General features: G+C 36.9%; 1 pseudogene; it reads right to left on the bottom strand.

Moving 5' to 3' along the window:
• Positions 1-2,813: 2,813 nt before the first annotated feature.
• LOC140522945 (phospholipid phosphatase 2 pseudogene) lies at positions 2,814-36,805 on the bottom strand (annotated as a pseudogene).
• Between the last annotated feature and the right edge of the window lie 35,284 nt (positions 36,806-72,089).

Consider the following 72,089-nt stretch of genomic DNA (forward strand, 5'->3'; position numbering starts at 1 on the left):
GCCCTGGGAGACCTCTGCTTGAAGCCCTTGGGGGAATTGAGCCACTGATCTGATTCTCAGCCCTGAGTGCCACCCAGGGGTGAGGAGGAGCACTGACAGTAGAGCTAGAGGCAGTTGTGGGGAGGGAATTCAATTGCAGATTCTGGGCAGAAAAGTTTTTGGTTGACCCCAGACTAGTGTACAGGTCAAAGGAGTAAACACTGCTCCCTTGATTGTGCCATCTTGGAGTAACTGAGAACTTACAGTTCCCCAGAATATACCCTCCTCTCAACAAAGGTCTCAAAATCAAGTAACTGGCTGGGAAAATGCCCAAAAAAGGAAGAAAAAAATAAGACTATAAAAGGTTACTTTCTTGGTATTTTCTCCCATCCTTTCAGGTGAGGAAGAACAAAGCATAACATCAGAGGAAGTCAAAGCTTCTGCGTCAAAAACCTCCAAAACAAATATGTAGTGGTCTCAGGCCATGGAAGAGCTCATAAAGGATTTTGAAAATCAAATAATACAAGTGGAGGAAAAATTGGGAAGAGAAATGAGAGCAATGAAAGAAAATGGTGAAAAGCAAGTCGACAGTTTGCTAAAGAATACCCAAAAAATGCTGAAAGAAGTAACATTTTTAAAAACAGGCTAACTTAATTTGCAAAAGAGGTCCAAAAAGCCAATAAGAAGAATGTTTTAAAAAGCATAATGGGCCAAGTGGAGAAGGAGGTTCAAAAGCTCACTGAAGAAAGCAGTTCTTTAAAAATTAGAATGGAGCAGGTAGAAGCCAATGACTTTATGAGAAACCAAGAAATTACAAAACAAAACCAAAAGAATGAAAAAATAGAAGACAATGCGAAATATCTCATTGGAAAAACAACTGCCCTGGAAAATAGATCCAGGAGAGACAATTTTAAAATTACGGGACTACCTGAAAACCATGATCAAAAAAAGAGCCTAGACATCATCTTTCATGAAATTATCAAGGAAAACTGCCCTGATATTCTAGAACCAGAGGGCAAAATAAATATTGAAAGAACCTACCAATCACCTCCTGAAAGAGATCTGAAAAGAGAAACTCCTAGGAATATTGTAACCAAATCCCAGAGTTCCCAGGTCAAGGAGAAAATATTGCAAGCAGCCAGAAAGAAACAGTTTGAGTATTGTGGAAATACAGTCAGGATCTGGCAGCTTCTACATTAAGGGATCAAAGGGCTTGGAATAAGATATTTCAGAAGTCAAAGGAACAGAGACTAAAACTAAGAATCACCTACCCAGCAAAACTGATTATAATACTTCAAGGGAATAAATGGTCATTCAATGATACAGAGGACTTTCAAGAATCCATGATGAAAAGATCAGAACTGAATAGAAAATTTGACTTTCAAGCACAAGAATCAAGAGAAGCATGAAAAGGTAAACAGCAAAGGGAAATCATAAAACACTTTCTAAAGCTGAACTGTTTACATTCCTACATGGAAAGAAAATACTTTCCTCAGTATTTGAGTAGTTAGAGGGATTACACACACACACACAGAGTACAGGATAAGTTGAATAAGAAGGGATGATACCTAAAAAAATAAAATAAATTTGAGGGGTGAAAGAGGAATATATTGGGAGGAGAAAGGGAGAAATGGAATGGGGTAAATTATTACACATCAAGGAGGCAAGAGAAAGCTTCTTCAGTGGAGGAAAAAAGGGAGGATGTAAAAGGGAAATAGGGAAGCTTACTCTCTTCACATTTGGCTTGAGGGAATGACATGCTCACTCAGTGTATGAAAGTATATCTTTCACTACAGAAGGATAGGGGAGAAGGGGACAAGTGGGATGAGGGTGATGATAGAAGGGAGGCAAAATGAGAGAAGGGAGAAATCAGAAGTAAACACTTTTGGGGAGGGACAAGATCAAAAAAGAGAATAGAATAAATGGGGGACAGGGTAGGATGGAGGGAAATATAGTTAGTCTTACACAACATGATTATTATGGAAGTATTTTGCAAAACTACACTTATACAGCCTATATAAACTTGCCTGGCTTCTCAGTGGGGACAGGCAGGGAGGGAGGAAGGGAGAGAAGTTGGAATTCAAAATATTAGGAATGATTGTTGAGAATTATTTTTGCATGCAACCGGGGAATAAGAAACACAGGTATTGGGGTATAGAAATCTATCTTGCCCTACAACAAAAGAGAGAAGAAGGGGATAAAGGAAGGGAAGGGTGTGATAGAAGAGAGGGCATATTGAGGGAAGGGGTAATCAGAATGCAAGGCGTTATGGGGTGAGGGGAGGGAAGAGATGGGGAGAAAATTTGGAACTCAAGATTGGAAATGAATATTGAGAACTAAAATAAACATTAAAAAATTAAAAAAAATACAAAAAAATACAAGAAGATAGGACTACATATAGGGAATAACTAAGATACAGAGTAGAGATTAAAGCTTTGGAACTGAGGAGAATGAAAATCTGAGAGTACATGATGTAAGCGGGGGTCATTGAGGTGAATACTAATGTTTTTTTTTTGTTTGTTTTGTTTTTTTTATCAAGAAAAACTCCAATGTAAGTTACATCACAAAAACAGCAAAGAGGTACACTCTACCCTCAACTCTTCCCCAGCAAAGTGGAGGATGCTGATTGGCATTTCTAGAGACAGCCTGGCTTCCTATCTCCATTCCAGGCTCTTCCTTGAGCTCCTACAGTCCTAAATGGGAAGTGGCGAACAAGACGCCCCCATCACAGTTCCCTAAAGCAGTTTCCCCTAACTAGTAGGACTGAGCCCAGGGCTGTGAAACAGAGAGGCCCAGCATGGGCCAGGCATACAAGCACGGGTCCAGGGTCAAGGTCAGGGTACGGTTGTCCATCCAGAAGGAGTGGGATGGATGGGAGGCAGCTCAGGAGGTTCACACATAGCTGAAATGATTTCAGTTGCCCTCAGAGTCAGGGTCAGTCCCAGGTGGGGCTTCTGCTCCATCTCCTCCTTTGGGTTGGTCTCAGGAGGTGAATCTTCAAGAAGTCCAAGGAGTACCATATGGTGAGCCCTGCAATGAGTGTACCCTTCAGGAGATGGGTCAGCACATCACTCCAATACTGCTTATAGTCAGCCTATGGGAGGGCGAAGGCCATCAAGCACAACTGCCCTATGGGTCTCAGGAGCCTTGCCCACAGCCAACAGAGACAGGCCTACACATACAGCGCAAACAAGACCATGCAGTACATGCCCAAGGAGGACTCAGGGACACTGGCAGGGCTTCCCTGGCACATAGCCTCAGGCTGGACAGAGCCCCAGCAGTTGACCCGAGACCAGTCAGAGTCACAGACCACTAGGAAGTTGGGGCGAAGGCGTTTGATCATGTATTTAGCTGGGTCAGTCAAGGACTGGCTCACACTTACCCCAAAGAGGAAGATGCTCAGGACTTTGTAGAGGGCAACCCCATAGTTGGGGAAGTCTGATCATGGGTAGAGGTGCTCTGGGTAGACAAGGTAGGCCCCCTCAGATGAGACCATGATGACTCTGACAGAGATGGGAACACCCACCAGGAGGCTGTGGGTGATATGGAGAGTTCACCAGCTTCAGGATAATAAAGGGCAGAGAAGTGACTGTCAGACACAACCTGTCAGCACCCTGTTCCTCTCTATGCCTAGATAGTCCCAACCCTGGACCACAGACTCTGAGAGCACCGCAGCCCCGCCTCTGCTGCCCCAGGAGCCAGAGAGGCTGAATGCCAAAGTGCTAAAGGAGGAAGACAAGCACAGGGATTAGGGATGGTTTTGTTCTCTTCTGCCAGTTTAAGGAGGAGGGAAATTTGGGGTGGGAAACTATACTGGGGAGGAAAGAAAAAGTTGGTTAAAAATGGAGAAAACTGGAACGAATTCCCCATCATATTTGACAGGGGTACATGAGATGAAGAATATATACAAGTGAAAGTAGTTCAAGAAATAGGTATTTTATGTTCATCATTTTCATCTGAACTAGACAAAGGAAGGTTGAACATGCATTAAAGTAGTTATATAAATATATGCACTAATGATTGTGTGGAAATGCATTAAACTTAAGAAATAAAATTGGGACAGGGAGAGGGGAGAGGAGGACACAAAAGATGAGGAAGTACAGTTGAGAGAAGAGTCAAAATTAGAGGTTGGAGGATGTTTTTTTTTCTGGTGTTTCAGTCGTGTCCAAAACTTTGTCCAAAACCTATTTAGGGTTTTCTCGATAAAGACACTGAAGTGGTTTGCCATTTCCTTCTCTAGTTCATTTTACATATCAGGAAACTGAGGCACACAAGGTTCAGTGACTTGCCCAGGGTCACACAGCTAATGAGTATCTGAAGCTAGATTTGAACTTAGATCTTTCTCACTCTTGACCCAGTGCTCTGTTCACTGTACCACCTAGCTGCCTAAAAAGAACAAAAGAAGGTAAAGACCAAATTAAGTTTGAATAGATGGCATGAATAGAATGTTGGACATAGAGTCAGGAAGATTTGAGTTCACATGTGTGTGACTAAGTAAAAGTCACTTGACCTCTCTGATTCTTAAATTCTTTGTCTATAAAATGGGGATAATACTAGCACTTATCTCACAGGCTTGTTATGAGACTCAAATGAAATAACATGCAACACTTAACAAACTTTAAAGTGTTGTATAAATGTTAATTACTGTTGGGGATGTAGAATTGAGAAGAGAAATATCAGGTTGGATGGTCTGAATTTTCTCAGAAAAGTTTAAGGTAATAGCCAATTCTGAGAAAGGAGGGAATTAAGTGCTTTGTAGGGACTTTAAGTAAAGAGGTTTGAAAACAGCTAGTATGGAGAGTACAATAAAGGAGTTAATTAAGGAGTTAAAACTATTTTCCTATGGCAGTAAGGTCCCAGTTGAATTTGATGAAATATGTATGTGTGTGTGTGTGTGTGTGTGTGCACATGTGCGTGTGTGCGTGCACATGTGCGTGTGTATTTCCTTCCCTATGTTAAGCAGTACATGATTTGGAGAAGAGAAGGTTGATGACATTCTCTAGAGTTGGAATTTGAAAAGATACTAGTGGACATAGGACAAGGGGGAAGAAGATTCAATGGGAGAGAATCACAAAAAGTTGAATTGCCTACTTAAAGTATCAACATTACAAAGTGAACAAAGTGAGGGGAGGTGTGGTGGACCTATAATTCAGAGTAAGGAAAAATGTTCAAGATTGTGATGAGGACCAAAAATATGTTTAGGAGGCATGAGGAACAAAGAAATGTGAAAAGATGGAGATATGATGAGAAGAGAGTTTTTCAAAGTTCTAGCTGATGAAGGTGGGAAAATTTGTGAATGGTGGTGAGATCAAGGGAATAATCATTCCTGTATATGGAGTATAGTTACAGGTCACAAGAGTGGAGGATGATGATTAACTAAGGATGTGGAGCCCAGACAAGATATAACTCAGTTGTTAGGGGGAAAGGGGCGATAGATATCTTAAAATATATGAAGATCTCTCAGGTTGAGGAGGGATTAGTTACATTTTCCTTGTCCTGGGAGGAACAATGGGCAGAAACTGAAAGGAGACAAAATTTGATTTAAACTAAAGAAAACAAAACAAAACTTGCTAACAATTAGAACTATTCCAAAGTCGAATGGGCTATGTTGGGAGGCAGTAATTTTCCCTTCATTGGAAGTCTTTTAGGCAAAGGATGAATAATTCCATGTCTGGAGTTGTCCACTGATGTCCCTTCCAACTTTAAAAATTTTTAGGCTGTGATTTTTATTAGCACATAATGTATCACCAACATAATCATAAGACTGCAGTTTTCAGAGTCAGCCATGTTTCAAACATTTTTCTCTGGTTTATGCTATGAGAAATCTGCTTTCATTTCATTTTTTCTCATTAATTTACCCATCTAATAAGCATTACAAAAGAAAGTAATTTTGACCTTTTTAAGAATATTTAAGCAAGCTGGCAAATGTTTACTTCATAACTCTGCACCCTAGGGGATGCTCAGTAAATACCTGTTGACTGACTGATTGAAACTACAATTATATATGCAACTTTCATTTGTTTAAATTTTACTGGTGACATACATCATTAACATGGTGAGCCTCAGATATTAAGTCCTAGGCTGTTTGCCACATTTTAAAGTTTTCCTATGCAGAACTGCATAGTCTATTCTCTAGTGCTTTGACTGGATAAACTTATGCAATTTCAAGAAAGTAAATTTATCATATGAACACTCAATTAACTATGTTCTCATTCTTTGGTAATAAGCCATCATGAAAGATAGGTAGCCTTTTGAGGAGCGTAGATAAGGAGCATGTAGTTACAAAAAAAAAAAGCACAATGTTTATATACATAGACCATTGTAGTTTAAAAATGAAGGTTGCTATGCACTAAGAAAATCAGGTCCTTCAGGTAGTAAAGTGTGTTCATAATCTTGGAAAGTCCAAGTTCTAAAATTCTCCTATTTCAGATTGGGTACAGCCGCTTGTCACTTTCATGGACTTGCATTTTCTATCCCTCAAAACTTGCTTTAAGGAGAAAATTTGCTGTCATTCATTTATAGTTAGACATGAATTTTATTCAATGCATTTGTCCAAGTATATGCATTTTTTTCTTATCACCAAGTGTAGATAGTTATTTTTCTTCCTGCTAACGAGTATCAGACATCAGTCCAAATATGAGGTCGTTTTTAGGTGATTGATTTGATTCAGGATAATTAAGACTGAAAGAATCAATGGTGGCCAATTGGGAATACCTTCATTCACATATAGTTCATGTTGATGATGAGAAGGGATCACAAAGCCAAGACTTTCTCCACCCAGTGCTGGGACTGGTGATGTAGACTATGGGACACCTTCTAGTATATTATATTAATTAGTCAAGGATCTTTGATTTTCTCTGTAGCAAAATTTCCTCCATTGATATCAATCACAGCCTATCACACAGTATCAGAATGTTCTCAGGCTCGTGACTTGTACAGTCATATAGCTAATGAGGATTTGGGTCCAGGTCTTCCTAACCCTAAGGCCTGCATTAACTTCACTGTACCATTATGTTTCATTAGTTGAAATGTAATTTTTATTTGGTTTGGTCCTGGAATTTCATCAGAATAAGGAACTTTCAGTGTGGCAATACCCTCTATCAATGCAGAATAGCTACAGGCATGTCCTTACCATATAGTTGTAGGAAGTTGCCCAAGGCATTGAAAGTTAAATGATATCATCCTGGTCTTATGGCTAGTGTGGGTCAGAAGTAGGACTAGCTCTTTCTATTTCCAAGTCTGGCACTAGATTTACTTACTGAGCCATACTGTCTGTCCTCCAGTTTTAACCTTTGCTTTATTTACTAAATATGCTTAGATCCTTTTAGAAAAACCCTGAAGTTATGAAATGAAACATTTAGATTTAACGGATTTTATAATCATCTGTGTTTACTTTTAGATATCACACAAAGGTTAATAGGATAATGAAATAAAACTATTTCTCTAAAATTAGAGAGCAGTGGTCAAATATTTCTCATTGACTAGGTCAAATACTCAAAGAATAAGAAATGAAGATTACTTAATGAGGCATAAATGAGGAAAATCAGTTTATTTGGGAAATCAGTTTATTTCAGTATTTCTGAGACATGACATTTTTCCATGTGCTACGCTTTAGTTCTTCTGTTATTTTCTTAGGGAAACAGGGGGTAGTGGGAAACATCATAATGGGTTTTGGCTATCTGATAACTTTAAGCTGGAATCTAAAAAATGTCATTATTGTATAATAGCAAAAGCAATACACCATTGGCTTTTAGGCTTGGAAATCCTGTGGGGAATTGAAGAGATGGCAAAATCTGACACTCTTATATGCAGTTTTCTCTGCTCAGACCAGTAAGGATGTTCTGTGAATCTCAGTTGTCATTAATCTACTATTTCCTTTGCAAATAGGTTAAAACAAAAATTCCTAGAAGGGGAAAAATAGTATGTCACACTTCTCTTCTTTTAAAATACCTTCTACATGACTTTTTGGATTGAATCTTAGAAGATAACAAGGATGCAAAAAATTCAGAAAAACAAATATTCCTTCATGTAGGGAGACAGAGAGAAGTGAGAATCACAAATAAATTGCCAACTACACTTCTCTTTATCTCCCTCCATCTCTGTCTTTTTAATTTCCTTATCCCAGGAATAATAATGAAAATAAGAACTGATATTAATATGGTTTTTTTGCAACTTACCAAACATTTTAATCAAACAGTTTTTGAGTCTAATTGTGAAAGCATTATTTGTCCCCTTTTAAAGATCAAGAAGTTGAAACTCTTAGGATAAGTGTTTTGCTCCAAATCACACAGCAAGTGGCAGAATCAAGTCTGAGAGCTCCATGTATAATTCTCTTTTCACTAAACTACGGTAATAGGAAGCTGAGTGAAAGTACGTTTCTAAATTTAGTGTTGGTTGTTATTAGTGTTAGATTGTTGTTTAAATTCTAAATCTGGTGTTAAAAAGATGACATTTAACAATTTAGAATTAAGAATGGAATTTGAGTTTATGGACTGTGGTTTATTTATAGAAATCAGAGTTCACTTTACAAGGGCTAGTAAGAACATATTTGCCTTGTGTTTTGCATATGTAATTAAAATGACCATAACCCTAAGGAGAACAGAAAGGAAGAAAAGTGCCTATATGCTGTAAAGCCACAAAGCTAGGTATCATACCAGTACATATAATCATAAGAAGTTGAAACACAATGGAAATTGACCTAATCAACTCCAAAAGTTTCCATTTTGATCTCTAAGCTGATTATTCTAAGGTGTACCTGTACAGCCTTAATCTTTTTTCTTAACCTCCAGACACATCTCCAACTGCTAAATAGACATCTCAAACTGGATGCTGTACAGACATCTCAAATTCACCATCTCCAAAGCTGAACTCACCAAACTTTTTCCCCCATCCCATTCCAAGTTTTCCTATTAGTCTTCCTGAGGGCACTAAGACCTTCCCAGTCACCCAGGCTTACAATATAAGTGTCATATTCAACTCCTAACTCTCTCTTACCTCTCCCTCATATCTAATCTGCGGTCAAGTTCTGGCAATTTTAACTTCGTAACATCTCTCACATTCCTTATCTTTTCTCTTCTCTGACATAACCACTACCCTGGTGTAGACTCTTATCACTCCATAGCCTGATGGTTGGTCTCTCTAACTCAAATCTGTTTCTGCTTTAGTTCATCTTCCATTCACTCGTCATATTAATTTCACTGAAGCACAGATCTAGGTCACACACCATGCAACTACCTTCAATAAACTTCAGTGGCTTCCTAAAAGCTTCATGATCAAATATAAAATCCTCCATTTGGCATTCACAACCCTTCATTACTTATTCCACTCCTACGTTTCTGGTTTTCTCAGATTATTGTCCCCCAACCCCACTCCCATTTTCTGTAATCTAGTGACACTGTCCTTCTTGCTGCTTCTCGGTCTCCTAGCTGCAGGCATTTTCACTGGATGTTCCCAATGTCTATAATACTCTCCCTCCTCATTTTCACCTGCTGGTTTCCCTAGCTTTCTGCAATTATGTGCTAAAATTCAATCTTTTAAAAGAAATCTTTTTTTCTGATTCTTCCTTAATGCTAATGCCTACCCTTTATTGTTGATCTCCAATTTATTCTATGTATATGTATATGTATATGTATATATATAGTTTTAAAATAGTTGTTTGCAAGTTATCTGTTCTTCAAAGCAGGGACTATCTTTTGACTTTCGTTGTATCCCAAAGTCTTGGCACAGTTCTTCCCATAACAAGGTGGGAACTGATTGACATAAAAAATCTAAGAAAGGAGCTAAAATCCATGATCTCAAATGGCAATATACAAATGTACAACATAAGGCAACAAGAAAAATGCACTAGAGATTCAAATGCAAGGAAGAAAATTTTAACTTGTACATATCACAAAGAATTGGTGGGAAGAGACCCATGGCAAGAATATGACTGGCTGAGTATGCCTTCATCAAATGAAAGAGAATAGACAAAAGGCATAGTGAGGTAGACTTATATATTGAGTATTTATGTTTTTGAGAAGGAATCTAGGAAATGCAGAACAAAGCACTTGGATGGAAAACAATGGCAGCAGCAAAGAGGCAATTAAAAAAAATCAAACTGAGAATATACTACAGATCACTTGGACATAATAAGGAAATAGATGAGTTCACAGGAAACATCTAATGTTTGGCAAAAGGCTTTATAAAATATTGATACAAGTCTCTAGTTATTTGGACATCTTCTATCTCTTCCAAGAACAAAGTAACTATTCATTTCTTAGCTAATCTTAATTATAATTCTATCTCTGAAGAGAAGTAACAGAATCTAAATCTTGTTCTCAATAACAAGAAAGAACTTGATAGTAGTATAGAAATGATGGATGGTACTATATAAGGAAATGACTCAGAGTTTGTGATACAAGAGCAGAGGAAACCAAGCACAGAATTTGGGGAGAGGAAATGTTAGAATCTCCAGAGGAATGATCTCATAACCTCACATTCTACAGCAGAAGTCACAGAAGAAGGTGTGGAAAGGTTTTAGAAATACTTTTTTTTAAGACTTGGAGAAAAAATTCAATGAGAAAAGAGATGAGATTTCTCAAGATACTGATGAAGCTTCATATGGATTTCACACACACACACACACACACACACACACACACACACAAAAAGATATCAGATTTCTGGTGTCAAGATGACAGTGAGGAAGGAACCCCCTGAAGTCCTCCCAAATTCCCCTTCAGACAACTAGAAAACTGCCTCAGAATTGACCTAAGAAACAGTTTGCCAGCATGGCAGGAAAGATCTGTTTCACTAAGATTGAAAGGTCAAAGAGCAGCAGCAGCAGTAGTAGCAGCCAGCCTCACAGTAAGGGGCTTATAGCAAGGCTCCAAGCCTGGAGCAATCCAACAGTGAGGCCCCACCCTCCTGCAAACCAGCATTTCCCTGGGCAAGGGAGTATTCTGTGCAACACTGCAAGGCCCCACCCCAGCTACCTCACCCCCAATACGAGCTACCAGCCAAGCTTTGAACTCATTGCTTACTGGTAATGAAGCCCTGCTCTATTGCTGGCCAACTGCAATACCAGGCTCCTGAGGCCTGCCATCCTGAGGATGGACCAAAGCAGAAACAGAAAAATGTTTCCATAAACCCAGCAACAAGGCCCCACCCCCAAGCAGGACACCAGCTAAACCCTACACTCAAGGGAGGTCAACAGGGGGGCTCCATCCCCCAGTACAAGATGAGAGGGAAGCCTACTGTCCATTGATAGTAAGCAGCTAATCCCTGAAACCCAATGAAAACCAGCAGTAAAACCCTGAGCCCCAGCATAAAATACTTGGAATAGTGTAGGATCAGAGGCCAGCTCTCAGATAAAAACACCAAATCACAAAAAGGCTGAAAAATGACCAAACAAACAAGAAAAAAGAATTTGACCATAGAAAGTTACTATGGTGACAGAGGACCAAGGCACCAAGGTAAATTACATCACACGTTATTGAAAGAATTGGCGAATGTAATTTCTTCTATTCTGTAACTGAGTTTTGTTTTAAAGTCATATTTTATTGTTTTTTTTAAAAATTAGCAATCACATATTTATTCCCCCTTCCAAATTCAAACTCTGAATCCTTCCACCCACCCATCTCCAAAAGGAAAACTTGAAAGTTATATTGGAAAAGTCAAAGAATGCAAAAGCTTTGTAACAGTACTAAAGAAGTGCAAAAGTTACCCCATTAAAAAAAAATGAAATCAAATGGAATCTGCATCTGATATGACAATGAATATCAATTTCTAAGGGAAAAAAACTAAATATATATATTGAAAATATTAACAATGACTATCTAGGAAAGAAAATAGTTATCACAAAAAGTCAGAATGGTTACACAAAGAAAAAATCAAGATTATGCAACCATAATTCATGTTGTTTTTTCTTGTTATTGTTATTGTTACTGCTGCTGCTGCTATTGTTGTTTTAAATTACCAAGTCTGTAGATGAGAAAATACCTAGGGATATAGTTTGCATCTATTTTATTGTAGGATGTAACAAAGTCTTTAATTCTATTTTAATGGAAGAGATGTAGGAGTTCAAGACAGATGACAATTTTAATTATGTAGATTTGGAGCTGCTTGATTGTTCAGATCAAATAGAGGTCTCAGGGTCAGCTCCCGTAATGTCCTTATGCTATTTAATATTCTTTATCAATGAATTAAATGAAGAAATATCTAGCATGCTTATCAGACTTGCAAATGGTACAGAGCAAAAAGAGTGTAACTCGTGCAGTGGATAATAAAGAAAAATTTTTTTAGTTTTTTTTAGTTTTGTGAGGCCCAAATAGTGAAAGAAATCTCATTTGAAAAATTTCATATATATGTACACAAATATATATATAAGCATACACACATATGTAAACATACATATATACATGGGTATATATACATATATGACACATATACACATAGACACATGTGTATGTATATACACATTATGTATTTGTAAATGTATACATATTATGTATATAAGTATATATATATATACTTATATACACAAATATACCTACAACACATACATATATACATACACAAAAATATGTATATGTGAATATTTTTAAAAATAGGTCTGATATGATTTGAAAACATTATCTGAAGAAAACATCTGAGATTTCAGGGGTGGGGTGAAAACTCAATGTAAGTCAATAGTATGGTGTAACAGTCAATAAAGATTCAATTCAACAGAAACACATAGCAAAACACTATGCTAGGCACAGTTGAATACTGAATCAGATGAGTTCTGTTAAATATTTCTGCTATATATTCTGATATATCATAAGATATGAAATAGGTTGTTCTGTGATGTAATTTAAAAAAATACTTGCCCAATTTCTCAAAAAAATGAAGTTATGTACTTAAGATGAACTAATTTTGCCCACAAAGAAACAAGGAGATAAAAACCATAAGTATATATAGACATCTCTGTTGCTTCTCTGACTCTAAATGATCTATGAATCCATCCATCTAAATGCTAGTCATAACTTGTTAAACATGAGATATCATTTAGGAGATGAGAAATTCAATTCTAAAGAGAAATGCTTAACTCAATGGCCATTTTCTCAGACCACTCTTGAAAACTGAGATAAAATGTGGTCACTTTTACTCCTTGCAAGACCCTTCAGTTAATCCTCTGTTTGTCACTTAATGTCATATGGAATTAAAATTCATGGTAGCTGTATCCCAGATATTGCTTCCAAGGGAACTTGGAATACAACATCAGCTTTAAGAAAAGTCCCTGTGGAAAAATTGTTATTCAAAGTTTCAATCAATCACCTTAACATGTTGGTGATGATCTCTCAGTTTGTTGCTACTATTATTACTACTACTACTACTACTACTACTACTACTACTACTACTACTACTACTACTACTACTATTGCTACACTACTAAAACTAACTGCTACTAATGTTAACAACAACAATAACAATAATAGCATTCATATAGTACTTTAAGGTTTGTGCAAAGTGCTTTACCTATGCTTTCTCATTTGATTCTATAGTTCATTGTATTCTACATTCTCCCCAAACATAATGGCTTTTTCTATTGTTCCCTTTTCCTGGTATTTAATTGAGGCATACATCATCTAGAGCATGGACCTATCCCACCCACCCCTATCCATATTTACCTATAGTAACTAAGGAAAAGGCATTAGAATGCCAAAGGAAAGACCTAGACCATATGGATTGTCTTAATCATTTTCCTTCTATACCCTTATCCCTGTTATTAAAATATTATTCAGAGGGGCTGGGGCAAAATGTGAAGTAAAAGCAGGGACTTGCTTGAGCTTTACCCTAAACCTCTCAAAAAACTTGTAAAAAAAATGACTCTAAAGAACTTCTAGAACTACAGAACCCATACAATGTCAGAGTTAAACAAATCCCTAGTCCAAGACAACCTGGAAGACCCACAGGAAGGGTATATATCACACTGGGCTGAGAACAAAGCACAGTCCAGCATAGGCTGCAAAAACATGAACGGGGCCAGAGCAGGCCTCGGGGAATAGAAACACTGGCAGCTGTGACAGTTTCCAGTCTTTTCAATCCACAAATACACAAAATAGCAGCATACAAGGTCAGTAAGAAAACTCGGTGGGACTTGAGTGAAAGAGGAACACAGTTCTGCTGGGATCTGAACCCAGCCTCTGGACAGCACAAGTGGTGGTGGTGGCAGCAGGAGCAGGAACAGCAGCAGTGATTGCTTCCAGAGCTCTGGGCTCACAGACAATGAGGTATCAAGTGACTGATACAACACCCCTGAAGCGTGGGACAGTACACCCACCCCCAACCCCACCCCAACTTCCAATGGAAGCAGAATCCTACCTTGAAAAAGAATTAAAAAGTCAAGTATTTGACTGGGGAGATGAGCACACCAATCAAGAAAAAAACCTCTGACTAAAGAATCTTACTTTGTTAACAAAGAACATCAAAATATACAACCAGAAGAAAATAACAAAGTCAAAGCTTCTACATCAAAAGCCTCCTAGAAAAATATGAATTTGTCTCAGGCCATGGAAGAACTCAAAAAGGATTTTGAAAATCAAGTAAGAAAAGTAGAGGAAAAATTGGGAAGAGAAATGAGCGATATGAGAAAATCATGAAAAATGAGTCAACAACTTGCTAAAAGAGACTCCTAAAATACTGAAGAAAATAACGTCTTAAAAGCAGAACAACACAATTGACAAAAGAAGTCCAAAAAGTTAATGAAAAGCAGAATGTCTTAAAAAGCAGAATTGGCCAAATGAAAAAGGAGGTCCAAAATCTCATTGAAGAAAATAATGCCTTTAAAATTAGAATGGAGCAAATAGAAACTAATGACTTTATGAGAAATCAAGAAAATCTGGAAAAAAATATCTAGGAAAGATAATTTAAAAATTATTGGACTACCTGAAAACCATGATGAAAAAAGAGCATAGACAACATCTTTCAAGAAATTATTAAGAAAACTGCCCTAATATTCTACAACCAGAGGATAAAAAAGAAATAGAAAGAATTAATGCATCAATTCCTGAAAGAGATCCCAAAAAGAAAACTCGTAGAGATATTTTAGCCAAATTCCAGAGTTCCCAGGTCAAGGAGAAAATATTGGAAGCATCCAGAAAGAAACAATTTGAGTATTGTGGAAATACGGCCAGAACAACACAAGATCTAGTAGGTTCTACGCTAAGGGAGTGGAGGGCTTGGTTTATGATATTCTGGAGGTCAGAGGAGCTAGGATTAAAACCAAGAATCATCTACCCAGTAAAACTGAGTATAATACTTCAGAGGGATAATGGACATTCAGTGAAGTAGAAGACTTTCAACCATTCTTCTTTTTTTTTTTTTATTTTTTTAATGTTTAACAATCACTGCCATACAATTGCGATTTTATCCCTCCCCACCCACCCCCCACTACCTCCCTCCCTCCCCACGACTGCATACAATTCTGTATAGATTCTACATATACTTTCCTATTGAGTATATTTTCACTATAGTCATGCTATGTAGTCAGACTAAGATAAATGAAAGAATCCGTATAACAAATCACTTTCAACCATTCTTGCTGAAAAGAACAGAACTGAACAGAAAATTTGACTTTTATATAAAAAAAAATCAAATGAATCATGAAAGGGTAAACAGGAAAGAGAACTTATAAGGGAATTACTAAAGTTGACCTGTTTACATTACTACATGGAATATTATATATTTGTTACTCATGAGACCTTTCTCAATATTAGGGTAGTTGGAGGAGATTAGATAGATAGATAGATAGATAGATAGATAGATAGATAGATAGATAGATAGATAGATAGATAGATAGATAGATAGATAGATAGACAGGGCACAGGGTGAATTGAATATGAAGGGAGTATATCTAAAAATAAAATTAAGGGGTGAGAGAGGAATATATTGGAAGAAGAATAAAGGGAGATATAGAACTGGGTAAATTATCTCACATAAAAGAGGCAAGAAAAAGGTATTACAATGGAGGGGAAAAGGGAATGAATGAACCATACTGTTATCGTATTTGGCTTAATGAGAGAATAACATACATACTCAATTGGGTATCTTATCCAACAGCAAAGTAAGAGGGGAAAAGGATTAGAGGGGGGAGGATGATAGAAGAGAGGGTAGATTGGAGGAGGGGAGAGTCAGAAGTGAACATTTTTGAAAAGCACATAGTCAAAGAAAAAAAATGGAATAAGTAGGGAATGGGACAAGATGGAGGGAAATAAAATCTTTCATGACATGACTATTATGGAAGTGTTTTACATAACTACACATCCATAACTTATATTGTATTACTTGGCTTCTCAATGAGGTTGAGTGGGGAGGGAAGAAGGGTGAGAATTTGCAGCTCAAAGTTTCAAAAACAAATGTTAAAAACTGGGAAATAAGATATAGAGGCAATGGGGTATAAAAATCTATCTTGCCCTACAAGAAAGTAAAGGGGAAGGAAATAAGAGAGGTGTCATAAAACGGAGGGTAGACTGGGGGAAGGGGAATCAGAATGCATGCCTTCCCAGAGTGAGGGAAGGGGAAAATGGGGAGAAAATCTGGAACTCAAAACCTTGTGGAAATGAATGTTGTAAACAAAATCAATAACAATTAAATAAAAATGTTTAAAATATGGCATCTCTCTTTAGACAAGTTTGTCTTTGAGGAGTTTAATAATTCAGAAAGGTGATTTCAGTTGATTTTGGGGCACCATCAAAAATCTAGGTCATTTTTTCACTGTAAAGACAACACATCCTTCCTTTCTTTTATGCATTGTAGCCAAGATCTTTTGATAGAACAACAATGAATAGGGCATAATTAGTTTTCCTTTTCTTTCACTAACTTGTAAGTAGATCTTTTTCTAGTTGAATTTTTCAGGAGGCTCCACACATATATTGAAAACAAAATGATAATAGAGATAATGGGGGCATAGAATTTCCTAGCTATATAGAAGTTTGGAGACAATCTAGTCCAACCTTTCCTTTTTCTTTTTAAAATCTCTCTCTCTCTCTCTCTCTCTCTCTCTCTCTCTCTCTCTCTCTCTCTCTCTCTCTCTCTCTCTCTGTCTCTCTCACATATGGAAACTGAAGCCCAGATAAGTAAAATGATCATTTAAGGCCATATAATTTACCATATTTCACAACAGATAGAAAAGCTGGGATTTGAACTCAAATCCACTGACTCCAAATAAGTGGTATACATATATATTCAAAATATATTCAATTAAGAAAACTCCAAATGATACATTTTTATTTTTTTAATAAAATTACCCATCTTATTTTTTGTGATCTACTCTTTGGCTTGTTCTGTTATATCCTATTCTCTTGTCCATAGTTGTGAAAAGTTATTTCCTCCTTGCTTCTTGAATTTTCTATTGATTTCCTTTTTATATATAATTTATATATCCATAGTATGTTTCAATTTCCATCAGAAAATATAGTTCTTTCTCTGGATGTACATATGTAAAGGCAACCACACTGGCCACTCAGAGTTTCAACTAGGGAATCACAAGATCCTTCTCACTGACCAACAGACAGGGATCTATTGCTTGAATCAAAGCAGTATTGCTATAGACTTTACATACATCCCTGGATTGAGAGAATCTTTACATCTGAGCAGTTAGGGGTCTAAAAATACCACCATTCAGAGTCTCAACCGAGGAATCACAAGATTCTTCTCATAAGTGAACTCCCAAAATAAAATACCAACTTTCCAGTATATATAACAAAGACTGGGCTCCTGAATGGCTCAGACTCAGTAGGCAGGAAAGCTACACTATTTAGCACAGGGCTGGAAGAAGATTGATTCTTCAGATGCTCTTAATTAGCCTGAGCATGAGAAAATAAACTCCAAAAAGAAAACACCAAAAAGTCCCAGTTTACTTGCTGTTACAGCATAGCATTTGCTGTAATGATTCTTTTAGAGCTGTCTATGATCACTGTTTTACAGAAAAGAGATGTCAATCATAGCTGATCATCACAAAATGTTGCTGTTACTGTGTACAATATTCTTCTAGTTCTTCTCACTTCACTTAGATCAGTTCATGTAAGTCTTTCTAGGTTTTTCTGAAATCTGCCTGCTCATAATTTTTCCCCTGCCCCATAATAGCATTTTTTTTCCAATTACATGGATAGTTTTCAACATTCACTTTTATCAGAATTTTCTTTCCAATTTTTTCTTCCTTCTGTCCTCCATTTCTCTCTCCTCAAGACAGCATGCAATCTTATAAAGGCTATACATGTACAATCATAATAAACATGCTTCCATATTAGTCGTGCTGTAAAATAAGAATCAGAATAAAAGGAAAAAAAAGCACAAGAAAGAATTAAAAGAGTATGCTTTGATCAGCATTCAGAATCCATAGTTCTTTCTCTGGATGTACATAGCATTTTCCACCATGAGTTTTTGAAATTTTCTTACATCATTATATTGCTGAGAAGGTCCAAGTCTATCACAGTTGCTTATTATACACTACTGCTGTTACTGAGTACAGTGTTCTACTGGCTCTGCCTACTTCACTCAGCTTCACTTCATGTAAGTTTTTCAAGCTTTTTCTGAAATCACCTTCTTAGAACAAAATAATACTCCATTGCAATCATATAATACAACTTGTTCAAACATTTCCCAATTGAAGGGCATCCCCTCAATTTCTAATTCTTTACTACCACAAAAAGAGCTGCTATAAAACTATCTGTTGATATATTTTGACCATTTAAAATTGAAAAATGTCTCTATTATTGTAAATTTGGTTCAGTTCTCTATATATTCGAGAAATGAAACCTTTATCAGAAATACTTCCTGTAAAGATTGTTTCTAAGGGTTCTACTTTCCATCTAATCTTGTTTGCATTTGGTTTTGTTTCTGCAAAATCTTTTAATTTTAATATAATCAAAATTATCTATTTTGCATTTCATAATGTTCGCTATCTCTTCTCAGATTAGCACCCACTATTTGACAAAAATGCTGGGAAGCCTGGAAAATAGTATGGCAGAAACTAGGCATAGCTCAACATATTTTACAGTATACCAAGATAAAGTCAAAATGGTACATGATTTATACATACAGGGTGAAACTATGAGCACATTAGAAGAGAAAGAAATAGTTTACCTGTCAGATCTATGGAGAGGACAAGAATTTATGACTAAACAGGAGATAGAGAACATTATTCGCTCCATTCTAATTTTTAAGAAATTATTTTTTTCAGTGAGCTTTTGGACCTCCTTTTCCATTTTGCTAATTCTGCTTTTTAAGGCATTCTTCTCCTCATTGGCTTTTTGGACCTCTTTTGCCATTTAGGTTGGTCTACTTTTTAAGGTGTTATTTTCTTCAGTATTTTTGGAGGGTCTCCTTTAACAAGCTGTTGACTTGTTTTTCATGATTTTCTTGCATCACTCTAATTTCTCTTCCCAAATTTTCCTCTCCCTCTCTTACTTAATTTTCAAAATCCTTTTTGAGTTCTTCCATGACCTGAGACCAATTTGCATTTTTATTGGGGGCTTTGGATGTAAGAGTTTTGATTTTATTGTGTTCTTCTGAGTTTGTATTTTGATCTTCCCTGTCATAGTTGTTTGGTTTTTTCCTCATTGATTGCTCTTTTCCCCAGCCTATTACTTGATTTTTTAACTCTTTGTAAAAGTTGACCTCTACTTCCAAAGTGGAGGTCACACTATCCCAAGCTTCAAGGGCTTTGTGCAGCTGGTTTCAGAGATATTTACAGGGATTTGTAAGTTATCTCTTCAAAGGTGGTATAATCTAAAGAGAGGTGTTTTCTACTCCCCTGGCCTGGTGCTCTGTGAGCTACTACAAACACTTTTCTTCTTTGAAACTAAGGGGAGGTTCCACAATTCCACTGTGACTGTTATCTTTGCTCTGCTAGTTCTACTTGTTGCTTAGGGACTGCCACCCAGGACTACCACCAGGATCCAAGTATAGGCAACATAGCCCTGCCTCAGTGCTAGCAAAAAAAACCCTGGACTGGCAGATATGGAAGTAGATGCTTCTGCTATAGTTGCTCCTACCCCTACCACTGTTTTCTTAATCACTCCCAAGGTCTGCTCCTGATTTGCTGTGGCAGAAACTCTGTTGGCTTGGCCTATGCTGGCCTATGCTCCTTTCTCACCTTGGCACAATAGACCTTTCTTGCTGATCTTCCAAGTTGTTTTGAACTGGAAATTTATTTCAATCCATCTTTTTGTAGGTTCTACTGCTCTATAATTTGTTAAGAGTCATTTTGTCAAAGTATTTGGAAGGCTTTGGGGGAGAGCTCTAGGGAATCTCTTCCTCTATTGTGCCACCTTGGCTCTGCTTCTCTGTTTGAGTGCTTCTTCATGTTTTACAGAGTCATTAGCTTCCACTTGCCCCTTCTAATTTTAAAGAAATTATTTTCTTCAGCTTTCATTTGTACCTCCTTTTCCATTTGGCCAATTCTACTTTTAAAGGAGTTGTTTTCTTCAATGGATTATTTTTTTCATTTGGCCAATTGTATTTTTTAAGGAATTGTTTTCTTCATTCAGTTTTTATCCTTTCTTTTCTAAGCTGTTGACTCTCCCTCACATACCTCTAATTTCTTTTCCTAATTTTGCTTCTATCTCCCTTTTTTTAATTCCTTTTTGACCTTTTCCAAGAAGTCTTTTTGCTCTTGAGACCAATTCATCTTCCCCTTTGTGGCTTCACATGTAGGCATTTTAACATTGTTGTCCTCTTCTAATTTTGTGCTTTGATCTTTTCTGTTGCCATATCACCTTCTTACAGTCAGGGCTATTTTCTGTTTTTTTACTCATTTTTAGCATATTTTGTGACTTTTTAAGTTGACCTCTGCTACTGGAGCATAGGGGCATTGTCCTAAGATTTTTGTGCTTATGGCCAGGGGTTGATTCACTGGCATTAGGCACTGAGGCCTTAAGTGCTGGCAGTTTGCCCACTGCACTGGGATCACTCAGCTTATCTGGGTCTGCTGTTCTGGGGGCTCCAGGGGTGATAATTTGTCTTCTGTGATGAAGCTGGAGGTCTTACAGCTGGCCTGCTGTGCCACTAACCTGCTGAACCAGGACTGGGGGGGGGGGGGGGGGGTCCTAGGTTTTTAATCTGTGTTGTGATTAAGAGCCTCCTTCTAACTTACCTGCACATCATATGTACTGAGCTGTGATCCCCTTTTTACCAAGTGACACAGACCTTTCCTGAAGTTTTTCTAAGTTATCTTAAGCTAGAAAAATTTTTTCACTCTTTCTTTTTTGTAGGTTCTTTTGCTCCAGAAAGCTTATAGAAGCTTGATTTCTGATAGAAACTGGGGAGTGCTCAGGCAACTTCCTGGCTTTTCTCTTGTATCTTGGCTTTGCATTTAATTTTCCATCGTTCTTGTCCTTAAAAGGAGGTTTAAGAGATGAGTCACTTATTTTCTTTACACATCAAGGGATACATTAATTTATCCTCAGATTTTTGTGTCAGTTTATTTGCATTTTCCCTACTCTAAGTGGTAAATTAGCCTCTATAGTTACTGCAGCAGAACTGGAAAATTGGAAAGATTGGGTCCTTTCCATCCATTACTCCAGATGTACACAGGGCTAGAGTAAAACCGAATCCACCAGCCTTTGGTGTTGCACAGATGTCTCAATATGAAAAAGGTTGGGTATGTTTGACATGCTATGTATATTCACAGCATCAAATCATACTTGATTGTAGTGTTGGGTTTTTTTAGAATTGATGATACATGTGAGAGACCAGGCTGCAATTCAAATTATGTATATTCCAACAATTTTTTATGTGGATTTTTAATTTATCACTTGAGTATATACTCCAAGAATAATAGATCTATTAAGCTTTCAGAGAACTAGAGGGAACAGTAGCATATTATTCTGTCCAACAGCATTATAAAAGAAGAGGTGAGAGGAAGGGGGAAGGGGAAAAAGAACAGGGGAAATCAAAATGGCTCTTTGGATAGAGGAGATGTGAAACCATTGGTTAAATAGGTTATAGAGGAAAGAATGAAGCCCTTGCAGTTCAGAGAAAGCATACAATAAAGAGAGAACAAGAACATCAGTATTCCTTAAAAGAAAATATGGAGATAGGAATAGAGCAATTTCAAGAAGATATTTCTTAAGAAGTCATTCAAAATAAAAGAAGTCACTTCAGTTTGAAAATGGCGCATTAGTGATTGACCCTAATTACATGGCTAGGTGCAAGTTACTGAAGTTCCCAAAACTCAGTTTTCTCAACAAAATAGACATAACATGAGCATAATTGCACTGCCTACATCATAGTGTTATTTTGAGGAAAGCACATTGTAAACATAGAAGTTCTGTATGAGTATGAATTAGAATATTCCTAATTACACTCATATTTGGGATGATGATAGTTTCCTTTAGCAATTTCAAATTGTCCAGGACAGTAATTTAGTTCTAAGCCTCAGTATACCACAGCTCATGGATAACTAAAACCTTTCTATGAAAGACTACAGCCCCAATAAATTTTATACAATATCTCAAAGGAGGTCAGTCATCCTGCTTCCGACTACTTTGCATTCACATTTGATCACCACCTGTGAAGTACATTGTGATAAAGAAGTGAAGGGAAGGGAATAAGGATCAATATAACACCTACTATGTTCCAGGTATGGTGCTAAGTGTGATCCTAATATTGAACATCAGTCTTCAGGAAAAGAGATTTAACTACAAGGCCCTGTCTTCATCCTGACAATGTATTCATGATGCTTTTGGAATTGGCAGAAAGGGAGAACTAAAGGGAATTTTTATTCCATTCAACAGAAAATGACAAATAATTCTCCAGGGAGCCTGAACGACCATAAATTTGCCTCAGATTAAAGGTGGTAATCTGGAAAAAGCTAATGGATTAGCCACTTCTTTTGTTCCTAACTGTAACGAGCTGCTGTTTCCTCTCAGCTAGTCCTTAAATCTGATATGCCTTTTATGGGTTCCAAAACCTGTGCTAGTAAAAACTGGAGGGAAAAATACAGTAAGATTCACTGATAAAAGGTCTCACTTATTAAGGGAACTGAGCCAAATAAGAGCAATTTTATGCTTCTTTTTTTGGTATTTATTTATTTATTTATTTTTAGATTTCAACATTCATTTCCACAAAATTTTGAGTTCCAAATTTTCTCCCCATCTCTCCCCTCCCCCACCCCATAATACCTTGCATTCAGTTTACCCCTTGCCCCAATCTACCCTCCCTTCTATCACACTCGACCCTTTCCTTATCCCCATCTTCTCTCTTTTGTTGTAGGGCAAAATAAATGTCTATACCCCATTACATGTATTTCTTATTTCCCAGTTACAGGCAATAATAATTCTCAGCATTCATTTTTAATACTTTGAACTCCAACTTCTCTCCCTCCCTCCCTCCCTCCCCATCCCCACTGAGAAGCCAGGCAATTCAATACAGGCTATATATGTCTCGTTTTGCAAAAGACTTCCATAATAATCATGTTGTGTAATACTAACTATATTGCCCTGTATCCTACCCTGTCCCCTCTTTTTTTCTCTCATTTGACCTTGTCCTTTCCCAAAAGTGTTTACTTCTAGTTACTCCCTTTTCCCATTTGCCCTCCCTTCTATCATCCCCCTCACCCCACTTGTGTCCTCCACCTCTACTTTGCTGTAGTATAAGATAGATTTTCAGACCAAATTTAGTGAGCATGTTATTCCCTCCTTAAGCCCTATGTGAAGAGATTAAGCTTTACTTTTCCCCTCTCACCTTCTCCTTTTTCTCCTCCATTGAACAATATTTTTCTTATCTCTTTTATGAGTTATAGCCTGCCCCATTCTATTCTCCCTTTCTCCTCCCAGTATTTTCCTCCTTTGCCCCTCAATTATTTTTTATTCATTTATGAATATCATCTCTTCTGATTCAACACAACCTATATGCTGTGTGTGTGTGCGCATGCGTGTGTATAATCCCTCTACCTACCCCAAAACTGAGAAAAGTCTCAAGAGTTTTAAATATTATTTTCCCATGTAGGAATGTAAACAGTTCAGCTTTAGAAAGTCCTTTATGATTTCTCTTTCCTGTTTACCTTTTCATGCTTCTCTTGATTCTTGTGTTTGAAGGTCAAATTTTCTCCTCAGTTTTGGTCTTTTCATCAAGAATGCTTGAAAGTCCTCTATATCATTGAATAACCATTTATTCCTTTGAAGTAGTATACTCAGTTTTGCTGGGTAGGTGATTCTTGGTTTTAATCTCAGTTCCTTTGACATCTGGAATATCCTATTCCAAGCCTTTTGATCCCTTAAAGTAGAAGCTGCCAGATCTCCTGTTATCCTGATTGTATTTCCACAATACTCAAATTGTTTCTTTCTAGCTGCTTGCAATACTTTCTCTCTGACCTGGGAACTCTGAGATTTGGCCACAATATTCCTAGGACTTTCCTTTTTAAGGTCTCTTTCAGGAGGTGATTGGTGGATTCCTTCAATATTTATTTTGCCCTCTGGTTTTAGAATGTCGGGGTGGTTTTCCTTGATAATTTCATGAAAGATAATTCTAGGCTCTTTTTTTGATCATGGCTTTCAAGTACTCTCATAATTTTAAAATTGTGTCTCCTGCATCTATTTTCCAGGTCAGTTGTTTTTCCAATGAGATGTTACACATTATCTTCTACTTTTTTCATTCTTTTGGTTTTGTTTTCTAACTTCTTGGTTTATGTTATAATCATCAGCTTCCCTGAACTTGATTCTCTCTTTTAAAGAACTATTTTGTTCAGTGAGCTTTTGAATCTTCTTTTCCATTTGACTAATTCTGCTTTTTAAAGCCTCCTCCTCATTGGTTTTTTGGACCTCTTTTTCCAATTGAGTTAGCCTCTTTTTAAAGGTGTTATTTTTAGCATTTTGTTGGTTCTCCTTTAGCAGGCTCCTGACTAACCCTAACCTTAACCCTAAAAGTTCTTCTATGGCCTGAGCCCATTTCATATTCATTTTGGAGGAACTGGAGACAGAGGCCTTGACTTCCTCTGACAGTATGCCTTGTTCTTCCTCATCTGAAAGGATGGAAGGAGATAACTGTTCACCAAGAAAGTAATCTTCTATGGTCTTATTTTTTTTTCCTTTTTTTGGGCATTTTCCCAGCCAGTTACTTTACTTCTGAATCCTTTGTCAAGAGGAAGGTCCTAGGGCTCCTCCTACCCCCAAGATTGTACTCAAGGCTGAGATTCAGATCAGTTGCTCAATTCCTCCATGGATTTTGGGTGGGGGCAAGGGTTGAGGTTCAGATCAGCTACTCAATACCACCAGAGGCTTTAACTGGAGCTGCCTGGACAATGGACCCACCCACTGCTGCTGCTGCCTCTGCCTGGGGCCAGTGCTATGGGAACCCCATTCCCCTCTTGCCCAGCTGGGAAAGGCCTCCCACACTGACCTTTGGAGCTTTCTTTATCACTTGTGGGTTGAGGGATCTGGGACCCACCCTGCTGAGAGTTCTGCCATGGAGGTCTGTTCAGGTCCTCTTCCTCCCAGTGCCATGTGGCCAGGACTGGGCTCTGCTCTGCTCATTGTCACATGAGATAGACCTTTCCTATTGGCCTTCCAGATTACCTTTGGCTGGAAATCTCTTTCACTCCATTGTTCTGTGGCTTCTGCTGCTCTAGAATTTGTTGAGAGTAATTTTTTACAAGTATTTTGTGGGGGAAGTGCTAGAGTATATGCATCTTTTTACTTGGCCATCTTGGCTCCAAGAGCAATTTTCAAACTGATAATTTATCAAAGAATATGAACTGGTAGTTTTCAGAGGAAAAACAAATTTGTCAATATGAAAATATGAAAAAAGTTCTAAATCACTATTAACTGAAGAAATTTAAATTGAAATCACTCTGAGATGCCATCTCACATTCACTAGATTCATTAACACAGCAAAAAAGAAAAAGGACAAAAGTTAGGGGGACAGGTTGAAAAATAGGGACATTAATGCATTGTTGGTGAAGTTGTGGACAGGTCCATCCATTTTGTAGAAAACTTTGGAAATACTGCCAAAGGGCTATAAAGTTGTACATGCTCTTTGATCCAGCAATATCACTATTAGGGATGTACCAGAAAAAGATCAAAGAAAAAGGAAAAGTTCCCACATGTAAAAATTATAGCAGCTTTTTTTGTGGTGGCTAAGAATTGGAAATTGAGAGGCTTCACATCAATTGAGAAATGGCTGAGCAAGTTATGGTATACGATTTTGGTGGAATAATATTGTGTTGTTATAAGAAATGACAAGCAAAATGATTTCAGAAGCACATGGAAAGACTTATAAGAGCTGATGTAAACTGAGGTGAGGACTAGGAGAATGATAATAGTAATGTTGTAACAATGGTCAAGTGTAAAAGACTTAGCTACTCTAATCAGCACAGTGACCCACAATAACTACAAAGATGAAAAAGGCAGATTGAAACATGTTTTCTTTCACTTTATTTTTCTTGCCTTTTTCAACATGGCTAATGTGGAAATATGTTTTTCATGATGTTATTTGTATAATGAATAACATGTTTTTCCTTCTCAATGGGTGGAGGAGGGGTAGGAGTGAGGGAAGCAATTCATAACTGAAAAAAAAAATTGAGTGGTAAATAGGAAAGCTTGAGGAAGCCCACAGCCACTTCTGGTACCCATACTTTCAAGGTACGTTAGTTTCATCCTGATTTGCTGTACATTAAAAAGAAAACAAAACCAAAACAAACAAAAAAAATCCCACAACAACCTCTTTAGAATGTAGAGAATATCTACTGCTCCTATCCATTCATCTCCATTCTCCAAAACATGGAACCTTGGATGCTACACTGAATTTCAAGATATGAATTGAGTTAGCATCTGTTCCAAACCTCACCCAATGTTGCTGCTAATTTTCTTCTTTTTTTATTTGTTCATTCATTTATTCATTCATTCATCTTCTCCTCCTCCTCCTTTTCTCCCTCATCCTGCTTCTCCTCTTTCTTTCCCTCCTTCCCTCTCTTCCTCCTTTCTTTCCTTCCAAAAAAAATAGAGTTGACCATTGTGAAACTGGTAGCTTTGAAAGGTGGCAGTTCAGGTATTTGATCACCATTTTCTAGGTATTTTACAATACAGAATCCTTGCGGTTGGGAGTTCTCAATCTGTGTGTGTGTGTGTGTGTGTGCGTGTGTGTGTGTGTGTGTGCCACCTCAACATCTGAGGGAATGTAGACATCAATGAGATTACAATTCCATCAAAGTACGAAAGCATAAAAGTACTTAGGATCTGTGAAAGGTAACATCTCATTAATAGCTCACAAAAGTTAAATGTATAGTATTAACAAAATGCAATAATAAATAAACATCAAATGTATAATGGGCAACATATTACTTAATGCAAGTGATTATTGATCTGTGCTCACTGGTGAAGGGTATGGGTGGTGGTGATAGTGGAAGAACTATGAGAGACACTGTGCAACAAAGTCTAGGCAAAGAGAATATATTTGAAACACTTAAAAAATGTATTCTTCATTTTCCAGTGTTCAGCTTTAACCTCAATTTCAGCACATATAGTCCAAAAGTAGATGCAAATTTTTTGAAAAAAATTAAGGGAACTTATCAGTTGTTTATTTACTGCCAATTCCAGCTGAAACAAAAGTGCTAGTCATACTGAAAAATAGAGTAAATATCACTGAGATTAGTAGCCTGAATAACTTGAGTATCTATTTAATACAAATGAGAGAAAGAGACTGAAAGAAGATGATATCATTCATTTATTATTTTATTTAATAATCATTTCTTAAGTGCTTTCTTGGTGCCACATACGTTCTAGGTGCTGGAGAAGGGCGAAAAGAGGGAATGAAAGTGTTCCTGGCATCAAGAAACTTAAATTCTATAGAATGACACAAAATATAAAGTGAAAATTAAGCTATATCTTTGTATATGTGTATGTCTGTATTCCCAAGGGAAAACAGTAACACCTGGAAGGATCAGGCTGGACTTCCTGAAAGACATGCAACTTGAGCAGAGCTTTGAAAAAAGCTAGGGACTTTATTTCATTTCTTTCTTTCTTTCTTTATTTTAGGAATATAAACAGCTCATCTTTAATGTGTTCCTTAAGGCTTCTCTTTCCGTTTATCTTTTCATCTTTCTCTTGATTCCTGTATTTGAAAGTCCAATTCTCTATTCAGCTCTAGTCTTTTCAACAAAAATGCTTAAAAGTCCTCTATTTCATTGAAATTCCATTTGGGTAGATAATTCTTGGTTTTAATCCTATGTTCTTTGACCTCTGGAATGTTACATTCCAAGCTTTCCCATCCTTTATGTAGAAACTGCTAAATCCTGTGTTAGCCTGATTTTGTTTCCACAATACTTGAATTGTTTCTTTCTGGCTGCTTGCAATATTTTCTCCTTGACTTGGGAATTCTGGAATTTGGCTGCAACATTCCTAGGAGTTTTCATTTTGGGATCTCTTTCAGGAGGTGATCAGTGAATTCTTTCCATTTCTATTTTGACCTCTGGTTCTAGAATATCAAGACAATTTTCCTTGATAATTTCTTGGAAAAATGATGACTGAGCTCTTTTTTTTATAATGGTTTTAAAGTAGAACAATACTTTTAAATTATCTCTCCTGGATCTATTTTCCAGGTCAGTTGTTTTTCCAATGACATATTTCACATCATCTTCTATTTTTTTTTCATTCTTTTGGTTTTGTTTTATAATTTCTTGGTTTCTTATAAAGTCATTAGCTTTCATCCACTCCATTCTAATTTTTAAAGAACTGTTTTCTTCAATGAGCTTTTCAAATGTCTTTTCCCTTTGGCAGATTCTGCTTTTTAAAGCATTCTTCTCCTAACTGGCTTTTTGTACCTCTTTTCAACTTGGGTGAATCTATTTTTAAAGGTGTTATTTTCTTCACCATTTTTTGGGGTCTACTTTAGGAAGTAGTTAACTGGCTTTTCATGATTTTCTTGCATTGCTCTCATTTCACTTCCCAATTTTTCCTCTGCCTCTCTTACTTGATTTTCAAAATCCTTTTTGAACTCTTCCATCACCTATGACCATTGAATATTTTTGGAAACCTTGACCTTGCTGTCTTCCTTTGATTGTATGCTTTGCTCTTCCTCATCCAAAAGGATGGAAGAAAATACCTTTTCACCAAGAAAGTAACCTTCTATGGTCTTATTTTTCCCCTTTTGGGACATTTTCGCAGTCAGTTACTTGATTTTTGAGTCCTTTGTCAAGTGGAGGCTATATTACTGTAGCCTTTAGTGGTTTTGTGCAGCTGTTCTCAGAAATATCTCTAGGGACCTGTAAGTTCTCAGTTTCTCCAAGGTGGAGCAATTAAGGGAAAGGAGTTTACTCCTCTCCTGCCTGGCACTCTTGTCTGTGAGCAACCACAGGCATTCTTTTCTGTCCTTGGAGTGGGAGTGAGATTCCCTCTCCACAGCCACCACTAGCTCTGCTATGCCAGTGCTTCTCCTCAGCCCAGGACCGGTGTTCAAGACTGAGACTCAGATCAGTTGCTCAATTCCCCCAAGGTCTTTAGGTCAAGGGCTCCAAAAGTGGATGCTACTGCTGTGGTGGCTGCCACCACCCATGGGCCAGGGCTGGGGTGGACCTCACTCCCCTCTCACAGAAGTGAAAGAGCCTTTTTCTAACCTTTGAACCTGTCTTTGGCATTTGTGGGTTGAGAAATCTGGGAACCACATGATTCCGTGTCCTGAAGTCTGTTCAGTCCTGTCTGTGTCACACAGCTCATGCTGGGCTGGTCTCCATTCTGCTCTGAACTCTGTGTGATAGACCCTTCCAGTTGGCCTTCAAGGCTGTCTTGGGCTGGAAATCTGCTTCACTCTGTCATTTTGTAGCTTCTGCTGCTCCAGAATTTGTTTAGAATCATTTTTTACAGGTATTTTATGGGCTATGGGAGGAGAGCTAAAGCAGGTCCATCATTCTACTCTGCCATCTTGACTCTGCTTCCCAAAGCTAGAGACTTCATGAGTAAGATGTGATGAGGAGGGCATTCTAGGCATGAGGGCTAACCTGCCCAAAGGCATAGAGACTGAAATCAGAATATGGAGCTGAGGAAAAGGAAGCAAGACTTTTAGACTAGAATCTAGAGGTAATACCACTTTGATTTCTCATAGGTGCTGATTTCATTTGCTTATAGACCAAGCCATTTTAAGCTAAAGCTTCTAAGGAGATTGTAAAGAATACCACATCTGGAATACTGTTAAATAATCTGTTAAAATCCTAACTCAGATACCTGTATCCATATCAGGAAGTCTAGGAGAATATCAGAATCTCTGTGTACCTTGTTTCTCTTTAGATTAAAATAAATCAGACCTATCCTATGGAAGATATGGTGTAATAAGATATAAAATATAATATACAATATATAAGATGCCTTTTTGTGCTTACTTACTGTTATGATAACTGGGACAGCTACGCTGAAACCATTTTGTTCAAAGCTCATCTTCTGTTCTTATCTTTGTGATGGAAAGGGCTTAAATAGTAAGTTGTCATATCCTTGAAAGGATGATCCCTCCCTCATCATCTATAGATTTTAAAGTATCCCTTATTCTTGGATTGAGAACATTAGTAGTTTGCCCATAACAAGAAAAACCTGTCAAGACTACTGATCAAAAATATCAAAAATCTATCCCTACCAGAGAGCTAACAGACAGAACTATTTGTCAACAGCAAGTATTCCCTCCAGGTAATTTAGAGTCTTTCTTTTTCTTATTTTTAGTACCTCTTTTATCGAGTCTCTTAAATTCATGTCTAGCATGTCAAATACCCTGTAAAAACAGCTGTCTTCTGGCTTTGGGGAATAGCAAGCCTACCATGGTACTGAATGAGTTAAACTTTCTCTGTTTTCACACTGGAATAAAGTTAATAAGCAACCAATGACATGGGTTATAGCTGCAAAAGCTAAATTTATAAGTAATCCTAAAGGGAAAGAGGAAAATTGTTCCTGACAAGCTGAAATTACATTATAAAACCCCTTATGTGTTGAGAAGCCCTGAGTTGTTCGGGGCACGAAGCTTATTTCAATGTTTAACTAAACCTGTTTATAAAGCAAATATCTTGCCCAATATCAGTTTTCCTAAAGCATGCCCTTTAACCCCAGAGTTTTTGTTTCTTTTCATTGTTGGCATGGAGACCAAGAGGCACTCCACTAGACTGATCAATGCATGGTTCTATCAACATCACATTTCCAGTCAAGTTCCCAGGAGCCTTCCTCCTGGATCTGTCATTTTGATTCAGATAGCTAAATCAGGCTAAGCACTGCAATGATAACGGATGACTTGCCTCATTAGCTGGCTCCTGCTGCTTTACTCTGCCAGGAACCTCGGCACTGGCTGCCTGGTATCTGGGGGAAGATAACTGTTTCTTTGAAATTATTTTAGTGCATTTTTTCTATTAATTCTCATCTCTGCATTTTGACAATAAATATGTAGGGCAATGTAGACACCAAATCCATATGTCCAGGTCCTCTAAGTCTGCATTCACATTGGGCTTCTATTTTTATACAGAATGAAAACGACAGGCTTAGTTTAGTAAAGGGGAGGGGAGCATTAATTTCAATTGTTTCCTTGAAATATTAAATGTCTGATAACATTTTAAAGAATGCCATTAGTAATATTGTAGTATTCTTACCTCCTTTATTTTCTATATATTTAAGTAACTACTGAATTCTAAATTCTGTTCTATCAACAAATATGTAAATATTTTACATGTATCTATAATAGATACACATGTTTCATCTGGGGACCCTGGCTCATTATGCATTTAATGATAAGAATAATGAATATAAATTAAAGCTACTAGGATTTCTCTTTATTTCATGTGTTATGGGGGGGGGGGAATGAAACAACCAACAGGCTCCTATTGAACCATCATTGTCTAAATTTAGGGTTCCTTGTTAGAAGCTCATGAAATTAAGTACAATTATGTATGTGGCTGAGAGCTGTGTGTAGAAAAATAAAGGAAAAACATAATCAGAAGCAAAAGGAGGTGAAATTAGAGAAGTAGCAGTATTTTGTGGCAAAAGGATGAGAATCACCAAAGGAGGAATGATCAGATTCAAGCACTGCTCCCCATATGAATTCTGTCAATTATTCTGACTATTTTTGCTTTATCTACAAGAGCTGGTGACTACAGCTACAGTTTATAGAGAGGTCATGTGGATTTAAAAATACTTAGCAAACTGTTTCTATTGATCCTGACATAAAGATTTTGCAGCTAGAGTTCCCTGTAACCCAACTGCTTAAGCCCCATACAACCCTGCTCTACCTCTTCTCAGCCTTTGTACTTGAAATTCATGATCTTTTTTTGGCCAAAGTCTTCAGATGTGTTTTTTTCTTCTGAAAAGCTATTAAACTTATGAAAGCTAAATAGTTTATGTTAATTCTTAGGCAAACAGTTGAATTTAAAGTGTAATTTGATTTTTTTTCCCCCTGGATTATGTCTCTTCCATTGACTTTGTTGTCATTAGCAATTCCAGTTGGAGTGCTAGTATTTTCTTCATAATGTCAATATTTATGTACACCCCATTTACCAAACAGTTCAAAATATACTATGAATATTTGTCATCTGACTTCCAAACCACAGATGCCACCTAGTAGTTGAAGAGGACTTCAAGGATCTCAGTTTGATTTCTTGGCTTGTCCCTTCTTATCTGAGTTATCTTGGGCTAGTTACTTAGACTTTATTTTTTAAGTTTTGTTTTCCTCATCTCTAGAATGGTGATACTGATATCACTACTACTCATTTCATAAAGTTGTGAATATCAAATGAGATGATTACACCCACACTCACAGAAACATACATACACATACATATGTAGATGTGTCTTGCTAATAGTTAGCTTATACTAAATATTAGGCAATTCATATTCATTGAGTTCATAGTCTTAATTCACTAGATGAATTAGTTACTGTTTCATTTTACAGATTCATAAAATCTAAGTGTTTGGTTAACTTTTTATATATATATATATATATATATTTTTTTTTTGGAGGGAGTTACAAGCATCCATTATATATAGGAAAAGAAAGATAGAAGAGGGGTGGAGCCAAGATGGTGGAATAACAGCACTGACTTGCTAGCACTCTTCCCTGCAAATGCAGCCAAATATCTGTAAAAAATGACTGAACAAATTCTGGAGCTACAGAACCAACAGAATGACAGAGTGAAGCAAATCTAGAGCACAAGACAGCCTGGAGTATCACTGTGAAGTGTCTATTGTGCCATGCTGGGAGCAGAGAGGAGTCCAATGTGGGCCACGCCAGCACATATAGGACCTGAGCAGGTCTTGGAGGGACTGAATCTCTGGTACCTGTGGTGGTTTCCAGACTTCAAGACCCCAAAATGCTGAAGACAAATTGGAAGGTCAGTGGAAAAAACCTGTGGGACCTGTGTGAGAGAGTAGAATTGTTGGGTCCTAGCCTCAGGGCAGCTTAGGAGGTGGGGGAGCCCAGAGGAGGAGCCTGAGGCAGCAGCTGCAGCCAGCAGCAGCAGCATCTATTGTTTCTAGAGCTCTAGGCTACAGATTGTATAGAGATTGAACAGCTGGAAGTACACACACTCCTCCTCCCCCACTCCCACTGCAACCAGAGAACTACCTTGAAAAAGAACTCAAAAGTCAAGGAAATGCCTAGGGAAATGAGCAAAAACCAGAAGAATCAGACTATAGAATCGTACTTTGGTGACAAGGAAGACCAAAGCATGAAAACAGAAGAAGACAACAAAGTCAAAGCTCCTACATCCAAAGCCTCCAAGAAAAATATGAATTAGTTTCAGGCCATGGAAGAGCTCAAAAAGGATTTTGGAAATCAAGTAAGAGAAGTACACCAAAAATTGGGAAGAGATGAGAGTGACACAAGAAAATCATGAAAAATGAGTCAACTACTTGCTAAAAGAGATCCAAAAAAAAATACTGAAGAAAATAACACTTTAAAAAATAGAGTAACTCAAATGGCAAAAGAGATCCAAAAAGCCAATAAGGAGAAGAATGCCCTAAAAAGCAGAATCGGCCAGATGGAAAAGGAGATCCAAAAGCTCACTGAAGAAAAAAATTCCTTAACAATTAGAATAGGGCAAATGGAAGCTAATGACTTCATGAACAATCAAGAAATTATAAATCAAACCAAAGGCATGAAAAAATAGCAGACAATGAGAAATATCTCATTGGAAAAAAACAACTGACCTGGAAAACAGATCCAAGAGAGACGATTTTAAAAATATTGGACTACCTGAAAGTCATGATAAAAAAAAAGGAGCTTAGATATCATTTTCCAAGAAATTATCAAGGAAAGCTGCTCTGATATTGTAGAACTAGAGGGTAAAATAGATATTGAAAGAATCCACCAACCACCTCCTGAAAGAGATCCCAAAAGGAAAACTCCTAGGAAAATTGCAGCCAAATTCCAGAGTTCCTAAATCAAGGAAAAAATATTACAAGCAGCCAGAAAGAAGCAATTCAAGTATTATGGAAATATAATCAGGGTAACACAGGATTTAGCAGCTTCTACGCTAAGGGAGTGAAGCGCTTGGAATTTGATATTCTAGAGGTCATAGGAGCTGGGATTAAAATCAAGAATCAGCAAGACTGAATATAATACTTAAGGGAAAAAAACTGCCGTTCAAGGAAATACAGGATTTTTAAGCATTCTTGATGAAAAGACCAGACATAAGTAGAAAATCTGACTTTCAAATACATGAATCAAGAGAAGCATGAAAAGGTAAACAGGAAAGAGAAATCATAAGGGACTTACTAAAGTTGAACTGTTTATATTCCTACATGGAAAATCATATTTGTAACTCTTGACACTTTTCTCAGTATTTGAGTAGTCAGAGTGATTATATACATATAGACAGAGGGCACAAGGTGAGTTGAATAGGTAGGGATGATATCTAAAAATAATAAAATTAAGAAGTGAGAGAGGAATATATTGGGAGGAAAAAAGGAAGCAACGGAATGAGGTAAATTATCTCTCACATAAAAGAGGCAAGAAAAAGCTTTTTCAATGGGGGGGGAAGAAGAGGGAGGTGAGTGGGAAAGAGTGAACCTTATTCTTACTGGATTTGGCTTAAGGAGGGAATAATATGCACACTCCATTTGCTATGAAAATCTATCTTACACTACAGGAAAGTAGGGGGTAGAGGGATAAGTGTGGGGTGTGGGGATGATAGAAGGGAGGGCAAATGGGAGGAGGGGGTAGAAGTAAACAGTTTTGAGGAGGGATAGGGTCAAAAGAGAATAGAATAAATGGGGGAGCAGGATAAGATGGAGGGAAATAAAGTTAGTCTTTACAGTATGACTGTTAAAGAAATGTTTTGCATAACAACATATGTATAACCTATATTGAATTGTTTGTCTTCTAAGTGGGAATGGGTGGGGAGGGAAGAAGGGAGAGTGGTTGGAATTCCAAGTTTTAAAAACAAATGTTAAAAATTGTTTTTACATGCAATTAGAAAATAAGATATACAGGCAATGGGGTATAGAAATCTTTCTTGCCCTACAAGAAAATGGAGGTGAAGGGGATAAGAGAAGAGAGGGCTGTAATACAAGGGAGGGCAGATTGTGGGAAGTGGTAATCAGAATGAATACTGTCTTGGGGTAGATGGAGAGGAGATATGGAGAGAAAAGTTGGAACTTAAAATCTTGTGGAAATGTCTGTTGAAAACTAAATATAAATAAATGATTTTAAAAAGATATTTTAAAAAAAGAGAAAAAGAAAGGTATAGCAGCAAAATATTTTTATAGCAATGATGCATTTTGAGGTATAGTCTTCTATAGACTGAAAATAGTTGATATGGTAGTACCGTCTCTGAGGACTGACACATTTAAAGAGATAGGCCAGAGATATTTGACCTTAAGTCCTGAGTACTAAATGCAGTGGCTATGTTAGGTGACCATTCTGACTACAGACACTATCCCATTAGGGTTTGCATAGCATTTGCAATGTAACTTTTAAATCAAAATATTTTAATCTTTTGTTTTGAGCCAAAGACTTCTTGATGATTTGGTAAAGACTGTTGATGGCTTCTCAGAATAATGTTTTTAATAAAATAAAAATATGGGATTATAAAGAAAATCAATTCATTAAAATTATTATTAAAATATTTTTAAAGTTTCAAAGGAATCCAGGTGAACAATCTCTAATGATAATATAAAGGAATATAATAATCTATCATCTATGACCTTTTAGCTCTGTAACATTTCTCCTTGTTCCCATGTATAATTCCTTCCTTTAGACATAGCACTTTTTGCTTAGGTATCCAGGGAAAAATAACATCTATTGATTTAAATTTTTTTAAACTTTCATTTCAATTGTGTAGAACTAGTTTTACATGTTTTAAAAACCTTTTCATGATCAAAATGTGCCTAGCATGCACATTCTTTTTGGCATTTGGAACATTTCCACACTTGTCAATCAAATATGATTTCCAGTCCATTGTGCAATAAACTTGGGAGGGAGGGGAAACAAAAAGGCTTGGTTTAAAATTTACTCTTAAGAAAAACAAAACAAAACACATTGGACCTGTTGTGAAGACACAGCCTCTACCAGAAACTATGTAGATAAATAAATATGTCTCCCTTTGAAAGGTCTATTATTATTCTCTACTGATCATTATTGGAATCAAGACGGTAGAGTAGAATGAGTTACCCAGTCAAACTCTCCCAATATTCCACTCCAAATAATTTTAAAGCAACACCTCAAATCAAATTATGGAGCACCAGAAACAACAAAAGGTCAAGGTGAGATTTTTTTTTTTTCCAGCCCAAGACAACTTAGGCAGTCAACAGAAGAAGTCTGTAACACCAGATTGTGGGCTGACCTTTTTATAACAACAGCGCCAATGGGTCTTGGAGGCAGCTACGGTAGTAGCAGGTTCATGGACTCGCATGAAGGGGGTCAGGGAACTACTCAGAAAGAAATTATAGGTGAGTTGGAACTGGGCATAGGACTCTGTTGAATTGCCCATAAACAGTTATGGGTCACAATTCCAGGGTGGAAAAAAGTACCAGGGGTCAGTTACAAGGGAACAGGGTACCTAGTCTTAATTTCAGCACAGAGGTGAGAACTAGCACTTGTGGCTATAGGGAAAGAGAGGACCATACCTCTCCCCAGCTCATACCACCTTAGAAGCACCAAAAACCTGTAGACCCTCAGAAATTGCTCTGAAAACAGTAGCACCAAAAAAACATCCCAAAGACTGGGACAGTGTTTCTCTATCTCCAGGTGAGCAGAACTCACTTTAACATAAAGTCTAAAGTCAAGAAGTAGGCTAGAAAAATGAGCAAACAACAACAAAAAGAACTTTACCATAAAAAGCTAGCACAGTAGCAAGGAAGACCAAGCCATAAACTCAGAATGTGAAAATAACTACAAGAAAATCTTCAAAGAAAAAGCTAAATGGACCAAAAATCAGCAAGAATTCCTAGGAGACTTAAGGAAAGAGATGAGTGGTAGGAAAAAAAATGAGAAAAGAAATGAGAGTGATGCAAGAAAGAGAATTAACAGCTTGGTAAAAGAGGCACAAACAACACAGTAGAAAATAACACTTTAAAAAGAAAGAATTGGCTTAATGCTGAAAGAGGAACAAAAGCTCACTGAAAAAATAATTCCCTAAAAATTAGAATTGGTGAAATGGAAGCTAATTACTACAAAACAGAAAGAAAAAAATAAAACAAAGTTAAAAATGAAAAAAAAATGTGAAACATCTCATTGGAAAAAAATTATTGACCTGGGAAATGGATCAAGGAGAAATAATTTAAGAATTATTGGATTGCCAGAAAGTCATCATCAAATAAGAGGATACACATCATATTTTATGAATTAATAAAGGAAAATTGTCCCAGTATCTTAGATCTAGTATGTTGAGTAGAAATTTAAAGAATCACCAATTTGAAAGAGATTTCCAAAGGAAAAATTCCAGGAATATTATAGTTAAGTTCCAGAGCTCTAAGGTCAAGAATAAAATGCAGTCAATCTTCAACATTTGAAAAGCAATGGTTCTAGAAAATGGTGCAAAAATCAAAAATGCAAATCTTGAAACACTAACCCTATCCAAAATAGGAGTTTATGTTCCTGAGGCTGCCCAAAACCATAATCTTTCTTTAAAAATTACTGAAAATATACTTGTCTGTATGTAATTCTTTATAACAGAAGATTAATTCTGATAATATGCACTTTACCTAACAGTAACCATCAAACAAGTGATAAAATGCAAAAGAGAGGAAAGATAATGCCTGATCTGACAAGGAGGGTCAAGAAAAGTCATATCAGAAGAGCCCTGAAGTAAAAAAGGGAAAAGAACATCCTTTCATCTATAATTTCTCTTTCAGTTCTGTGGTTGAATTGCTCCCAATGAAAAGCACATGTCTCAATCACCTTGAACTCAATCTCCATCTATTTTCTTTGGTTTATGCTTCTCTCTCTCTTTTTACCCCTCAAAAGTATATTTTTCTTCTGACCACTGCTTTCTGTAATCCACATTTCCTTTTATGATCCACCCTGCTTCTCTTATTCATTTTCTCTCCTACTTCCCTGTTTGTAAAGATATATTTCTGTATCCAACATTCTCTTTCTTTTATTGAGTTCCTGGCCTTCAGTTGGAGCTTAAGCAGTTGCAAGAGGACATAGGTGACCACCATCTCATTTACCCACAAACCTAGCCATTTTTCCATTTTTTTTTCAATTCCTTCATTGTGCACTTGAGAGGTTACTTTAACACTTTCTGAAGTGGGTTCACAAACAATTTTATGAGTTCTTTTTTGTGGATATTCTGCCTCTCATTTTTTTCTCTACTACATAGTCATGAATTTCATAGTTGCCAATAAGAAAATGAAAATGTGGTTACTAATAAATTCACACGAATGCTTGAATGAAAAAGAAAAAAAAACTAACCACATAAATCTTGATTGACTGTATTGCAAGCAGCTAGAAATAAATCATTCAAATATTATGCAGCTACAGTGAGAATAATAAAAGATTTAAGCAGTTTTACATTAAAGGAATAAGAGTTTGGGATATTTTGGAGAGCAAAGGAGCTAGGATTATAATCAAGAGCAACCGACCCAAAAAATTTGAGTATAATCCTTCAGAGGGAAAAATGGACATTTGATGAAATCAAGTATTTCTAAACATTCCTGATGGGAAGACCTGAGCTGAATAGGAAATCTGACTTTCAAACACAAGACTCAAGCTAAGGTAAAGGAGTAAACATGAAAGAAAAATTACAATGAACCCAGTAAGGCTAAACTGTTTACATCTCTATAGAGGAAGAAGATACATGTAACTCCTAAGAATTTGTCATTATAAGGACAATTAAAATGAGTCTATATAGAGGGAATGGATGTGGGTTAATTATGTTGGGATGATCTAAAAAAATAAAGGAATAAAACTTGGAGAAGGGGAGGACAGAAGAAAAAGAGAAGAAAATTATCTCACATAAAAGAGGCACACAAAAAGTTTCTGCAGTAAAGTGGAAAATGGAGGGGGTTGCAATTCTTAAACCTCATTCTCATCAGAATTGGTTCAAAGAGGATATATATATGTATACATATATATACATATATATACATGCATACATATATATGTATATATATACACACACATACATATATATGCATATATATATGTATACATATATATACATATATATACATGCATATATATATGTATATATATACACACACATACATATATATGCATGTATATACAATGCATATAAACATGTATATATATACATATGCACAGTATAAATGTATATATATGCATTTGAATATATATGTGTATGTATATGTACACATACACAGAATGGGAGGGAGACAGAAAGAGAGAGAAAGAGAGAGAGAGAGAGAGAATGTGTTGGATATAGAAATATATCTTTACCAACAGGGAAGTAGGAGAGAAAAGGAATAAGTGAAGCAGGGTGGCTCACAAAAGGGAATGTGGATTACAGAAAAAAGTGGTCAGGAGGAAAATATACTTTTGAGGAAGGTAGAAGGTAAAAAAGGGGAGAGAAGTATAAACTGAAAAAAATAGATGGAGAAAAATATACAGTAATCATAAGTGAATGTGAGTGAGATGAAGTCACTAATAACATGGAATGGATTAGAAACCAAAACTCAACAATATGTTATTTATAGAAGACACATTTGAAAAAGAAAGACACACATACACAGTTAAAATAAGGGACTTGAACATCATCTAATCATCCTTCAGCTTAAGTAAAAAAAGGCAGGGGTAACAATAATGATTTCAGACAAAGCAAAAGCAAAATAGATTCAATTAAAAGATATAATCAGGGAAATTACATTTTTCTATAGACAAAGAAATATAAAAAAAATTTATAGCAACTTTCTTTTATTAAAGACTCATTTTTCAAATATAAAACTAGAAGCCATTCCACAACTGATCAATGGTCAAAGGATAAGAACAGGGCAGTTTACGGAAGAAGAAATCAGAGCTATCTATGGCCATGTGAAAAATGTTCTAATTCTTGATTAGAGAAATGTGAAATAAAATAGCTCTGAGATACTATCTCCCATCCATTAAACTCCCCAACATGACAAAAGCTAGAGGAGATCAAGAAAAATAGCTACACTTATAAACTAAGTATACTTATGAACTGGTTTATCTATTCTGGAGAACAGTTTGGAACTATGCCCAAAGGGCTATAAACTATGCCTACCTTTGAACCCAGCAATAGTCCCACTTGGGCTGTATCCCAAGGAGATCAAAGAAAAGAAAAATGTACAAAAATATTTATCACAGCTTTTTTGTTTTTGTGGTGACAAAGAATTGGAAATTGAGGGAATGTCCATCAATTGGAAATTGTCTGAAGACACTGTGGTATATGATTGTGATGAACTATTGTGATATGTGAAGAGCAGGATGTTTTCTAGAAAATCCAAGGAAGACTTACACAAACTAATGCAAAGTGAATTGAGCAAAATTAGGAGACTGGCAAAAATACTGGAGTGGCTTGCCCTTTCCTTCAGCTCATTTTAAAGATAAGGAAACTGAAGCAAACAGGGATAAGTGACTTACCCAGGCTCGTGGATATGTAATTGTCTTAAGCAAGATTTGAATTCAGGAAGATGAGTCTTCCTGACTCCAGGCTCCATACTCTATTTACTGTGCCACCCTCCTTCCCCCATAGATAAGGTAGATAGATGAGTAAGTTGGGATTGAGATAAGTTAAGTAATTCACCCATCATCACATAACTAGCAAATGTCTGCAATAGGTCTTGAGTTCAAGTCCATCCTTTTTTCATTATACCACAATGTCTTTTTAATTTATGCATATGGTAACTACCAATGAATTAATAAATGGTTTCATGAATTTGAAGGCCTAAAATATTAATAACCTAATGACCAACCTTTTAGCAATGAGCCAATTCTAATTCAATTAGTTTGATCCTAAGGTAACAGGGCTATTCCATTTCCAGACTTGCTCTTGAAGCCACTCAAGTAGCTTGGTACTGTGGCCCATGTTCTGTTGGCATACGTTTCAGTAACTCAGAGTCAGTCTCATGGCATGGTAAACTGTTGGAAAAGAATTTTAGTAGGGAATGTCAAGGACATGTGATTTATACCTAAATGTCGTAAAGAGTTGCCTGAGACTTCCAGAAGTTAAATTTTTACTTCCCATAGTCTTATGCCATTAACCATATTTGAACTAGAATTTTCTTGACCCTAAATTCAACACTTTCTGCACAATACCAGTAACCTTCCTTTAAAAAAGAAGAGTGGGGACAATCATGGAATAGAGACTACTAATTAAGATGATAAGGATAAAAGTAGTCCTATTTTACACATAGGAAAAACTGCTTTGCTAAATCACCATAAGATGTTAAGGGTTATTGTATTTATGACCTAGTGAACTCTCCAGTCTTTCTCCTGCAAAGCTTCTTTGATTTAGATTTTTCTACTTGTTAAGTATGAGGGAATGTTCAATCCTGTTATTTGTCAGAGGAGAGAAAAGCCTAACAGTAGGGTGGTTAATGCTTTTATTGGATAGCTCTTGATTTCAAATCGGTAGGACATTTTTCAGGTACCTAAATATCAGTCACTATTTAAAGGTTGTCTCCTATGGTTATAGGCAGCAGAGTGATTTGTGGTTAACAATGGAAAATATTTGATTCCAACTGCTCTGATGTTTGATATAACTGTAAACATTATAGCATTTAACTTAAAAGGATTCTATGAAGAAAGAAAGCCTGGAATGAAGTAATAGTTCTCCTGGAAGCATTCGATGAGAAAGCAAATGGAACAATGATCATTTTGATTTAGTGATTTCCACCCCTGCTTTGGGGAAAAGTGTCATACTTTCCCAATGCTTCCTAGCAACTCTGCCAGACTTTGCAAAGTCTGGGAGCCCCAATGGTTCTCTTCCTGACCTGTGCATTCTATGAGAAAAGTGAACTAATTTTGAGTTTACTATATTTGAAATGTTTAATTCTGCTAAATTTAACATGATTTGATGGACACTTTCTATGTGCATTTAATAAGAGTCTGTGTTGGTTAATGGGGCACATAATTGGCACAGTGAATACAGTACTAGTCTTGGAGTCTGGAAGACCTAGTTCAAATCCAGCCTCAGATAATTACTAGCTATGGGATATTGGGCAAGTCACTTAACTCCATTTGCTTCAGCCTCTCATTTGTAGAAGAGCTAGAGAAGGAAATGGCAAAACACCCAGTGTCTTTGCCAAGAAAATCCCAAATGGGGTCATGAAGAGTGAGACATGACTGACACAACTCAACAACAGCATGTTGTTTATTGGATAACAAAATAGGAATAATAATATCACCTACCTCCCAGAGTTGTTTTAAGGATAAAATAAGATATTTCTAAAGTGTTTTGCAAATCTTAAAGGACTACATAAATGTTAGTTATCTTTCATTTTCTTATGTATGATGATGCTGAAGATAATAGTAATAATAATAAATAATAAAATCATAAGTAGGATAGTTCTGCATTCCACAGCTAGTGATGAAAAAGCAACAGAAAGTTATCTGTGGAACTAAACCTAATCAGCATGTAAATTTTGACTTTTTTTCCAACCTGTGCCAGTTCACCTTTCTTAGACAATTCGATTCACCCTCACCTCCCCATTCAGGGAAGGTCATCACATTGATTCTGATTCAGAACTTTGTGGGGACACCCAATTGGCTTTAGCCCTACTACAGCTCAGAACTCTAGGGCTCAAGTGATCTATCAGTCACTTCCTTCCTGGCTGTAGGGATTATAGATAATATGCCACCATCCTTGATGATATGCTGTTTTCAAAATACAAATCCAAAACAAAATCTTGTGTGTCAAGTTTCAGCAGAGATATAAGAAAAAATTACTGATGGACAACAAGAAAAAAGAATTACTTAAATTATTTTGCCTTCCTATAAACATGACATACTGGAAAGAACAATTGATATGGATTGAGAAGAGACCTCATTTTGAATCCTGGTGCCAACTCTTACTAGTCAATCACTTCACATTTGTAAGGCAGAGTTTCCTGATCTAAAGTAAGGATAATCATACTTCTGTATCTACCTTCTAGTGCTTCTGTGAATTAAAAAAAAAAAAACTGTGAAAAAACCTCAAAATGCTATGTATATATGAATTGTCATTATAATATTCTTACTTGCATTTCCAAGAAAAAATAAATCTAAGTATCTACCTTATCAAAATAAAATTGATGTCATATTTTCTTATTACCTTGAGAAATTCAAAGTAATTTAGTGGATATTGTTTTGTTTTGTTTTTAACATGAAGCTATAATTTCCTCCAAGGCAGTTCCTCATTCTGATTTACCTATTACTGTTATTGGCACCACTACCCTCTCAAAGTGGAAACTTTCTTCTTTAATCTTCCTTCTCTCTTTCCCCCACCCCCTCATATCCATCAATCACTAGATCCTGTCTGTAATTCTTTCATAATGACTTAATTTCTCTACTTATGACTGCCTTTTTAATTAATTTGCCACCACTCTCATTTGGAACCTCAGTGTCTTGTGGCCTGCACCATTACATGACTTTCTTGTTATTCTCTCTGGATCTAGTCATTCCCCACTACAAACCAATCCAGTTATAAAACACAAGTATGATAGTATTACTGCCATATTCAAAAATCTCCATTTATTCTTCTTTCCTTAGTAATCTTAACCAAACTCCTTACCCTGACTTTGTATTTGTTGAGTTTTTAAAAATAATTTTTTGATTAATTTCTTTCATTTTTTTCCTTTTACTATATACCCAGCATCCCTCCCTATCCCTCTCCCAGACACCCATCTGCATTCAGCTTACCCCTTCCTGCAACCTACCCGCCTTTCTATTACACCCCTCCCTTCCCTTATCCCCATCTCCTCTCTTTTCTTGTAGAGCAAGATAGATTTCTATACCCCTTTACCTATATGTCTTATTTCCCAGTTACATGCAAAAACAATTCTCAACATTCGTTCCTAAAACTGTGAGTTCCACCTTCTCTCCCTTCTTCTCTCCCCAACCATCCTACTGAGAAGGCAAGTAAATCAATACAGGCTATATAGGTGTAGTTTTGTTAGACTTCCATAATAGATATGTTGTGAAAGACTAACTATATTTCCCTCCGTTCTATCCTGCCCCCCATTTATTCTATTCTCTCTTTTGACCATGTCCCTCCCCAAAAGTGTTTACTTCTAATTACCCCCTCCTCTCATTTGCCCTCTCTTCTATCATCCCCCCAGCCCACTTATCCCTTTCTCCCCCACATGTTTGTAGTGTAAGATAGATTTTCATACCAAAGTGAGTGTGCATGTTATTCCCTCCTTAAATCAAATGTGATGGGAGTAAGCTTCACTTTTTTCCTCTCACATCTCCCTTTTCCCCTCCATTGAAAAAGCTTTTTCTTGCCTTTTTGATGACAGATGATTTGCCCCATTCCATTTCTCCCTTTCTTCTTCCAATATATTCCTCTCTCAACTCTCAATATTTTTTAGATATTATCCCTTCCTATTCAACTCACTCTGTGTGTGTGTGTATGTGTATAATTCCTCCAACTACCCAAATGCTGAGAAAAGTTTTAAGAGTCATAAATATTGTCTTTCCATGTATGAATGTAAATGGTTCAGCTTTACTAAGTCGCTTATGATTTTTATTTCCTGTTTAGCTTTTCATTCTTCTCTTCATTCTAGTGTTTGAAAGTCAAATTTTCAATTCAGCTCTGGTCTTTTCATCAAGAATGTTTGAAAGTCCTCTATTTCATTGAATGACCATTTTTTCCCTTAAAGTATTATACTCAGTTTTGCTGGGTAGGTGATTCTTGCTTTTAATCCTAGTTCCTTTGACTTCTGGAATATCATATTGCAAGCCTTTTGATCCCTTCATGTAAAAGCTGCCAGATCTCTTGTTATCCTGATTGTATTTTCACAATACTCAAATTGTTTCTTTCTGGCTGCTTGCAATATTTTCTCCTTGACCTTTCGAACTCTGGAATTTGGCTACAATATGCCTAGGAGTTTCTCTTTTAGAATCTCTTTCAGGAGGTGATCAAGGAATTCTTTCAACATTTATTTTACCCTCTGGTTCCAGAATATCAGGGAAGTTTTCCTTGATAATTTCATGCAAGATGATGTCTAGGCTCTTTTTTTGATCATGGTTTTCAGGTAGTCCCATAATTTTAAAATTGTCTCTCCTGGATCTATTTTCCAGGTCAGTTGTTTTTTCAATGAGGTTTCAATGGTTTTGTGCTGTTATTTCTTGGTTTCTCATAAAGTCATTAGCTTCCATCTGCTCCATTCTAATTTTTATAGAACTGTTTTCTTCAGTGAGCTTTCAAACCTCCTTTTTCATTTGGGTAATTCTGCTTTTTACAGCATTCTTCTCCTCATTGCCTTTTTGGGCCTCTTTTGTCATTTGAGTTAGTCTATTTTTAAAGTTGCTAATTTCTTCACAATTTTTTTCTGTCTCCTTTACCAAGCTGTTGTCTCACTTTTCATGATTTTCTTGCATAGCTCTCATTTTTATTCCCAGTTTTTCCTCCACCTCTCTTACTTGATTTTTAAAATCCTTTTTTAGGTTTTCAATGACCTGAGAGCATTGCATATTTATTTTGGAGGTTTTTGATGCAGAATCCTTGACTTTTAGGTCTTCCTCTGGTGGTATGCATTGTTCCTCCTCATCTGAAAGGATGGAAGAAAATACCTGCTCACCAAGAAAGCAACCTTCTATTGTCTTATTCTTTTCCATTTCTGGGCATTTTTCCAGACAGTTACTTGACTTTTGAGTTCTTTGTCAAGAGGAAGGTATACTCTGGTAACTTGTAAGTACTCAGTTCCTCTAAGGTGGCACAATCATGAGAGAAGAGTTTACTCCTCTCCTGGTCTGTGCTCTGATCTGGAAGCAACTACTAACACTCTTTTTTGAGAGTAGAATTCCCTCTCCAAAGTCTCCGCCAACTCCCCTGCCAGTTCTCCTCCTCACTGGAAATTTCACTCTGTAGTTTTTTGACTTCTGCTGCTTTAGAATTTGTTTGGGGTCATTTTTACAGGTATTTTATGGGCTGTAGGAGGAGAGCTTCTATAGATGAGTCCTTCTCTGCCATCTTGGCTCTGCCCCCCATAATTTTCAGCATTCACTTTTGATTTTATGTGTGTGAATGTGGTTCTTCATTTAAAATTGTTAGAGTTATCCTGTTGTTTTCTTTACTCTGTTTCTTTGTATTCTTTTTATTTATGAGAGGCAGGGTGGTGTCATTATTAAAACTGGCCCCCCAAACCAACAGGATATGGGCTCAAGTCTTCCCTCTGATATATATTGGATGTTTAGATCTCATAAAGTTATTTAATTTCTAAGTGATTTAGGCAACTGTCTTAGAATATAAGTAGAAGAGAAGGTATCAGCCTGCATTGTTGGAAGAAATTTGCTCCTCTGGGATTACCTAGTATCAGTGACATCACAAGTCAAATTCCTAGGTTACATTGCATGCATAATAATAGGAATCCATGTTATCTCACCAAATATATGGAATAAAATGTGGAAAATAAGTTCTTTCAGGGCAGGTAGTGTTACATTTTTTGTCTTTTTAATTCTAATTCTTTGCAATCCTAATAACATATCTAACGTGTCATAGGTGCTTAATAAAAATGTTTATTGGTTGATTGGTTTTCTTACATTAACATGTTTTTTATTTTCCAGTCTTATCTCACAACAGTCCCTTAAACAGACCTGTATTTGAGCCATGCTGGACTACTCTCTAATTTCTAAACACAATCAATACCTTTTCCACTTCCATAACTTTACTCCTGTTATCCCCTCCATCTGTAATACCCTTGCCACCATTTTTATTTATTAAAATCATGTCTCTTATACAAAGACTAGGTCAAATGCTACTTTCTTCAGGAACCTTTTTCCAGAGCTAGAATTTCTCTGAAACTCTATATGCATTTGTCATATTCTGTGATAAATAGCAGTTATTTTTATTTTTGTGCTTTATATATTTTCCTAAAATAAAATTTTCTTGAGAGTAATTTTTTTCTCTATTCCTCTAAAGAAATTATCATAAACTATTAAATAAGTAACCTTTTCCCTATTTATGATAGTTTCTTTACTTTTGGACTCAGAAAAAATAACAAAACTGAAAAATTCAATTCAAGTCATCCAATATTTGCTGAAATGCTCCCACATACAAAACTCTTTACTAGATATTATGGCAGAATAGCATGCTGGAGTTAGAAGAGACTTAATCATTTACCATCCCCAAAATCCTCAGAACCCTGTATGCTTGAGGCCCCTCCTTTCCTCTGATTGATGTGAGTAGAGGGTGGATTTTTGAGAGATCCTCCCAAATCTTCCATTTAAGCAGGACACTGAGGTCAAGCATTTCACCTTTTCCCATCTGGCTGCACTCCATGTGACTTCATCATACTTTTTCCCAAGGAAACTTCCAACCCCTTCCTTTTCAGGTTCATTTCATGTATTGTCTCACCCTGTGTAATCTGAGTTTCTTGAGGTCTGGGACTATTTTTATTGCTATTATTGATGTTTGTTTGGTTTTCCCTCTCTTTGTATTCTATTAATTAATACAGTACCTAGTACACTGATGCTTACATGCTGTTGACTCAATGACATCCCCACTTAACTGACAAGTAAACTAAGAGTAGAGGAGAAATTACTTGCATGACAGCATATTGTTAAATGGCTGCATGAGGACTTGAGTCTACTAGGTCTTCTGAGTGCTAATCTAGGGCTTGGGGACCAAGTGCTCTTTTCCCCAGTACTTTCTCAAAGTATTTTCTAGTTGCATTCTGGGAAATAATGTACCTTCATATTATAAGGCATTTCCTTATGGTGATATAATTAGATTGTTCCAGGATATGCTAGAATCTCTCTACATGGGAGTGAAGCTTCACAGTATTACTTACAGGCAGATTTCCTTTTCCTCCAAAGGGTTAAAGAATTCTATCAACAAGCTTGATACAAGTGCTTAAAGATAACTTTATGGATGATGAAAAGCCAGAATCTCTGTACAATTATAGACCTGGAAAGGTCTTGGCAGAGGGCCAAGATGATTTCAATTGGAAGAGACTGGAGGTGATTTGGATAGCCTACCTTATTTCTAAATGGGCAAGACATGAATCCAAAAATTCTTCAGTGTCTGAGTAGCATTGAGAGAAGTTTCTGCCTGAAAGAGTAAATGAACAAACAGTTTTGGTTTGTGTTATTAGCAAAAATGCTACAAACTGTAATTTTTATTCAAGAATATTATTCGTAAGGACAGGATAAAGTAAAGAAACAAGAGGAAAGGGGAGCAGAGTACAGAGGCGTGGGAAGCAGAAGGGAGAGGAGAATAGAAAAAAAGAGAGGGGAGGGAAAGGAAGGGAGAAAGGAAGTCAGAAGAGGAGAGACAGAGAGGAAAAAGGAGAGGGAAGGGCAGGGCTGGGAATGGGTCCTTTGATGGAAATTCTAGAGATAATTCCACTCTTCACCTGTATGCAAAGAAATAAAGTTATATATGTTATAATGGATCCTAAGAAGTATCTCTCCTCTTATGAAATAGCAAATAATGCAGTATTTTTAAGTAATCTATGCAATAAAGATATGGGAAATTCTTACAATTCACTGAGTTATGAAAGCTGTCATTCTTGGGGGTAAAAAGGTAGGCAAAGTATTTTACTAGAAATAGAAGATAGAAGACTGCTCAGTGATTTCTCTTTCTACAATCAGGTGTTATACTTGGAAAAATCTTGTAAGAAATTCAAACTAGACAAGAGTTAAGGGATTTGCAGTGATGCCCCAAGAAATTTCCTCCTAAAGTTCTGGACCCATAAACATCGAGGCCCAAATTCATATATATATTCCATTAATGACTTTGTAGGTGCTACACAAAGTTCTAAATTATCTTTTCTTGCATTTAAATGAAATTACTTAAGTTGACCATTTTTATATGACAACTAAAATGTAGCTCCTTTCATCTGAAATAAAAATGAAGTTTCAATATCAGGGTGTTTCTTTTTTCCTCCTCCCCCCACCAACTAAATTCTAGTTGTTCCCTATCTTTAGTAACATTTTTTTAAAGACCTAATTACAATAAGTTTCTCAATTTAAAAAGGAACTATTCTGGTGCTAATCTTAAAAGGGATAATAAGAACTACTTGAATGTTTATCTCAAATGCTTTGATGCAAATTATATACCCTTTGTGAAGATTGTATAGAAAATGTTATTGTAAAGTGAAATGAATTATTAAATAAGAAACAGGGTGACTTTCAAAATTGTTTTTGTATAATTGATTGCTATTTTACATGACATTATATTATTGCAAAGTATTCTATTATGTAGAATTTACATATATTTATACTTGCTATAGATTATTAAGTCTCTAATTCTAGAAAATCTTGAAGAGTGTGGAAAGATTTCTGAGACTATCACCTGGCATATCCAGCTCCTTCACTTTGCTGAAGGTTAAAACTGCATTAATCAGGGCATTTCTGTTACTTAATGGTTGGCCTTTATTCATTTATTCATAAATTATTTGTACCTAGAATTCATGGGAAAGACTCTTCCAATGGCTCAGAGAACTGAGATCATATAGCCTAATAAGAAAACCACCTTACTGAGAACAAAGAGGATTAATGTGATTTGGATTTTTCAAATTAACTGTTTGAACTAACTAAATTCTCTAATTACTGAGTTTTCTTGAATGTGTTGATAAACTCTGAAGTAATATATTTTCTATGCAAAATGAAGAAAAAATACAAATGCAAAGACTTGACTCCATATATCAGTCTCTCTCCATATATATATATATATATATATATATATATATATATATATATATATACATACATATATACATATACATATACATATACATACATAAGCATGTGCATGCATGTGTGTGTGTGTGTGCGTGTGTGTGGTGAGGCAATCAGAATCAAGTGACTTGCTCAGGGTCATGCAGCTACTGTCTGAGGCTGGATCTAAACTCAAGTCCTCCTGACTTCAGGGCTGGTGTTCTATCCATAGCACTACCCAACTGCCCCCCTGAGCCATCTCTTATTATATAAGTCCCTAGTAAACTTTTTGTCACACAATCCTTTAGGAAAAAAAAATACTTTTTTTTTCTCTTTCAGGTTTTAAGTACCCCATAAAGAATTCTCTGTCACTTGATAGTGCCTCAAATCTTTGTATACTGACATCTGAGAAACCACTATTTCCTTTAAGGTAGGAGGAGTAAAGAGAATCAGGAGGTTCCTTATGAGCAAAAATAGCATGGAAGACAATATATACTTACGTGTTTTAATGGTCTTTGCCTAAAGACCTTCACCAGACTGCTATGGAACAATTTTGAAATTATAGGTCTATCTTTGCCACAAAATAATAGCTGATACAGTCTATAAATTAACAAAAGTAACAACATATGTGAGTTATCCAATCATTACATCTAGTAGAGTGCAGATGTAAAGATATGATTGGTATGTATACATGGCTCTTGTGTTATTTATTACTTTGTATTCCTGGTGTCTGGCACAGTAGCTGGGACCATAGTTGATTTTTAATAAACACTTGGTGAGCGACTGATTGATCAACTGGCATATTAAAGGATTAAGTAATAGGAAATTCCCTTTTGTCATTTTGAAATTGATTCTCCTATAGTTAACCACTACTATGACACACCTAAGCAGAGAGAACTTCAGGCAAAATTGTAAAGTAGTTGACAATTGTCTTTGAGAATCCATTCCAATTGAACAAACATTTATTAAGGGCCTATGATATAGAACACACTGTGCTTAGTACTGGGGATACAATTAATAAGAAAGAAACACAGTCCTTGCCCTCAACGAACTTATAATCTAAAGAGTCCAAGATATGATTTCCATTTTCTTAACTTTGTTTTCCTTTTCAGTATCCAGCCTGTCTCTTGTGCAATACATAGAGTTCAAATAATGTTTTATTCTTTTTCTTATGAGATAAAAGAACATGTGCAAAATATATTCTTATAGAAATTTTATGAATTTTAGGTGTCCTTCTACCCAGTGTAGTTGTGCTTTAAAAGAGTACTCAAGCACAATGGAAAGGACGCTATATTTGGAGACAGAAGTCTTGGATTCACATTCTAGCTCTGTTACTTCCTACTCATGTGACCTAGAAGTTGTGTTAACTTTTGGCTCTCTGTATCTTTACCTGTTTGTGCTCTTCTTATAAATGAGTGTGTTGGATTAAGTAACTTCTAAATTTTCTTCTCTTTAAATCTATGATCTATGATCCAAAAAAAGTCCCACTAAATTTTCCATCTGAAGACTTGAGTTTAAATTCTGACTCTACTACTGTTCACCTTTGTGCCTATCTTTTCCACCTATCAGCAAGGCATCTTCTCTTTCTATGCTTCATTTTCATCACTTATAAAATGAGAGGGTTATACTAGATAACCCCTAAGGTTTAAATCTCTGAATACAAAGGATAATGTTGGTCATCATGGGGGTCTCTGCTCATAATCATTTTGTCCTCATGTGAGTGTATTTATCTTTAATTAGATATCCAATTTATTTGGATATATTTCAAACTCAACATGCCCAAACAGGACTCATCAGTTTTCCTCTCAAATCCTTCCTTTCTCTAAGCTACCCTATTACTCATGATGATACCACCATCCTTCCAGTTACACAAGTTCACAATGTGAGTGTTATCCTCAACCTTCACTGGAAATTATCTCAAAAATCAATCTCCTGCCAAGTCTTATCACTTCTACCTTCACAACATGTCTCATATATCACCCTTTCTTTCCACTCAAAGAGTTTTCATCCTGGTACAAGTCTCATCACCTCACACCTTGACTATTGTAACAGTCCTCTGGTTGGTCACCCTGCCTCAGGTCTTCCCCTACTCCATTCTAGCCTCCACACAGCTGCAAATCAATCTTCTTAAATTGTAGGTCTGACCACATCCATCCCTATTCATTAAATACCAGTGGTATTTATTATTTCCAGGACCAAATATAAATCCCTCTATTAGGCTTTAAAATCCTTGAACACTCAGTTCCCTTCCTACTTTCTCAATATTCTTACACTTTACTCCCTTCCACATACTCCAATGTTGTTCAATCTTTAAGTCATGTCTGACTCTTCATGACTTCACAGACCATACTATCCAGAATTTTCTTGGAAAAGTTCCTGGACTGAGTTCCCAATTCCTTCTGAGGTAAAGAGAGGTTAAGTGACTTGCCCAGGATCACATAGCTAGTAAATCTCTGAGGATGGATTTGAACTTAGGTCTCTCTGACTCCAGACCCAGTGCTCTGTCCTCTGAACGACATAGCTCCTTTCACATACTCTATGTTCCAGTAATACTGGCTTTCTTGCTATCCCTTCCACACAACACCCCTTCTCCCAACTCTGTGCCTGTCCTATATCTTGAAATTTCTGTCACTGCCCCTCCCCTCATATCTTGAATGTTCTCTTTCACCTCAGACTTTTAGCTTCCCTGACTTCCATCAAGTCACACCTCAAACACTTTCTGTAAGAATCCTAGTCTCATTAGCTGTTAGCCCCTTACCTCTGATATTACCTCCCATTTATACTATTTTGTATATTTTGTACGTACATAGTTGTTTGCATATTGTCTTCCCCATTATATAGAAGTAGCTCCTTGAAAGAAAGGACTATATTTTTGCCATTGTTTTTGTCCTTAATCTCTAGCACAATGCTTGGTACAGAGAGATTACTAATAAATGGTTTTTGATGATGTTATTTACATATCACAATTTCTTTTAACTATTCTTCAAAAAATGGGCATACACACTGCTTCTAATTTTTTGTTCCCACAAAGAATATACTATAAATATTTTTGTTCATATAGAAATTTTCATTTCGCCTCTAATATTTTGCAGGGGTTGGGGATTACAAGTAGGATTGTGTAGAAATAGAGGTCTTTACATAGGGCAATATTAAATCGATATAATGAAGAAAAATCTTTCCCTTGTTCTTAAAATGCAATGGCAATCAGATGATTCCACTTTCCTTTAGTCATTCTTGACACAAATAAAATTCATTCTCCTCCTCCAAAATTTTTTGAGAATATTAATATAAAGCTTTTTTGAGTGCACTTTCTAGTTCTCCTTATATACACACAGTCCCCAAAAGCTCCCAATATGGCTAATTTTATTTTTTAAATTAATAGAACTAATTAAGACATATATACACAGAAATTAATTTTCTCTGTAATCCATCCTCATCCAAAAGTGTTTTACAATGATAGCAGTTAGGGCAAATGGCAGGTTCTCCATCACTGGAATGCTCCTTCAGGTCTCCTTTATCTGTAAAACACTGTTTGTCTTCTGAAGCTCTTCTTTAGTCCCAGCAGGTGATGAATTACTCACTGTCCTTCTTTATAGACCTACTATACCTCTTCTCCATTCTTACTAGGTACCCTTATTCCTCTTACCATGGCCATACTCACCCAGTGTTCTGTTTTCCCTCCAAAGTCATAACCTTCCCAGGCAGATGGTGTGAAGCCATTCTAACCGTTCCCTACAGTTTTAACTCTTCTTCACAAAGCAGAACTCATCCCTTTTCTCTGGGGACTAGTTCTCTAACAGCCTATATTGAACCAGTCTCAAAGGGTGCATTTTATAGTTAAATCCAAAACTCAGTTACTCAGTCTTAGATTTTATTTTGTCTCTCCAGCACTCAACCTCCACATGATTAGGCTTATTTAGAACAAGTGTGTACATAAAAACTTTTCTTTCTTGTCATGTTAAACCAATTTTTCTCTCCAACTGCTTTCAGGGTTATGGTAAGTCAGTATCATTTGCCTTTTCTCTCTTTCAAAGTATAAGCTGTTCTCTCCTATTCCTCTCAACTCCTACCCATTTTTACTGTATCTTAGAATTTAAGGGAGTTCCTCTTTTCTCCCTACCAATTCTTCTTCATATTCTCTTCTTCTATGGCAGGTAGACTAGTTATTCACTTTACCATGGGAGTACTTTGTGGAATATTTCCTAAAGGAAAATAATGGGAGAAACAAGCTGGATAAGGCTGTGTTCTTGTTAGGGGCACTTGCTTCCAGGAGAGGGAGATTTGTACTCTGTTTTAACATAAATAAATTATTACCAGACAGTATATTTCCTGGGCTGCTGTAATCTCCTCCTAGAGGTAAGATCATGTCTTAAGGTTGCCACCCCATAATCATCCCAGGTCTTATCCTAAACTGACTTACAGGATGTCCCTTAAGATGACAACAATAAAGTCCCTAGTCAAGTTCATGTGGGTACTATTGTTACTTTTTAGCCTAAGCCTCATGAAAGGTACAAAAGTCCTCTATACCAGAGGAAGGTGGTTCATTTTAAAGTGAGATCTATGTTCTACTACTTGTTTCTATTCCACCTAAACACTCCTATAACCTGAGGTAGAAAGCAGAACTCTAGAGTAAATGATACCAGAGCCTCTTCCTTCAACCTCTGCAAAAACTGTTATACGCCTAATCTGCTCGGTATATATTTGGAATAGAGCCAACCTGCAGTGAACCTCATTTTCCTTCCCAAGAACCCACTGACACTCTTACTTGTCTGGGGCCTCAGCCAAGCATAAGGGCTACTTCATTCTATCCTCTGCTTAGTTGAGAAGTACTTTTGATTTTCATTCAGTGAGACTTTGCTAATCCATTGGAATTGGTCTGGTTCCTAGGAAGGACTGAAAGAGATGGTATGTTATGCTAGGGGTCACTGCTATGCAGTATAATGTTAGTATTTCCCTTAAGTTTCTAGGCATTTTGTACTTGTTGAGTTTACAAGGCTCAAGTTGCAGTGATTTCTAGAACAGTTCTGTAGCATTAGATTTCTGTTATGTTGAAGACCTGTTTGTCCTTTGTCTATTACAGATTCATGATACAGCATCATATTGGAGATGAGGGTGGAAACTCATTAAAGTTAGATAACTATTTGGTAGTATAACACATTTATCAAGTACTCCAATAAGCAATTGAACATGACCTCCATCCTAGAACCTGAGAAGACCCTGAGGCTTAAGTGACTGCTTTGTGTAATATTGATAAGTTTGATGCCAGCTTAAAAAAATCCAGGATTCTTATCAAAGTGATTTTGTTTGTATCTTAAAGCTAACAAGATAGAGATCCCTCAATAAGAGAATGCTATTCTCCTGACAGAATGTGAAGCCTAGACTTGAATCGTTATTACATTCCTCACTTGTCATGCTTCCTTTAAGACTAAGACATTCAATGAATTTATGGGATTATTGCAAGTACATTTTTTTCTTGCTTCATCATCAGCTCTATGCAAAGGAAAAATTTCCTAAATGGAATGAATAGCCTGACAAGAAAATCCCATTACAGAGATATACCATCTGTCTCACCACAAGAATTTTGGTATTTCTTGGGTGAAGTGTTGCAGGATTTTATAGAGAACACAGAGAAGCCCTCCAACAGCAATTATAATCTGACAGAAACAAATGTAACATCTATAATGGCCAATATTCAGGGTCCCAACTGATGAGATTGCATGTCACAGAAATTAAAGGAGGACCTTTTTAATATCAGAGCTGTCCATCATGTGCAGGCAGCAGAATACAGGAAATACAGGGTTTGTGATATCTAGGAATCAGTTCTGACCACATGGTCTTGTATTTCAGAAGCTTACCTCAATGTTCCGATTGCAGATTCAATTCAATGTATATTTATTAAGTTCCTAATGTACTTAAAGTAAAGTACTAGCCTCTGGGAGAGATGCAAAAGTTATATGAGACATAGTAGTTTTTCTCTTGAAATTTGAAGTCTAAAAGAAAGATATAAAAAACAAACAAAACCCAAAGGACTCAGCATTAGAATTATGCTTTAAGGAAAAACAGGATTTCAGTGGGTTAAGGGAGAGACATTTGGGATAATGGGGTCATCTTAGACAAAAGTACCATATTAAAAATACTATAAAAAAAGAAAACTGTGAGATCTGCACAGGGGAGAAGGAATAGCAAAGTTTGATTAGGACTTAATCTTTTGTACAGATATTGTATGTGATAAGCCTTGAAAGTTGGAGTGTTGCCAAATTGTAGAGGTCCTTGAATGAGAAGAATATATGTTTCAACAATATTTTTAGGCAAGAAAGTTCCCTTACCTTCCATTAAAACATTTTGAGTACTGAAATGATATAAATAGAATTAAGGATGAAATGTAATTATTCTGAAAGCAGGGTCATTTTGAGAGAGCATATCATGTAAAAAACAATCAGAAGGAAACCCAGGGACCATAGTAGCAGTTTATATAACATGGTACCCAATATATCCCCCATCACACTGTAGAAACCTTGAAGTTAAAGAATGCATTATTTTTATCTTTATATCCATAACATCTAACATAATTTTGTGCACCTAATAGGTGCCTAATAGATATTTGCTGAGTTAATCACATACTATTAAAGCTGAAGGGTTTCCTCATGCCAAGAGTCTTGATAGTAAAGATCACAGCATCAGATATATTTCAGAGTACTTAGATACCTGTAACAGTGATTACAGATGTCTGAATAACTCTTATATTTATGGTTAGGGGAAGAATACCTAAAATAAATAATTTTGATTTCATGAAATTAAAGGACTTTCATGAGCAAAATTAGCACAACTAGATTAAGAAGGCAAGTGGTTGATTGGGGAAAAAAACCATTGCATTAAGTATTTCTGATATGGGTCTCATATCCAAGAGATGTAGGGAGCTAACATAAATAAATAAAACCAAAATCCATTCTCTAATATATAAGCAGTCAAGGAATAAGCACAGTTCTCAAAATATTTGCAAAATCTTAAAGACTCAATGAAAGACTGTTTCATATAAACAATAAAAGAAATTAACAATAAAAGACATGATAACACAATTTGAAAATTTTCATCACATAGCTAGAAAATTGGCAAAGATAACAAAAGATTGGTATAGTCAATATTGCAGGGATTTGGGAAAGATAGGAATGGAAAGAAGGAAACAAGCTACATACTGTGTGCCAGACATTATGCTAAGTGCTTTACAAATAATATCTCATTTAATCCTCACAATATCCCTGGGAAATAAGTGTTACTATTAGCTCCATTTTACATTAGAGGAAGCTGAGGTAAACAGAGGTTAAATTACTTGTCTGGGGTTACATAACTGGTAGGTTTCTTGAGGCCTGATTTAAATACATGTCTTGCTAACTCCATGTCCATCATTCTATCTAGTGCATCACCTATTGCTAGGGTTGGAAGCTCAATTCCATGTGGACAGTCTCGGGCGGGTAAAGGTGGGAACTTCTAAATCTTAGAGTTCTCACGAGACCCCCCAGGAAACGGCTGGGAATTGAGGTGAACCGAGCTATCTCGTGTATTTCCGCCTCTTCCCGTGAGAAACGTGATGGGAGAGAGCTCTCCCCGCCCTCGAGATTGTCCCGGATCTGGGCACACTATTGTTATCTAACAGCACGGTATTCAGATGCAAACTATGCTGCTGAAGAGTTTAAGTAGGATCAGGAAAGCCTGAAAGTTCTCTTGGGCGGAGGGGCACGGAGCGGACAGGACAACAAGGCTCCGCTTTTCCTCTCTCCTCTCTCCCCTCCCCCTCTCTCCCCACTTATACTTCTACTTCCAATCTCCTATTGTAAGATCTTTGCCTCCTTGGGAGATCTTTCTCTTTCCCTCCTAAGGAAGAATTCCCCTGCACTTGTAACTAGACCCTGAAATAAAGCTCAACCCTTGTTCGACTCTGGAATGTCCTTTCTCTCATACGAGCATCCGGTTTGGCCAACCGAAGACCTCGGGAGGTGAGGTAAGAAAACTCGGGTAGCCCTCAGGCCTCTAGGCCTGGCAACCTATCAGCCAAGATAGCTAGATAGGTTCACTAGGACATTGGTGGTGGAGCCATGAATCAGCTAACCACTTTGGAAAGTAATTTAGAATTATATTAAGATAATGACAAAAATTTCCATACCCAAAGACAGACACATTAATGCCTTGTTCAAGGATGAGTGTAGTAAATTTTTACATACATACGTACACAAACACACATATATACACCATACACATATATGCATTCGTGTCTATACATAATGTGTGTATGCATCTATACATGCAAATATGTGCACAGATTATATACACATGAGTGTATATATATATATATATATATGCATAGATATGTATAGATATCAATAGAGATGTATGTAGATACATAAATACTAACCTCTTTAAGGTTCCAATCTTTGGAACTCCATTAAATATTGATTTGTAGGGGTGCTATTTAGATCCTTTTTAAGCAAATGATAAATTAAACGGACTGACTTCCCTTCTAACTGTGGAACTGATTCCAAATCATACAGATTACTTTTATTGTGTTTGCTAAGAATATGATGATTTCTGAAAGATCTTAAAGACTTTCAAAGGATTAGTGGTTCTTGATCTCTTTTATCTTTTGTGGTTGCTTCTGTCCCTCACATTCTCCCCAAAATCATGAGTAGAAGGACATTCTATTTTTGTACAATTATAATAGTTGGAAATTATATGCATAACATATTTCTCAATATTTTGACCTGAAGAAATGGTAATGGAGCAACTTTTCAAGATGTTTTTTGACAATATAGCCTTATTAGAGAATTTAGAATACAAATAAAGATATTTTGCTGTCCATATTTATTTTTTTCATTAAATTTTAGACTCAAACAGGGAGGCTGACTTAGAATGCTTCTTGTTTAAAAGTCTTTCTTTATAGATAAGCAAATAGAATTGGAGAAGTCAATTTTCTTTAATTTTTTTCCCCAGGGAACAGAAGAGCCAGGAGATAAACTCTGATCTTCAGAGTTGTAAGGTATTCTTCATTCCCTTTCTCCCCTCCCTCCTCTCCCCAAAGGCCCCCACCAGAGTGAAGATATCTTTTGTATGGTCTACAAATTCAAACATGTTGAGTCTCTATCACTATAACTGAAATATTACTTACTGTGTAATTAAAAATCTGGAGCATAGATATGCTAGTAGAATATAGTTATTTTGATTACCTGAAAGAGAATTCCAGTACATGAAGCATGTAAAGAGACTTTTGGATTGTTAACACTTGGTTAAGAAAATGGAATCTGAGAATAGGTTTTTGGATTTCATATCACAATTGAAAATATAGAATGATGAGCTCTTACCCATGGATGGGGAACACCTAAAATTCACTAGCAAAATATTTATTTAATGTGGTCTTAGAAAACCTATAAAAGGGACTTAAACTGAAAAGGAAATAAGAGAGATAAAACTTCCTAGATATATCAGCTAAACTAGATGTCATAGTGTAGCTATGAAATAGGAAGAAAATAGCAATAAAGATGTGTAGTAATTGAATGAAAGAAAGGAAAAATCAGTAAAATCCGTGGCCCCAGATGCTTATTTAATAGTAGGAAACAAAATGAATAATAAATAAAGTGAGCTAGAAATCCTAACAGAAGAAGACAAATTTACCTACGCTATGATTGGATAGTATAGAGCACATGTTTAGAATATGACTCTGAAAAAGTATTCCTTTCCACATTGAAAAGAACAGAAAAGCTAAAATAGATTCTAGTAGACTAAATGATAGATTAAAATGATGTACTCATATGAGGAAATAAAGGATACTAAGTAGGTAAGAATAGTGGAGACTCATTGTATAAAGGCAATGGAGAGAAATGGAAATGACTGTGCCATGGGAAAATATTGTAGACCAGCCAGACAGAGAAGAAACAGGTGAATTCAAGAAGCAATTGCAAAACTAGCAGAGATTTGATATATAGCAGTGATGAGGAACTTCAATTATCCGGAAAACTGATGAAGCACTCTTTGTCTCTCAAAACCACAGAAAGTAAATTTCTTGTATTGCCTTAATAATAATTTCATTCTTGAAAAGGAAGAAGAAATAAAATCAAATATAATTCTTGAGCACATATGGGAAGGGTGCCTTCAGTGGTGTTCTCCAGGGATCAAAATGTAACCCAGAACAGTTATCAGTGAGTTGAGTAAAAGTATAGATGTCATGTTCATAAAATTTACAAATGAAAGAAAGCTGGAACATTTTAGTTTTCCTGGCTTCCTGTAAGATTTTGCATAAGAACCCATTACCTCTGTTTAGTTCCATTCCTAGTGGCCACTACTTTCCCCATTGTGATTGTCCATCTATTCTGTATATATCCTGAAAATACTCGGTTGTTTATTTGCATGTTGCCTTCTCCATTAGAACGTAAACTCTTGATGAGCAAAGACTCTTTTTGTCTTTCTTTGTATACCAATGCCTGGCCAATGATAAAGGTCTTAGTAATTGCTTGTTAACTTAGATATTTGAAGATATTCAGGATCCAAAAAGATATTGAAAAGGTAAAACATTGAGTTCAATTAAGTAACATGAAATTTAGTTGGAAGAGCTATAACGTTTTGCATTTGAATTAAAAAAAACTTCACAAATGCAGATGAGGAGGTAAGGGTAGGGAAGGAAAGAAAGGGAAGGGGAAAAGGAAAAGAAAGAAGTGAATGAACATTAATATAATGTCTACATGCTAAGCACTTCTCACAAAAATCTCATGTGATCCTCAAAACAATATCGTAAGTAAGCACTATTATTATTCTCATTTCACAGGTGAAGAAACTGAGATGAAGAGAGCTTAAGTGACTTGCACAGTGTCGCACAGTTAGTACACATCTGAGGCTAGATTTTATTTCAGGAACATGGTCAAAAGTGAACTGTTTATCTTCCTCCCAAAGCACTTCATTTTTGTTAACTTCCCTGTTTCAGTCAAAGGTACTACCACCTTCCCAGTTACTCAGACTTGCCACCTAGGTGCTAGCATTAACTCCTTACTCTCTTTCACTCTTTACATTGAATATGTTGTCAAATTTTGTTGATTTTATATTCATCACATCCCTTAGATAAGCCCCTTGTCTTCATTGAAACAGTCATCAGTGTGGTACAGACGGTTGTCACCTCAAACACATGGTATCGTAATATTTGTTCTCCCTGCCTCAACACTCTCCCACTCTAGTCCAAAACCCAGCTATCAAAGGAATCTTCCTAAAACATGAGTCTGAAAATATCAACTCCATACTCAATAAACTACAGTGGATCTCTATCATCTCCAACATACAATAAAAAATCTTATATTTGACATTCAAAGCCATTCAAACCTCTTTTCCATCTTCCTCCATTTTCTTGCACCTTACTCATCTTCCATGTAATATGTGATCCTGTAACTTTGGCCTGCTTGTTGTCTCTCACACATGATACTTAGTCTCCTCACCCAAAGCATTTTCTCTGGCTGTCACCTATGCCTATAGCACTTTCCTTCCTGATTTTCCTGGCTTCCCTAGATTCATTCAATTCCCAGATAATATGCATCATATACATGTACAAGAAGCCATTACTAATCATCCTTAACACTAGTGTCTTCTCTCTGTTGATTATTTCCAACTTATTCTATGTACATCTTGTTTATACACCATTGTTTACATGCTTCCTCCCTCATTAGACTGAGTTCTTCGAGAGAAGGGACTGTCTTTTGCCTTTTTTTTCTTCCTCTATGGCTTAACAAAATGCCTGGCACATTGTAAGTGTTAAAATGAATATTATTATTTTTATTTCTGGAACATTGTTTTCAGTTTTACTCTCTGTATTAAGGAATTACAAGAATAAACTAGAGAGTATTCAGAAGAAGTAGCCAGAATCTACTTAAGGCCTTAAGATTTTGCTTTTTGATTATTGATTTGAAGATCTGGGCTTATTTATTCTACAGCAGAGAAAACTCAGAGGTAGTATGACACCTGCTTTTATATATTATATTTTTGAAAGGTTATCAGATAGAAGAGTAATTACACTTTTTCTGATGAGTTTCAAAGGGTTGGGTCAACATTTCAGAGAGGCAGATATAGGTTTAGTATAAGGAAAAATATTCTAAAGATTGCAACTATTTAAAAATAGAATGAGTATCTTTAGGAGTTAGTGAATTCCCCCTAATTAGAGACTTTTAAGCAAAGCCTAAATGAGCTCTTCTTGGCATTGATATAGACAGGATTTTTGTCCAGGTATCTGAGTTTTTCCTTCTATCCAGGTATAATCTTTTTTAATACAACTTTCCCCTTAGTGTAAGAAAAATTAGTCACTTCATTTATTGACAGGAGAGCATTTGTCAAATGGGCAGTTAAGTGCACAGACAGGAAAAAAAGTATTTTTGCATTAAAAAAGATTTACATTGTTTGTTAAAAAAAATGTAAAATATTACCTTTGTCGTAGATGAATGTTTTGATGCCAGAGAGAAGTAAGTTATGGTTAAAGTCTAAAAGTTTTATTGTCACGAATGACTATTTTTTTATTTGTAAATGGAAAAGCATCAGAGGGACTTAAGAGGTAAAGTGATGGAGGCAGGCAGAGCCAAAATGGCAGAGTAAAAGCAGGGACCTAATAGAGTTTTCTCCCCAAACCCAGCGAAATAATTTATAAAAAATGATTCTAAAGAAATTCTGGAGCTACAAAACTCACAGAATGATGGAGTATAGCAAATCTTCAGCCCAAGACAGGATGGAAGGTCAAAGGGAAGTATCTATCATGCCAGGCTGGGAACAGAGCACAGTCCAGCATGGGCAGTGCCAGCATATATAGGACCTGAGCAGGCCTCATGGAGACTGAATCCCTGGCACTTGTGGCACTTTCCAAACTTCTCAACCCCAAAACAACAAGGACAAATTGGAAGGTCAGTGGAAAAAATTGGATCTCTGTGAGAGAGTAGAGTGGTCTGGCCCCAGACCCAGGGTGGTGGAGGGAGTGGAGAAGACTGTGGCAGCTGGAAAAATAGCAAGGGAAGCAGTAACAGCCATATCTGGAGTTCTAGGCCCACAGATTGGAGGGGGGGCACTGAGCACCTGACAGTACACTCCCCCAACCCCACTGAAAGCAGAGAAATAACCTGACAAAGAGTTTAAAAGTCAAGTAATTGGCAGGGGAAATGAACAAAAAGAGGAAAAAAGTAAGACTACAGAATCTTACTTTGGTGACAAGGAAGATCAAAACATCTAACAAGAAGGAGACAACGAAGTCAAAGCTCCTACATCCAAAGCCTCCAAAAAAATTGAATTGGTCTTAGGCCATGAACAAGCTCAAAAAGGATTTTGAAAATCAATTAATAGAAGCAGAGGAAAAATTAGGAAGAGAAAGGAAAGTGATGCAAAAAAGTCATGAAAAATGAGTCAACTGATTGCTAAAGGTAACCTGAAAATGCTGAAGAAAATAACACCTTAAAACAGACTAACCCAAATGGCAAAAGAGATCCAAAAAGCCAATGAGGAGAAGAATGACTTAAAAAACAGAATTGGCCAAATAGAAAAGAAGGTCCAAAAGCTCACTGAAGAAAATAGTTCCCTAAAAATTTGAATGGAGTAGATGGAAGCTAATGGTTTTATGAAAAGTCAAGAAATTACAAAACAAAATCAAAAGAATGAAAAAAAATAGAAGACAATGTGAAACATCTCATTGAAAAAATAACTGATCTGGAAAACAGATCCAAGAAAGACAATTTAAAAATCACTAGACTACCTGAAAGTCATGATCAAAAAAAGAGTCTAGACATCATCTTTTAAGAAATTATCAAGGAAATTGCCCTGATATTCTAGAACCAGAGGGTAAAATAGATATTGAAATAATTCATGGACATCATCTTAAAGAGATCCCAAAAAGAAAACTCCTAGGAATATTGTAGCCAAATTCCAGAATTCTCAGGTCAAAGAGAAAATATTGCAAACAGCCAGAAAGATACAATTCAAGTATTGTGGAAACACAATCAGGTTAACACAAGATCTAGCAGCTTCTACATAAGGAATGGGACAACTTGTACTATGATATTCCAGAAGTCAAAGGAGCTAGGATTAAAACCAAGCATCACCTACCCAGCAAAAGTGAGTATAATACTGCAGGGGAAAAATGGTCATTAAATGAAATACAGAATTTTCAAGCATTCTTGAGGAAAAGACCAGAGCTGAAGAGAAAATTTGACTTTCAAATACAGGAATCAAGAAAAACATGAAAAGGTAAGCAGAAAAGAGAAATCATAAGGGACTTACTAAAGTTGAACTTTTTACATTCCTTCATGGAAAGATAATATATGTTACTCTTGAGACTTTTCTCAGTCAGGGTAGTAAATGTAATGTGGTAAATTATCTCACTTTTCCAACTGATTGGAAGAGTAGGGAGCTGAGAGGGAAAGAGTGAAACTTACTCTCATTGGATTTGGCATAAGGAGGGAACAACATACACATTCAATTTGGTATGAAAATCTGTCTTACCCTACAAAAAAATAATGGGGAAGGGGATACATGGGAGGGTGGGGGAGATGATAGAAGACAGGGCAAATGGGAGGAGGGGGCAATTAGAAGTAAATATGTTTGAGGAGGGACAGGGTCAAAAAAGAGAATAGAATAAATGGGGGGCAGGATAGGATCGAGGGAAACATGGTCTATCACAACATGACTCATATGGACGTGTTTTGCATGACTATACATATATAAACTATATTGAATTGCTCGCCTTCTCAATGGGGGTGAGTGGGGAAGGAGCAAGGGAGAGAAGTTGAAATGAAAAATGAATGTTAGAAATTGTTTTTACATGCAACTGAGTAATAAGACATACAGTCAATGGGGTATAGCAATCTATCTTACCCTATAAGAAAATAGAGAAGAAGGGGATAAGAGAAAGGAGGGGTGAGATAGAAGGGACTCAGATTAGGGGGAGGGATAATCAGAATGCATCCTGTGTTGGGGTGGGCAGAGGGGAAAGATGGAGAGAAAATTTGGAACTCAAAATCTTGTGAAAGTGTCTATTGAAAACTAAAAATAAATTAATTTAAAAAGGGGGGAAGAGTTAAAATATAGAGTAGGGAAGGTATATTCTTTCTCAACAAGATCATCCTTTTGGAGATACCATGTGTTGAAAATCTCAATCTACCAGTGTGAAAGGCTTGAATGAGCAAGTCAGCACAAAGAGCAAGTAGGAATCTATTTATCCATATGAAAGGTAGAAAGTACTACCATGTGGGCAATACCCCAGTAAACCCAAGGTTACTCATCTTGCATGTCTCCATAAACAATCCATTCCACTGGTTAAAAATCCCTTCAACAAATCCTCAAATGGTCTGATTTTGAATCTCTTTACTTGCCCTAGATGTACAGCAGTTTTGTAACATCCTTCCTAAAGTGCGGAACCAAGAAACGAACACTTGTAGTCTGAGACTCTAGACCTTTCCCTCCTTTGGTTGAACTATAATGTGATCATATTAGCCTTTTGTGCAATGATTTTCACTATATTTTCTCTGTCTCTCTATGTCTCTGTCTCTGCCTCTCTCTATATTTACACACACATGTACACATATATAGAGATGTTATTTCTATATAACTACATATTATAAATAAAATTCAATATTCAATATATCATATATTATGCAATTATATATTAAGTATATATATGCATACATATATAAATATATTTCTGTATATGTACATAGAATGCATATATGTATAGAGAGAAAGACTGAGAGAAAAAGGGGGAAAGAGAGAGGGAGAGACAGAGAGTCAGGCAGTCAACAAGCATTTTACTTACTGCTTATTATGTACTAGGCATCATAGTAACTGCCAAATTGCTGAAAGACAGACTGAATCATATTCTCTGCCCTCAAGGCACTCACATTCTAATGCGAAAGACAGTATGTAAGCAACTGGAAAACATATATAAAAATATATAAAACAAATACGTACATGACATATGTCTATGTCTGTATGTATGTATATAGTATAAATGGGAGGTAATCTCCTAGAAATTGTAATTGTAATCACTATGTATAATGATTTTACGATTCAGTAAATATCCCAGATGTGGTGGTTTCTTTTACGCATGAGTGTGTGTGTGTGTGTATGTAGGTGTGTGTGTGTATGTTTTAAGATGACCTTGTCTAGTCATGTCTCTCCCTTCTTGGAGATATATTCTCATTTTTTGCAATTTCCAAATGCAAATAGTGAGACACTGGCCAGGGAGTTAAGACAAGAGCGACTTCAGCCAGTCTTGATCACAAGTTTGCCAAGCCTAGAGGCCTGTATTGGGCTACCCGAGTCTTCCTTACCTCACCTCCCGAGGTCTTCGGCTGGCCACGCCAGATGCACGTATGAGAGAAAGGACGTTCCAGAGTCAAACAGGGGTTGAGCTTTATTACAGGGTTTCGGTTACAAGTGCAGGGGATCTTCTTTCTTAGGACGAAGAGGGGGAGATTTCCTAAGGAGGCTAAGCTTAAGGGATTGGAAGTAGAAGTACAAGCGGGGAGAGAGGGGGAGGGGAGAGAGAAAAGAAAAGAAGCGGAGCCCTACTTTTCTCTTTGGCTCCACACGTGCTAAGAGAGCTTTTAGGCTTCCTCAATCCTACTTAATCTTCAGCCACACAGTTTGCATCTCAATACCATGCTGTTAGGTAACTAGGTGTGCTCCAATCCGGGACGACCTCGAGGGCAGGGAGACTCCACCCATCAGGTATCTCCGGGGGAGAGGCGGAGATACCCGAGCTAGCCGAGCTAGCTCGGTCTGACCTTCTCGAACCCCCGCTGTTCATGGAGGGCCTCGTAAGACTCTAAGATTTAGAAGTCCCACTTTTACCTGCCCGAGACTGTCCACACGGAATTGAGCTTCCAGTCCCAACACAAGTTCATAGGATTTTTAATTTAGGAGGGTCCTTCAGGGATACTTTATTCTGACTACCTCATCTGATAAATAGGGTATGGTGGTAGGAAAAAGGTTAAGTGACTTTCTCAGGATCTCACAGGTCATTTAAAAATTACACCTTGTTTTACAGATAAAGAAATTGAGGAGGCGGAGCCAAGATGGCGGAGTAGAAAGACGCACATACACATAGCTCTGAACCCACAACCCATAGAATGGCTACAGGGAAGTAACTCACGGCGAATTCCGCACCCAGAGGCCACGGAACATTGGAGCGAGGGAGATTTCTGTTCCAGAGAGACCTGCAAACCTCTCGCGGGGGGGTCCTTCGCGCTGCGGACTGGGCGCCGGGACTGGGAGCTGAGTGCAGCCCTGCCGCAGCCGCGGCACCGAGAGGAAAAGATCCGAGCAGGCTTCACAGACAGGATCTCCAGCGGCCACGCGGGTCCCTCCACCCACAGAGGGATCTGCAAACCTCTCGCAAAAGGTCCGTCGCGCTGCAGACACAAAGCCCAGCCCAGACCCGCTGCGGCCACGGCTGCGGCACCGAGAGAAACAGATCCGAGCAGGCTTCAGGGACGGGATCTCCAGCGGCCGCACAAGTCCCTCCACCCACAGGTGACAGGGGTGGGTGAGAGAGTCTCTTTGGCGGGTCGAGAGGGGAGTGGGGTGCCCCCATAATTCAGGCCCCCCCCCCCCGGGAGGTAGAAGCTGAGAGGCGGCTGCAGACAGGGGCTCCCCAAGCGGGCGGGAGCCTGAATCCATTGCGGAAGGTCTGTGCATAAACCCCCTGAGGGAACTGAGCCTGAGAGGCGGCCCTGCCCCAGAACATAATCTCATACTGAATAGCAGCCCTGCCCCCGCCAAAAGCCCTGAGGCTGGAAGCAGCATTTGAATCTCAGACCACAAACACGGGCTGGGAGGATCAGGAGGTGAGGTGGGTGTGAGGAAAATATTCAGAGGTCAAGTCACTGGCTGGGAAAATGCCCAGAAAAGGGAAAAGAAATAAGACTATAGAAGGTTACTTTCTTGGCGAACAGGCATTTCCTCCCTTCCTTTCTGATGAGGAAGAACAATGCTTACCATCAGGCAAAGACACAGAAATCAAGGCTTCTGTGTCCCAGCCCACCCAATGGGCTCAGGCCATGGAAGAGCTCAAAAAGAATTTTGAAAATCAAGTTAGAGAGGTGGAGGAAAAGCTGGGAAGAGAAATGAGAGACATGAAGTCAAAGCATGAACAGCAGATCAGCTCCCTGCTAAGGGAGACCCAAAAAAATGTTGAAGAAATTAACACCTTGAAAACTAGCCTAACTCAATTGGCAAAAGAGGTTCAAAAAGCCAATGAGGAGAAGAATGCTTTCAAAAGCAGAATTAGCCAAATGGAAAAGGAGATTCAAAAGCTCACTGAAGAAAATAGTTCTTTCAAAATTAGAATGGCACAGATGGAGGCTAATGACTTTATGCAAAACCAAGAAATCACAGAACAAAGAGAGAAGAATGGAAAAATGGAAGATAATGTGAAATATCTCATTGGAAAAACAACAGACCTGGAAAATAGATCCAGGAGAGACAATTTAAAAATTATGGGACTACCTGAAAGCCATGATCAAAAGAAGAGCCTAGACATCATCTTTCATGAAATTATCAAGGAAAACTGCCCTGAGATTCTAGAACCAGAGGGCAAAATAAATATTCAAGGAATCCACAGAACACCGCCTGAAAGAGATCCAAAAAGAGAAACTCCTAGGAACATTATGGCCAAATTCCAGAGTTCCCAGGTCAAGGAGAAAATACTGCAGGCAGCTAGAAAGAAACAATTCAAGTATTGTGGAAATACAATCAGGATAACACAAGATCTAGCAGCCTCTACATTAAGGGATCGAAGGGCATGGAACAGTATATTCCAGAAGTCAAGGGAACTAGGACTAAAACCAAGAATCACCTACCCAGCAAAACTGACTATAATACTTCAGGGGAAAAAATGGTCTTTCAATGAAATAGAGGATTTTCAAGTATTCTTGATGAAAAGACCAGAGCTGAAAAGAAAATTTGACTTTCAAACACAAGAATGAAGAGAACCATGAAAAGGTGAACAGTAAAGTGAAGTCATAAGGGACTTACTAAAGCTGAACTGTTTACATTCCTACATGGAAAGACAATATTTGTAACTCTTGAAACATTTCAGTATCTGGGTACTGGGTGGGATTACACATGCACACACGCTCACATACATAGAGACAGAGTGCACAGAGTGAATTGAATAGGATGGGATCATATCTTTAAAACAAAATGAAATCAAGCAGTGAGAGAGAAATATATTGGGAAGAGAAAGGGAGAAATTGAATGGGGCAAATTATCTCTCATAAAAGAGGCAATCGAAAGACTCATTAGTGGAGGGATAAAGAGGGGAGGTGAGAGAAAAACATGAAGTCTACTCTCATCACATTCCACTAAAGAAAAGAATAAAGTGCACACTCATTTTGGTAGGAAAACCTATCTCACAATACAGGAAAGTGGGGGATAAGGGGACAAGCAGGGTGGGGGGGATGATAGAAGGGAGGGCATGGGGAGGAGAGTGCAATTCGAGGTCGACACTCATGGGGAGGGATAGGATCAAAAGAGAATAGAAGTAATGGGGGACAGGATAGGATGGAGGGAAATATAGTTAGTCCTATACAACACAACTATTATGGAAGTCATTTGCAAAACTACACAGATATGGCCTATATTGAATTGCTTGCCTTCCAAAGGGAAGGGGTGGAGAGGGAGGGAGGAAGAGAAGTTGGAACTCAAAGTGTTAGGATGAACTGTCGAGTAATGTTCTTGCCACTAGGAAATAAGAAAAACAGGTAAAGGGGTATAGAAAGCTATCTGCCCCTACAGGACAAAAGGAAGATGGAGACAAGGGCAGAGAGGGATGATAGAAGAGAGAGCAGATTGGTCATAGGGGCAATTAGAATGCTTGGTGTTTGGGGGGGGAGGGGATAAAAGGGGAGAAAATTTGTAACCCAAAATTTTGTGAAAATGAATGTTAAAAGTTAAATAAATAAATTTAATAATAGAAAAAAAAAAAGAAAGAAATTGAGGCCTGGAAATGTTATTGTTTAGTTAAGGGCACACAGATTTTAGGTCTTCTCCAAAAATGACTCTCTTTTTTATAGTTATGTATTTTATCTGAGTCTGTGACCAGCCTATTACAGGAGGTTGTTCCTTTGCCTAGTATAATATTATCTGTAGTCCTTTAAAATTCCTCCCATGTATTATCAGTCTGCAAGAATTTAAATTTTTTTAAGTACCATATACTGTCCTGGGGATAACTATAATAACAACAATAAGCAAAAACATGGTTCCTGCTTTCAAAGAGCTCTCATTCTAATGAGGGTGTCAACATTCAAACAACTATGTCCATGCATGAGATAGAGAGTGAAAATGGAAAGCAATCTCAGAAATATAGAACTAGCAGTGTTGGAAATAGGAGCTGGACCAGGAAAGGCCACTTTCCAGGAAGGAAGGAAGAAAGGAAGGAATGGAAGAAGGAAGAGAGAGGGGGAGGGAGGGAGGGAAACCCAGAGGTGGAGCCTGGGAAAAAGCAGGGAATCAGGAATATGTGACCAATGAGAAGAACAGAAAGAAGGTCAGTGTTGCTGGATCATGAAGGATGTGGAGAGGGATAAGCATAAGAAAACTGTAGGGAGGAGCCATGTTTTGAAGGATTTTCAAAAGTAAACAACATATTTTAGGTCATAAAATCCATTTTTTAATTAATGGTAATAGTGAAACATTATCAGATGGATAGAGATTTCCCCAAAAAATATGCTTGAATCTGTCTTCTTATTTTCTGTGCTAAACAAAATTTTCCTGGTAACCTTGTTGGCTTGAATCTAGTTCCTACTGGTGGAGTAACCAAAGCACTAAGGAAGAGCATGATAATTGGGATTAATTGGCCTCCTTGTTGACAATGTCACCAAAGAGGACACAACTTCTGGACACAAGTAGATGCAAATATTTTTTCAGTTACAGAGGTCAGACACTTCAATGGAGGCATGCAAGCAAAGGTTATATGTTTCTCTGGGCATAAATTGATGACTTTTATATTTCTTTCTAGTTCTGACAACCCTGTGCCTGATCTACACAAGGAACAAATGAAAGAAGAAAGAAAGGAAGAAAGAAAGAAAGAAAGAAACAAAGAAAGAAAGAAAGAAAGAAAGAAAGAAAGAAAGAAAGAAAGAAAGAAAGAAAGAAAGAAAGAAAGAAAGAAAGAAAGAAAGGAAGGAAGGAAGGAAGGAAGGAAGGAAGGAAGGAAGGAAGGAAGGAAGGAAGGAAGGAAGGAAGGAAGGAAGGAAGAAAGGAAGGAAGGAAGGAAGGAAGGAAGGAAGGAAGGAAGGAAGGAAGGAAGAAAGAAAGAGGAAGGAACAAAGAAAAAAGGAAGAGAGAGAGAGAAAGAAAGAGAAAAAAGAAAGGAGGAAAAATGCGAAGAAAGGAAAGAAGGAAGGAAGGAAGAAAAAAATAGAACTTGCAAAATATGGAAAGACAAAGAGGTGAGGGTGAGGACAGATACACACTCTCACACACATATTGTATATCCAATTTTGTATTGTGAGTATATTTTAAAAAATAAATAGAATTTCATTCCACAAGAGAGGAACAACATTATATACGTTCTTCCAAAACATGCTTGATTCATAGAAAAACCAAACTAGACTCTATTTTGGGTTTTCTTGAAAGTATTAGAGTTCTTATCCACTTCATACCTTCTAAAAGCCATCATTCTTTTATTTTTTATTTTTATAGTATTTTATTTTTTCATAGTTACATGCCAAGACAATTTTTAGTATTCATTTTTTTAATTTTTTTAATATATAATTCACTTATTTTTCAGTTCTCAACATTCACTTCTACAAGAATTTGAATTCAAACATTTCTCCCCATCTCTCCTTACATCCCAACACAGGACAGTATGTACCTAGTTCATCCCTTCCTCCCTTCTGTTCCCCTTTTTTTAC

Source organism: Notamacropus eugenii, chromosome 2 (genome assembly GCF_028372415.1).
Source record: "Notamacropus eugenii isolate mMacEug1 chromosome 2, mMacEug1.pri_v2, whole genome shotgun sequence".
NCBI classification, from domain to species: domain Eukaryota; kingdom Metazoa; phylum Chordata; class Mammalia; order Diprotodontia; family Macropodidae; genus Notamacropus; species Notamacropus eugenii.